At 36.0% G+C, this 72,089-nt stretch overlaps 1 protein-coding gene across 1 annotated transcript; it reads left to right on the top strand.

Moving 5' to 3' along the window:
- The first annotated feature begins 20,160 nt into the window (after positions 1 to 20,160).
- MSTN (myostatin) lies at positions 20,161 to 26,936 on the top strand. Its single transcript, XM_036859085.1, has 3 exons — positions 20,161 to 20,741; positions 22,573 to 22,946; positions 24,999 to 26,936. Exons 1-3 carry the CDS (start codon positions 20,369 to 20,371, stop codon positions 25,377 to 25,379), a joined length of 1,128 nt encoding a protein of 375 aa, XP_036714980.1. The 5' UTR covers positions 20,161 to 20,368; the 3' UTR covers positions 25,380 to 26,936.
- Positions 26,937 to 72,089: the final 45,153 nt, after the last annotated feature.

Below are 72,089 nucleotides of genomic sequence, written 5' to 3'. Positions count from 1 at the left end.
CAAAGACACCTTTTACTCCTTTCAGCATCAGTACTTGACAAAATGCTAAATAACTTGCCAAGGGCCACACAGCAAGAAAGTATCAAAGCTAAGGTTCAAAGTTGGTCTCTCTTACTCCAAAGCCCACATTCCTTCCCCTGTGGTCTTTAGTACTTTCTAGGAAATACACTCACTTTAAAAATAGTCCACCAGACCCATTTTCCACCAATTTACCCTGATAAATGAAAGCAGGCCTTACCTCAAGCTTCCTATTCACTTTTGAGAGCTATGGTTTCAAAGCAGACAGCACATTAAAATCACCTGGGCTCTACTCCAGACCAATTAAATTAGACTCCGGGGGCTGGGTAGGGCTTTTCTTTTAAGTTCCCCATTTTATTCCAATGCACTCCCAGGTTTGAGAACCAGTGGTGTTTGAGTATCAGACCTAGGCTTGAAGTTGAGAGCTATAATATGCTGGCTGGTTTAGCAAGGTACTTAGTGTTATACTTTAAAAAAATTCATGCAAGTTAGAATGTATTTGAGCATCTCACATTGTGTCTGGCAAGTAGTAGAAACACAATAAATGGTAGCATTAAAACTGGACACTGCTATAGAGAAAAGAAAGTGGGGTTGGAGTTGGATAGAACTGATTTCAAATCCAAGCGTTACTATTTTTAGTCTTTCATAAGTTAAATATTCTGTGGCTTAGTTTCTTAGTTTGTATAACAGTTATAATAATTCCTATCTCATAGAATTGTGATAATTAAATAAAACGTTTGTGAAACACCTGGCACATTCCTTCCATTGTCTGTAATCTATGCTAGTAAAACAGCCATTGAAAACAGTTACAGAATGTTCCTTAAATTTAGAAATATTCTGTTTTAGATGTGGAAATGTATACATTCTGTGTTTAGTATAACAAATTCAAATAACAGTGTAGATTCTATTTATTCTATACTATTCCATACTTTGCTATGAAGAATAAAGCATCAAGATTTGATGATCGGGTATGATAAAGGGGCTTATTGAAGAGAGGGCAGGTGGCGCCCACGGGGCCAATGAGCTGGGACAGAAATGCAGGCATCTGGACTCTTCCATCCATGCTATGAGGAAGAGCTGTTACCTGATCCAAGTACAGATCAAAGTGGCCCAGAACACAAGGGGGGAGACAGACTAGACTGTCATGACTGCCTTCATGAAGTTGGGCCTGGAACAGCCTTTAGCCGCTTACGTCTCAGCGCTGTCAGTGCTGCCGTAGGGGGCTGCAATCAAGATGGAATGTGTCAGCGGTGTTAAAGCAAACATCCCTGCTCCAACTTGAGAGCAAAGTCTATAAATAGTAGATCTGGACATGGCTCACACCAGACCCTTGTGTAATTATTTGTCTTCACAGGATGTGCCTGGCACAAAGGGCTAAGAAATCTGGAACGGTGCCTGACATATACAAAGTACTCAATAATGCTTCTTGAATTGAACTGACCTGTGTCCTCTGCCTGGGACACTTTTCTGACTGGAACTAGATGTTACCATTTATTGGGTCCTACCAACTTCCTGGCCCTATACTAGGCACTTTATATAGAGATCATCTCATTCATCTGGCAAATTCTTGCCCATCCTTCAAGATCTAGCTCAAATGTCACCTATTCTGTTAAACCTTCTTGACTTCCTGAGGCAGAGTCCTCTGTGCTTTTGCACTGACAGCTCTTTGCTCAGTCTTCAGAAGAGCACTTACCACCTCCTACTTTAACATATCTGTTTACAAGTCTGTCTTCCCCACTGGAATGTGAGGTCATCAGGGGCATCGTGTCTTTATTACTTTTTTTTGTTACTGATACTTAGCACAGCATCTGATGAAATTAATTTTCAAAACTTGCTTGCAACTCTGCTGACTAAATAATGTCATGCTGAATACACTTATTTTAAAAAAATGACATTCTTCTACACATAGAGCCAGCTAATATTTTTATATAACTGAGGAAGAAGGACAACTTTTTATATAACTGAGGAAGAATGAATTCTGAATCACAGAATTTGAAATAGTTAAGAGTGAGATCTGAGGCCTATCTGCACACACCAGCTGTGAGAATCAGCACCTTCCTGTGAGAATCAGCACCTCACAGGAAGTGCCTGATATGCTTCCACTAGCACCTTCCTTGGGACCATATTGGTGTTCTCAGGATATCTATAGTACGTGGTAACTGTCTCCTGGCAGGACCTGTGGGCTGCAACAAAGAAAGGGAAACATGAGAGGATTTATACATAAACACACTAACACACACCCCTCATTTTTCATTAAAGCATTATCACCTGAAATCTTAAACTCTAGTTATAAAATGGAGAAATAACACTTATAGATGTAGTGAGGATTAAATGACATAATGTATATGAAGTATCTGATTCAGTGACTAATTTATTGCTAGCTAAAAAAAAGTGGTAGCTATTTTATTATCCCTCAGCCAAGAAATAGTCTATTAACCTTCCAGCTTTCTGACTCCATTATTGCCATTGAACAGTGTGGAGCTGGGAACTTATCAAGAAAAATTCCTTGAGTCCCAGGTGTTTGACATGAGCAAGTGGTTGAATGATGGTGCCACGTAGTGAAATGGAGAGGACTGGGTGGGGAGGAGAGTATTGGTAACTGGGCATGTTAAATTGGAAATTCGTATTAACTATCCAAAAGGGATGTAACAGACTGTTGAATATGAGTCTGGAGCAAACATCAGCAAATATTTAATATTAAAGTCATAGGATTAGATGAAATATCTATGGAGAAAGCATACATATATTAAATGTAACTTTTCTTTTTTTCATAGTTATAAAATCTGTTCTAAATTTTGCTTTTTCTACTTAGTATATTATATTCATCTTTCTATGTCAGTACATACACATAGATTTGCCTAGATATACTATAATTTATTTAATTTATTTCTAATTATTGGACATGTAGGGTATTTTCAACTTTTCAATATTATACACTCTACAAATATTTTTGAGAGTTTGTGCAGGTTGATCTGAGTGGAAAATCCTAGAAAACAGAATTGCTGGGTCAAAGGGCATGGCACATTTAAAATTTTGAAAGAGAATGCCAAAATGCCCTACAAAGTGGATAAAAATTAAAATTTACACTCCCACCAAGAGGGAAAGAGGGGGCTATTTTCCAATGCTTATTCTAGCACTTGAATGAGAAATGGTATTTCACTGATATTTTAATGTTATTCTTACTTATGAGTGAGGCTGAACATCTTTTCACGGGTTTATTGGAAATTTGTATTTCTTTTTTGTCATTTTTCTAATGGGTTGTTAACTTTTTTCTTATTCTTAAGGGTAATTGAAGGTAAGAGAAATTTAGCCTTCTTCCCCTCATAAGTGTTTCATTTCCCCCTCTTTGTAATGTTTGTCTTCCAAGGGGACTTCTACATCAGGCCACATTTGTTATCAGGTACTGTACTTGCCTTCCTGCTGTAAACAATTAGAAAACAGGATAATATATACAAAACAACTCTTTCAGAAACTGGACACAGACAGAATAGGACTGTGATCCCTAAGAGAAGGGAAACAAATGAATGATCCATAGAATTGCTCTGGAGGCACATTTTGGATCACAATGCGGAGAAGTGAAGCCAAGCCGAGTACAATAATCTTGCTAAGTTGGGGAAACAGAGATCAGAAATAGGGGAGGCGGAGGATGCTGGATATTGTGGGGTGGGGTGCCAGTGAGGAGGGAGCTATTCAAAGGAAGACTCCAGAAATCTGCACAGGGTTCCTTTGAATCTGAAACAGGCTGCAAATAGAGTTAAACTTTATGGGCCAGGCAAAGAACAACCAGGGAACTGTAAGTTGAACACATCTTCAAGGTCACAAAGGGCTCCAAGTTCTGACCAGCCAGAGTAGAAGACTTGTTGAGTATCGAGGGCATTAAATGACCTCAAAGAGGTCATATGTTCCTAATTAGATTAAACTAGGCCTGGACTAAAGACTACTGTAGACCCACCCTAGCAAACTTGAAAGTCAGCCTCAAAAACATCAAGCTGATCTACAAGTAACTTACCTGCTTGTCTAAACCAACTTCAACACTCATTAAAGAAAGACAATAATATTTAGACACTCTATAACATAGCATTTACAATTTCCTACATCCAATAAAAAATTGGCAGACACACAAATGTGCATGAAAATGTGACTCAAAATGAGGAGAAAAAAACAGTCAATATAGTAGACACACACAAAAAAAGACATGGATGATGGAATTTGGAGACAAGGATTTTAAAAGTCATTATAGGGGCTTCCCTGGTGGCGCAGTGGTTGAGAATCTGCCTGCTAATGCAGAGGACATGGGTTCAAGCCCTGGTCTGGGAAGATCCCACATGCCGCGGAGCAACTAGGCCCGTGAGCCACAACTACTGAGCCTGCGCGTCTGGAGCTTGTGTTCCGCAACGAGAGGCCGCAATAGTGAGAGGCCCGCGCACCGCTATGAAGAGTGGCCCCCGCTTGCCACAACTAGAGAAAGCCCTTGCACAGAAACGAAGACCCAACACAGCCAAAAATAAATAAATTAATTAATTTTAAAAAAAATTATAAAAGTCATTATAAATATGCTCAAAGTTTTAAAAGAAAACATGAACATAATAAGGAAAGAAATGGAAGATATAAAAAAGAACCAAATGGATTTTCTAGGGATGAAATACAATATCTGAAATGAAAATGTCATTTGAGGAGATTAATAGATGATTAGACACTGCAGAAAAAAAAATCAATGAACCAGAAAGATACCAAATAGCTGTCAAAACTGAGGCACACAGAGAAAAAGGGAGTGAAAAATATATTAACAGAGCCTCTGTGACCTGTGGGACAACATCAAATTGTCTAATTAATATATGTGCAATTACAGTCCTAGAAAGGAACAGGGAAGAAAAAATATATGAGTAATAATGGTTAGACTTTTTCCAAAATTGATGAAAGCTCCAAACCCTCAAATCCAGAAAAGCCAATGAACCACAAGCAGAATTAACAGAAAGAAAACCACATCAATGCACACCATATTAAAACTGCTGAGAACCAATGATAAAGAAAAAGTCTTAAAAGTAGTCAAAGAAAAAGACATACTACATACAAGAACAATGATAAATATTACCACTGATGTCTCATCAGAAACAATGCAATGTAGAGGACAATAAAAGGACATCTTTAAAATACTTGAAGGAAAATATGGTAATAGAGAATTTTACACCCAGTGAAAATATCCCTCAAAAATAAAAGTGAAAAATGCCTTTTTTTCAGACAAAAAGAACCTGAAAGACTGTTTCACCAACAGTCCTGAAGTAAAACAAATGTTCAAAAAATGTTTTCATGCTGAAGGAAAATGATTTCATATAGAAACTTCAATCTACACCAGTGGTTCTCAACTGTTGACAGTTTTGTCCCCTGGGGAACATCTGCCAATGTCTGGAGACATTTTTGGTTAGCACGATTTGGGGGAGAGCTGTTATTGGCATCTAATAAGTAGAGCCAGGGGTGCTGCTAAACATCCCGCAATGCATAGGACAGTCACCCACAGCAAAGAATTATCCAGCCCAAAGTGTTAACAGTGCTGAGTGTGAGAAATCCTGGTCTACACAAGGGAATGAAGAGTGCTGGAATTAATAAATATATGCATAGACATAAAGACTTTTTAAATAAAATTAATTGTTAAAGGCAAAAATAGTAACAATGTATTAGGGAATATATAACACCGGTAGAGGTAAAATGTATGACAGCAACTACACAACTGGATGGGACAGGAGAAATGGAAGTACATCGTTATGAGGTTCTTACATTATACATTAAGCAGTAAAGTATCATTAATTGGAAGGTAGACTGTGATAAGTTAAAGATGCATATTATAACTCTAGAGCAACCACTAAATAAATGAAACAATCAGGCATAGTGAATAAATCACTAAAAAATACTCAATATGAAAGAAGATGGAAAAAGAAGAAAAATGGAACAAAGAACAGGTGTGACAAATAGAAAACAAATAGCAACGTGCTACACTTAAACCAAGTCATATTGAAAGCTGCATTAAATGTAAATAATCTAAATATACCCAATAGAAGGCTAAGGTTGCAAGATTAGATTTAAAAAGCAAGACCAAATTATACCTGGTCTACAAGAAACCCACTTTATTTTATTTTTGTAATGTTTTTCTTTTTCTTTTCTTTTTGGCTGCACCACATGGCTTACAGGATTTCAGTTCCCCGACCAGGGATTGAACCCAGGCCATGGCAGTGAAAGCACCAAATCCTAACCACTAGACCACCAGGGAACTCCCAAGAAACCCACTTTAAAAATAAAGACACAGATAGGTTGAAAGTAAATGGATGGGAAAAGATACACCATGCAAACACTGATCCTAAGCAATCTGGAGTGGCTATATTAATACAAGGTAAAGCAGATTTCAGGACAGGGAATATTACCAGATATAAAGAGGGACATTTCATAACCACAAAAAAAGTCAATTTAATTAATCACGAAAGCATAACAATTGTAGATATGTATTTCATCCAATTACAGAGCTTCAAAATACGTGAAGCAAAAATTGACAGAACTTCAAAACTCCTCTCCTAGTAATTGATAGAATAAGTAGATAGAAAATAAGTAAGGATATACATAACTTAAACAACCCTACTTGACCTAATCGACACCTTGAACCCTATACTCAACAACAACAGGATACACATTCTTTTCAAGTGCTCCTGAAACATTCATCCAGATAGACCATCTGCTGGGCCATAAAACCAGCTTCAAAGAATGAAAAAGGATTGAAATCATACAGAGTATGTTCTTTGATTAGAATAGAATTAAACTAGAAATCAGTAACAAAAATATATTTAGAAAATCTCCAAGTATTTGGAAACTGAACCACATACTTGTAAATAATCGAGGTCAAAGAAATAATCACAAGAAAAACTGGAAAATATTTTGTATTGTGCATGACTTTGATGTTTTCTTTGCCATGCTGAAATTTAAACTTTTATCTGGGCATATTTACCAAGCTACAATATAAAAGATTGATAAATAGGCCTAGTTAATTTTAAATTTCATCATGGCAAAGAAAACCTCAAACTAATTCATGGACCTATACATGCTTGGACTATATGATATCCAGTCCAAAATTTACATTATGGTATTTAAAAAACACTCACATTTTACTCTCATACTGTTTCATTTCTGAGATTTAAATTTTTGGTGAATATGAAATTGTTCCTATCTTCATGGAGATTACAATCTAGTGGCCAGGGGTCCATATGGCTATATCTGTCCCAATGCCAATACATAATCCATCTATTTAATGGCCTAACTTAAAATGACACTTTTATCACTTAAGTAGTTTTCTTACATGCTTGTGTTTATTTTTCATTCTTTTTTTCTGTTTCACTTCTCTTTTAATTCTTCTATAAATACCGTGCTATTTTAAATTACCGGTCGTTAAAATGTTTTCATATCCATTAATGCTAATTCTCTCTCATTCCTCTTTCTCATCAACATTTACCTAGCTATTCTGAAATATTTGTTACATTTAAAAATTAACTGATGTTTTAATTGGAAATTACTTTGCATTTATAGACTAAAGAGAATGACATTTATACATCATTGAGTCTTCCTATTCAAGAATAGGGTATGTCTCTCCATTTATTATTTGAGTTTTAATATTTTCTTCATATGGAGCAGTGGTTTTTTTACCCTGGTTGTACATTATAATCACTTAGACAGTTTAAAAAAATACAGATGTTTAGGCCCCATCAGCAAAGGCTTAACTGGTTTGGTGTAGAGCACAGGAGTTGTGTATTTATTAAGAGCTTAACCCCAGTCAGGGTTAAGAACTAGCAAGGTAGGGCCTGCATACTTCTAGCTGAGTTCTCTCCTTGGGTGTTTTCACTTGCTTTGGTTTAGTTTTGGCTGTTATTTTGAATGGCATCTTTTTTGTTCATTATATTTTCTAATTGATTACTTTTTGTATAAAGAAAATCTATGATTTCAGAGTGCATTAGTTTTGTAATATACCACCTTACTGAATTTAATATACATATTTTTGTCAATTATTTATATTTTATAGGCATTAAATTATACCACCTGCAAAAATAATGACAACTTTGCCTTTTCTTGTCCTATATGTATGCCTTATTCCATTATCTTGTGTATTTGTGTTGGCTAATAATTCCAGAAAAGTAACAAGTAATAGTTATGGCTGAGGGTATCTTTAACATACTTCTGATTTTAATGAGAATATGCACAGTGTTTCATCATTAGCATTAATGCTGGCTTATCACTTCAAGAAAATATCCATCTACTAGTATTTTACTGAAAGTTTTTAAATAAGGAATGGTCCTAATTAAAGGACTGCTATTTAAATTCTATCAAGGGCTTTACAGGAATAAATTAAGATGATCTTGTCTTTTCCCCCTCTTTCTAAATACCTAATAATATGTTGAAAGAGATTTCAGATATTGAACCTTGTTTGCACTGCTGGAATGACTGGGCTTCATTACAGTATATTGTTCTTTCAATGTACTGCAGAATTCTACTTGCTAATATTTAATTTAAAAATTGGGGTCAGTTTTATTTTCTTGCTTTCATTGCCAGGTGTTAGCATCCGTATTATGGTAGCTTAATTTTTTTGGTAAGCTTTCTGAATTTATTTTTACTCTTTAATTTACTAAAACTCTAGAACAGTGGCTTTCAGGGTATTTTTATTGTGACCCAGAGTAAGAAATGCATCTTTAAAAGGAGATCTGGCATAAACACATGCACTGTAACAAAAGTTTCAAATAGTAATACTTGCTCTATGAGTATGCACTCTATACTATTCTATTTCAGTAAAAAAGTGCCTATCTCAAAACACTATTTTGAAAAATACTGTATGTTATTTGAAGAATCATCTATAAACTGGTGCTTTTCAGAGAGTACCTCTCTGGTGATTATTCCATTTTCTTCTTTGTTTGTGTTTTTTTCTAGACAATCTATATATTAATTTCACACAGGTCTTCAAATTTATTTGCATAATAATTTTGCAGTATACTCTTTTAATTCTTTAATTCTCTCACAGAGTCTGTACATCATTTCTCTTTCTCCTTTCTGATTTAGAATATTTGTGCCTTCTTTGGAATTTCTAATATTGACTGGCTTAGCTAGTGTATTGGGTTTTTTTTTTCTCCTTAAGGAAACAGGCCATAGGTTCATATTATCAGTTCTACTGCTTTGCTGTTTCTGATTTTACCTTTTTATTTCTCTTCTGCTTTTTAAGGTTTAATCTGCAGTCTGTTTTGTAGTTCATTTTCTACTTTTTTGAGTTAAATACTATGTTATTTTTCTTCTTTCTTGTGTTCATGTTTGAAACCATGACTGTCTGAACACAGCAGTCATATTCTACAGGTTTTGGTGTGTAATGTTTTAATTATTATTTTGTACACATTCTGTAATATCAGTTTTATTTCCTCTTTATACCAAAGGTTGTTTTAAATAGTTTTCATATTTCCAAGTAGTGGAGATGTTCATTTTTATTTTGGTCATTCATTTTTTGTTAAATTGCATGGTTTTCAGAAAATGTGGTCTGGATTATTTCTAATTTTTGGAATTAATTGAGGGGTGTGTGTGTGTGTGTGTGTGTGTGTGTGTGTGTGTGTGTGTGTGTATGCAGGCCAATGTATAGTCAATTTGGTAAATGTCTCATGAGCTTTTAAAAATAAGGTTGATTTTCAGTTAACAGGATATCTATTTCATCTATTTCATCAACCTCACTGACTTCACTGTTCAAATACATCCTTACCAACTTTTGACGGCTTGATCCATGAAGTGAATTAAATGAGGCCACTACTATTTTGTTTCTGATCATCTTTCTTGTAGTTATGAAGTTTTTCTTCATGTATTTTTAGTATAACATTATTCAGTGCTTTAAGATTTATGAAAGGTATATCCTTTCTGTAGACCCTTTACCATCATAACATTTCCTCCTTCATCTTGTATTATACTTTCTGCCTTAAATGTCATCCCGTCTGACTGATATCATTACCCCAGCTTTCTTTTTGTTAGCATTTGCTTGGCAGACCTTTTCACACTTTTTTGTCTCTAGTTTTCTAGTCATTTTGCTTTAGATCTTCCTCTGTGTCTATCATATATACCCATCCCTCCCTTTACAAAAGTTAAATTTATAAATTTTCAATTTAAAAAATATATCTAATACAAAAATCAGTATTAGTGATATGAATATTGTTAGGCACTACTGGTATTATTGTTATTAGATGTTGATAATGATTTTAATATTTAGTATTTATTAAGCACTTACTTGGCACCAGGCACTGTTCTTGGTACTTTACACTATTATCTCATGTAGTCCTCACAACTTGACTAACATTTCCATTTTGCAGATGAGGAAATGAAGGTTCCCTAATTCGTCCAAAGTCAGAGAGCTCATAGTTACTGGCTGGCAAATGTGTTTATTTATTCATAGGTTTTGGAGAGGGGAGGTTTTATAATCTTGTTTCCAGTCTCCTATTTATTCTCCACTTTGTACTAGTAAGTATCCCATGTACCTACCATTCTAGCTACACCCAAGAAACGGTTGGTTTGGCCCTTAGTCCATACTCTATTCCATAACTTTGCACTTGCTCAAGTGCTGTTTATAACTATTACCCACTCTTCTCTAGGGGTAGGGCAATGTTGTACATAAATATACTCAGCGCCTACCCACAACCAAACAGTGAGTGTTAAATAAATATCTGATGAAATGAAATTCTAAGCAGAGTCTTTACCACGTTTTATCAAGTATTTAAATTTCACCTGTTCTCCAAACCTATGGATTCCAAGGGGGGAAAGCAGCGCGGAGTAGGGCGGGGGGGGGCGGGATGAATCGGGAGATTGGGATTGACATGTATACACTAATATGTATAAAACTGATAACTAATAAGAACCTGCTGTAGAGCACAGGGAACTCCACTTTGCTGTACAGTAGAAATTAACACAACACTGTAAAACAACTATACCCCAATAAAAATAAATAAATAAATAAATAAATTTCACCTGTTCTCTCATTGGATTTCTCCTCTGAGTCTGAGTGAAGATGGAAAATATTAGATTTATTCATATTTAAAATTAAGGTAGAATATTTGATTGTATTACAGTGGATTTAAATTCATTGTATCATGTAAAAATGTCCAATATTTAACACAGATTTTGAGCCTTAATAATAGTAATGCCTTACTTATGGATTTTATCAGTAAATTCTGGGATGTTATAAAAAAAATAGAGAAGATATATAAAACTGAATTCAAGGTTTAACCTGAAGTCCCTTAGAAAAATTGATAGTACAGGTGATGTAGTTCTTAGAGTTCCCAGCAGGGGCCAGAATGTTCATGTTTATGGACATTCACATTAAATGACAATGTTTTTACTGTAATTCAAGATTGTATCTATTTTTAAACCAATAAGAAAGTCAGATAGAACTTTTTATAGTTAAAATTACTAAAAACTTCTGACTTATTAATTTAAAATTTCAAGAATGTAAATATATAATTCAAAATAGCAAAAAATGAGTTTGACAGAAGTAGTAATGTTCTGTAACGAAAGGCTAACCCCTAATATCTGAGCAAATGGGTATACAAAGTACTTTTAGTCAGTAGACACTAAAACCCCTACACTAATTGCCAAACTCAGGTCACTGGGTCTTTCAGTTGCCAAGCCAGACTATGGACTGGGTCCAAGAACAAAGGGCACCACTGTGGCGTTGACCCAGGAAATTGGGCACTGACCCTATTTGTTAATTTTAGAATATAAAAAAAATTCCTAACTCAATATAAAAGAAGTACTGGTGATTCCAAAGTATTTCAATACCAATTGCCTTTGTGAATCAAATAAACTGTTTTTAATTTAATTCTTATTTAAGTCATGTAACCTTTCTCTGGACCTCAGTTTCTCCATCTGTTCAGGAGTACATTAGATATGATAATCTACTAGAATTCAATTCTTTTTCCTTAGACAAAAAGCATCTTTTTTTTCCCTGTCTCTAGTTCTTGGCATAGTCTCTATCACAAACCAGGTGCCAGTAAATGTTTAATGAACAAATAAATGAATAAATAAACAAATGAATAAATTTTTACAGAGGTCTTTCTAGGAATTTACAAAAGAATTTGGAAACAGAATGCCTCTGAAAGCCAATCTTCTGCAAATTATGAAAAACAATGCTTTAGGCAATTCCAAGGAAATAAGAAAACATTTTCTGAATACTCTTGAAAAGAACTGAATTCTTTCATGGCTATCACTACTTCCAAGTCACTAACTGAGTAAAGAGGGAGTTAATTTTTTTAAAGTGTTTTAAGACTTTAAATTTAAAAACTAAATCTAAAAAAAATTAAAAAATTTTTTTTTTATGTGCAGAAACATACTCTGTATTGAGTCAATGGTTTCCAAAGTTCCCCCAGAACAAAACCCTGAAAATTGCAAGATTTTCTCTTGGGGAGTGGTTGTTTGCTGGAAGGCTTATCTTAATAATAAGGGAGGGTAAAGATTTCAAAACTAAAGGTGTAATTGTGCCAATTCAATCTATATTTCATCTGCTCCAGAAACCACGTGCTTGTTCTAAAATAAACAAAACCATCATGAAGGAAATCAGTCATCCAAAATAATGAAAATGAACTCCTTATACTCTTGTTTCTCATCTGTAAATTTTAAAAATTTTACTTCATTAAACTTGGGGACAAATGTATAACTGCAGGCAGAAGTTTCTGTGCCTTCTTAATCCAGAGAGGTGGGCAATGGTGTGGAAGTTTAGACCAAAAGTGAGCATGTAGATGTAGCAAATTTGAGAGCCCAACTAGAGACTGCTATATATTATATCAGGGAATCTGAGACATCCCTGCATGCTATCTCACTGCATGTACATTCAATATAAACAAAAATAAAATTCAAGTCCAGTAAAAGGGGCTAAAATTAGTGAATCACAGACTTTTTCCAGACACCAGCCACTGCCTTTGGGCAAAGGACTTAAGTAGCTGTGCTTACTTGCTATTAATAGAATAAAGAAATTATTTGAGCCAGGTCCTCAAAGCTTGAATAATGTAAAGATTCATTCTCAAGGAAAAACAATTTTTTCAAGAACTCTCATAGATAAAAGTCAACCCCTATCACTTTAGATGACACTTGAATCCAACTTGATTATAGTAAAAAACTCAATTGTAAACACTTTTTAAAATAACACTGTAGACACTGTATTTGTAGACACTGTATAAAATGAAGACATCAAAGATGTAAGGTGGTTATCTGGATGATCCAGAATATACATCAAAAACTAGGTTTTATAATGATACAAATGAACCTATTTACAAGACAGAAATAGAGTCACAGATGTAGAAAACAAACTTATGGTTATCAAGGAGGAAAGGGGGAGGAGGGATAAATTGGGAGATTGGGGTTGACATATACACACTACTATATATAAAATAGATAACTAGTAAGAACCTACTGTATAGCACAGGGAACTCTACTCAGTACTCTGTAATGACCTATAGAGGAATAGAATCTAAAAAAGAGTGGATATATGTATATGTATAACCGATTCACTTTGCTGTACAGCAGAAACTAACACAACATTGTAAGTCAACTATACTCCAATAAAAATTAATTTTAAAAACTAAGTATATATTTTGAAATTACTTATGGAACTCATAGACACCCCTGGGAAGCTAAGGAACTTAGTTGGAAAGAGCATTCTGGGAAATAGGTTGATTTCTGGCCCACCTGGGCTGGCTATTATTCAAGGAGCTATGCCTTGGGGTAAACTGAGGCAATAAATTCTATCCCAGTTTCAGGGGAAAATGCCTTCCTGCTGGTATAAGGAGAAAACAGGGAGAGAAGGAGTACTTTACAACAAAGAATATGGATAAGGAGGAGACTATAACACACATAATCAGTTCACAGTCTCCCTACCGGGTCAAGGCAAAGAAGATTGTTCAGCCTTTGCCTTGCCTACACACACACACACACACACACACACACACTGCCCTTCTGAGATTTCTTTTCTGCTCTCTGGCTGCTTTTGACTCAATTTGAACTAAATAGAACCTGTGTTGGGTAACGACTCTGGTAGTCTTAAATAGTGGTGTCACAGTGAGCATGGTCACTCCCTAGCAAGGTCTTGTTAATAGCTACACAGTGTCTCTGCATAGTCACAGATCATTGAATGCAAAAGTTCTAGTGGAATGTTCGAGTGTTCGGTGCGCTAGCACAGAACTGCTAGAGGTGGCAAGGACACACAGGGACCTCCCAGTACTGGTACTCTCTACGAAGGCGAGTAAGAGGGAACCCAATAGAAATGTTATGAACCACAGAGCAAACCGAAAATACAACAAGAGCCATTTAGAAAGTCTATAAATATAAACATAACAGGGCTTCCCTGGTGGCGCAGTGGTTGAGAATCTGCCTGCCAATGCAGGGGACACGGGTTCGAGCCCTGGTCTGGGAAGATTCCACATGCCGCGGAGCAACTAGGCCCGTGAGCCACAACTACTGAGCCTGCACGTCTGGAGCCTGTGCTCCGCAACAAGAGAGGCCGCGATAGTGAGAGGCCCGCGCACCGCGATGAAGAGTGGCCCCCACTTGCCACAACTAGAGAAAGCCCTCGCACGGAAACGAAGACCCAACACAGCCAAAAATAAATAACTTAATTTTTTTAAAAAAATATATAAACATAACAATATATTATGAATATAAAAGTATACCTACTGAAAAATTAGAAAGTTGAACTTTCTTGTATTTAAGGAGACATTCATTCATTTATTGGTTCAGTTATCAGTAAACACATTTGAGAATTGTAATAATCTATATAATTAACACTAACACTAAAGTCTTTTGAGTCTAGTCTCTTTTTTCAATGGAAAAAAGAGGAAGCAAAATTATAACTTAATTTTTATTCTTTGTATTTCAAATGTATAATGAATAAACTAGAGTTCCCACTTTGGAAAGGAAGGAGGAGAGAAATCACATTTTGAAGCTTTCCTGAATTAATACTACCTCTAAAGGACAATGGAATGCAAACGTTTTGTTAACTGGGACATTATTATGACACACTGCCATAATATGAATGTTATCACCTCAAGGCTGACCTGAAAACCAACTAAAGAAATCCCTCAAGACCAGATTGCAGCCTACACCCTAGAATTGACAAATGTTGTGCAAATGTCCTCTAGAGAACCCACAAGTTAGTAGTTGGTGATTATAAAACAATAAAATTTATATTTCTGCTCTTGGCAATAATTATGTATCAGTAAATAAATACACAGTGTCTAAAAATAACCATGTTTGAGGTCTCATTAAAAGTACAACTATAGATATTAAGATGAGGGGACTTCAAGTTAGAGGGAAAAAATTCAATTGAAGCAGTATAAAATGTATTACTTTGGGGGAAAGTGTGGTCTGGGGATCCCTGGAGTGAAGACCCTTTCAGAGAGTCTGTAGAGTAAAAACTATTTTCATAACAATGCTAACATTTTCTTGCTACTCTCATTTTTTCTTATATGTATAGTGGGGTTTTTCCAGAGGCTCCATGATATGTGACGACATCATCACTCTGTCAGCAAATAGAATATATGCTTGCATATGTCTATATTCTAACATTTCTCATTTTTAATTTATAATATGTTAAATATTGATAGATATGACCCACACAAACAAAAGCTTTTGAGGATCCTAAATAACTTTTCAGAGTAAAGGAATCTTGAGACCAAGAAGTGTGAGAACTACTGTTTTAGGTGATACACCTCAAGTTAAACGGCCCAGCTCATCAAATTTCTTCCTGTTTTATATTGAAGAGACTAGATTGTAGGCTTCACAAAGACAGTGACTGTTTCTGTCTGGCTCACTGTTTTCTCCTCAGAATCTAGCATGGTACCAGGCACATAATAGGCATTAGAATATTTCATAAAATAATAAATGAATTAATACAGTTAACACTCAAACAGCGCAGGGGTTAGGAGTGCCAACTGGTCTTCCAGTTGAAAATCTGTATATAACTTTACAGTCAGACCTCCGTATCCAAGGTTCTTGCATCTGAGGATTCAACCAACTACAGATGGTGTAGTACCGTAGTACACATTTAGCGAAAAATGTGCATATAAGTGGACCCTCTCAGGTCAAACCCGTGTTGTCCAAGGGTCCACAGTACATACATACATGCATACATGCATTCATAAATGACGGCTTTGCCAAATGACTTATTCAAGGTCACATAAAATGTCAGCAACAAACCCAGAACTATATTCCAGATCTCCTGTCTGCTATTCCTATACTGCTACTCCCTGGCTCAAGGATACTTTTGTTTTTGTTCATTTTTGTTCTGTAATCTATTGAAAGCATGGATAATCAGGTATTGCCACTGTGAGATGACTACCTTTCTCATGCTGTTATGTGAGTTGAGCACTATACAATTTTTTTCTGGCCTTAAGCATAATCAGAACAGTGTGATACCAAAGGGCTATCATCACAAGGAAGTGGCAAGAGTGATCAGATAAAATACAACTTTCTGTTTTTTTCCCACAGCAGAGTTGAATTTTTCATGATTCAATCTTATTCTAATTCCTAGTCTCCTCCTTTCTTTGGCCACATCATTAAACTTCTGGCAAGCTTTTACGTTAATGCACTCAGTAGTTCCCAGACTGCAAAGAGTAAAACCATAAATGTTTTTTGGGAAATATGCCTTATACTCTCAAAGTTGTTTTGAAACATCCCCCCCTGGTATTTGTAAGAGAGAAGAGAGAAGTTTGCTTCCTACCTTACTTATGGTTACAGAAATGTAAGGCCCACCCAGTACAAAGAAGAACAGCGGGAAAGAAAAATACAAGTCTTGTGAAGAGGTGAACTGGCCACCTAAATTGACTCCTGTGAGAAACTGCTTTCAAAGATGGCAAACCTAAGACAAAGCCAATAAGCTGGTCGACCATGCCCTCCCATCAACTAGAAGGAATTCTCTACTCACTCATCCTAATGACACAGTCCTGTCTTCATGAAAGCAGCCAAAGCCAGGCCTCCAGCAGTCAGACCACAGTGAAGGTTCCTACTGCTGGTGAACCTTCCTGCTCTGGGGCCTTGGGAAGGTTGTTGTCACTGACACTGGAGAAGGAATATATGTTCTTGAAACTTCTTGAGGACCTCTTAACTCATTCATTACTGATGTCTAGAGGCACTGATTGAATATAGTTGATTCTCAATATTCATAGTAGTTATGTTCTATCAAATCACTGCCAACACTGAATGAGTGATTACTGAGCCACTGCTCCTAGGGGAAACACAAGGTTACATCCTGTCAGCATCTGGTCACATTTTCATCAACCAATCAATATATAACCTTGCTTTATGTGCATTTCTGTTTTAAAATATCTTATTTAATATATATTGCTGATTCATTAACATTGGATTCACAGCCAAAAGCCCTATAACTGAAGCCTGAACAAAGCTTACATAACACACATATTTTTCCATAAGGAAATTTTTTCCCTAAGTTCTATCACAACCTTCTTTTTCAAAAATTGTGATAAAGCATACATAACAAAATTGACTATTTAACCATTTTTAACTGTACAGTTCAGTGGCATTAAGTACCTTTACACTGTTGTGCAACCATGAGCAACATCCATCTCCAGAACTTTTTGATCTTCCCAATTGAAAACTCTATCTATTGAACAGTGGCTTTCCCCCATCGCACCCCACCCCTCCTCCAGTCCCTGGCAACCACCATTCTATTTACTTTTCATCACAGCCTCCCTGTGCCTAGGAGCACAGCACTTCAGCACTATGCTTGGGGGCCACTTTGAACAGCAGAGTCACCCCAAAAAAAACACACAAAAATGTGAAAAAAAAATGGTGCTATATAGATTGCAAAAAGGGCACTTATTAAGCATGAGGGCTGAAACAAGGCGGAGAATTGCCTTGGTTGACCTGAACTGGGATCCTGTGTGTTGGAAGCCTCAAATTTTTCGCTGCTCTGTGCATGTGTGTGAATGACTATAAAAGCACTATGAGTATTGATTACGGAGTAAAAAATAAGTTTCGGCAATGAGACAAATTTGCAAACCTGGAATCCGTGAGTAATGAGCATCGACCATGTGGAAATGACGATCTTTGTTTCTTCTATTCCAGGTAGTAAGAATAAACAGCTGAAATGTGCCTTGCGATAGGGCTGCCTTAGAACATTTTACTAGAGAGCTAGCCTACGTGAATTGATAATTGGCAGCTACAAACTGAAGCAGTTCTAGTTCATGTGGAGGATAAATTTAAGCATAATCTCAAACCCCTCTGCATGAAACAAAGACCAAGTGCTCAAGTACTAGTTATCAATCACTTACTGTGTGACAGGCAGAATACTCAGCAATTTACATGTATTATTGAATTACATCCCCCCCAAAACTCTATGAGGAAACTGAAGGTTAGAGAAGTTAAGTATCTCATCCATCATTACATAGTTAGAAGTGGCAAAATTGAGATTTGAACTCAGGTCTATCTGACTGCAGAACCTGAGGTCCCAACTGCTATGCAATTCTAATAGAGTTAAAAAAAAAAAGATCTGATTTACTCAGAAGTATATAGAAGCATATGCTACAATCATTATAACATTACAAAGATTTATATGCTGAAAAATAAATTTACCAAACAAATAAAACTTTGTGAACCTGATCTAATACCGCTCCACAACAATGAATATCTGAAATCTTTCAGGGCATCTGGTTTGTGTCTGGTTTTCCTTAATCTTTAATGATGGGCAAATCTAATGCATTATGTAAGGCCATTTTTTCTCAAGAGATGTAGATACCTCTTAAGAATTTGATGAAAATGCATTAACTTTTCAGGCTACTGAGTTGCATTTTAGTGCACTGAGGCAGTAAATTAGTGTACAATGTGCAAAAGTAGTGACCTAAAAAAATGAATATTTGATATGAACCACTGCATTCTCTTGGAAAAAAAAGTAATGGATTAACTCTCTCAGGAGTCCTTAGCTTCCCCAAAAGAAGTAGGAAGAATAAATCTCCTGTGGCCTGGAAACAGCTTCTGTTTCTCACTGGCTATGTTTGTTTAGCTCTTTAATAGTTCATTTGATTAGATCTTGTGGCTCCCAAAGCTAAGGTTGAGAGTTTGATCCCTACAGAGGCCACTTAAATTTAGAGAACAAAAAGCTCTATTCTCTGCTCCCAGACCTTACCCCAAATCCCTGCCAGGTGTCTGCCCTCTGGTCAAATGAGAAACTGGCAAAGGGGTGCAAACCTAGCACAGTATTGGGAAATAGAAAAATGGGCACCCTTTATTATGGTGCTCCTTTCCTTTTATGTGTCCACAATATTTGGATATAATTTATAGAGAGTAGATACTACGTTTTTTCTTTTACCACTGGAAATCTGAGGAAAACTTCATTACCAGTCATAAAATTCATTATCTTAAGCTTATTCTAAGTTATTCTAAGCTTATTCTAAGTTCAGATAGCTGACATTATCCTCTTGGTAATAAACAATGAAAAAACACATCCTCTGAGCAATATTAATCTGCAACTTTGGGATAGGAAATAATAGTAATCAGTCAAAAACTGAACACAATTTTCATATGAATAAAAGATATTAAATTATTAAAAAATAATTCCATGAGCAGTTTAATATTAAAAAGTATGATCTTCATTATGTGTTAAGAATTCATTCAGGAAAACAAGTTTCTCAAATTATAGCCAAAAATCTTTTACTAGTATCACTATCTTAACTTTAAATTTAAAATTTAAATCTGTATTTCCCTAATTACATAGTACTAAAAATAATTTACTACAACAAATAAAAATTCTTTTACTTCAAATCCTTGCCTAAATAATATAAAATCATTTTATTTTTTGAGGAAAAGACATTTCAACTTTTTAAGTATGAAGTGTAAATTAAGATTTACTTATTTAAATTATAATTTTAAAGTTTCACATATAAAGATGAACAAGATCTAAGTGTAGTTTATATTATTGTTAACATAGATTTTAATTTTTCAAATGTCACATATATCTTTCATTATTTGTAGATTTATTTCTTTTATGAAGTAGTCAAATGAATCAGCTCACCCTTGACTGTAACAAAATACTGTTTGGTGACTTGTGACAGACAGGGTTTTAACCTCTGACAGCGAGATTCATTGTGGAGCAAGAGCCAATCATAGATCCTGACGACACTTGTCTCATCAAAGTTGGAATATAAAAAGCCACTTGGAATACAGTATAAAAGATTCACTGGTGTGGCAAGTTGTCTCTCAGACTGTGCAGGCATTAACATTTTGCTTGGCATTACTCAAAAGCAAAAGAAAAGTAAAAGGAAGAAATAAGAACAAGGGAAAAGATTGTACTGATTTTAAAATCATGCAAAAACTGCAAATCTATGTTTATATTTACCTATTTATGCTGATTGTTGCTGGTCCAGTGGATCTGAATGAGAACAGCGAGCAAAAGGAAAATGTGGAAAAAGAGGGGCTGTGTAATGCATGTATGTGGAGACAAAACACTAAATCCTCAAGACTAGAAGCCATAAAAATCCAAATCCTCAGTAAACTTCGCCTGGAAACAGCTCCTAACATCAGCAAAGATGCTATAAGACAACTTTTGCCCAAAGCTCCTCCACTCCGGGAACTGATTGATCAGTACGATGTCCAGAGAGATGACAGCAGTGACGGCTCCTTGGAAGATGATGATTACCACGCTACGACGGAAACGGTCATTACCATGCCCACAGAGTGTGAGTAGTCCTATTAGTGTAGAGCAACAGTTCTGCTGACTGCTGTTCTAGTGTTTATGAGAAACCGATCTATTTTCAGGCTCTTTTAACAAGCTGTTGGCTTGTATGTAAGTAGGAGGGAAAAGAGTTTCTTTTTTTTTCAAGATTTCGTGAGAAATATACTAATGAGACTGAAAGCTGCTGCATAATTTGTTTCCTTAGAGAGCTAAAAAGCTAAAAATAAAAAATAAAATGCTTGCATGTTTAATATGACAACTATAACATGCTTATGCTTTCACAGCTTAATACCACCAAGGTAAGGATTGGGAGATACTACAAGCAATGTGAAAAACTTGAAATTTTTTAACTACATGAAATTTCATAACTGCATTTGGTTGTCTGAAATATGCATTTATAATAACAGGTTTTTTCATAATAAAGAGAACAGAAGAAATTTGTAGATGTTGAAGACTATTTGGGAATTTGCTGAACACCTAGAATGACTTCTGTTATTCAAAACTATTTCTCCCAGTGTTTTTATGTTCTTCACAAATTAAAGTTATCTAATTTTGAAAGCTATTACAACACTGGAAAATATGAAAAAATATTTTTTATAAATTTAATGTATTACTAAGAGCAATGATGAAGTAAACATAGCATAATAATCATGAGCTAATTATCAGAAAATGCTAAGAAATAAACATTTTAATTGAGTAGGCTATGGCTCACAAAGTCCCACTTATACCTTGACCATGGTACTATTGTTAAGAGTACCCGACCTGCATATTTCCAGGCAGGCACATGCTTAATAACCTCCTAAAGTATTATTTTACTCTTCATAGGAGGGAGGACTATTACCTGTAGTATCTACATTGCTTCTGGAAGATAATATACGTCATACCATTCCTGTTGCAGGCAGTTCAAAACTATACTCAAGGAAAGGGGGACAGGCACCTTAACAGAGAAGGCATGACAAGAAAGAGTTTTGTGCCATATGTCTGTGATCTTGCTTTATAGAGTGCTTTACCCACTTTAAACTGGACTCAAAACAGTTTCAAAATATTGTTTTTCTTATTAAGTAATTAGGTTATAATGCAATGAATAATTTTCCTTTAAGACTGTGCTATCAGATAATCCTGGAGTAGATTTGCCTTATTTATAAACAATCTTGGAAAACCAAAAGGAAAGAAATTTCTAAGTGCTTCTGCTTACAATGACAGCCTGGCCCTAAAGACAATGTTTTCTAAGTTTTGAGAGAGCCTGAACGCAACATTTAGATTTTGGTGCTACTTACCTGCTAGTTTTGTTCCTTTAAAAGGCTATCCCAGCACCCAAACATAACAGATGTACTATATTTTCTACTAATTCCTGAGGCTCAGTTGCTCAGTGTCTTGTCCCCAGGTAATTCAGGCCTGGGGGAAGGGTTCCTTCTTCCAGACTGATTGGTACAGCTGCTCAGTAAGTGTAACTACTCAGATTCCCAAAGAATTCTAAGTGGATGTTCCTCCACAGTGTCTCTTGTTCTCTCTAATCATCATCATCTTAAAATTTCATCCACTTTTCATTCCGTAATAGAATTTTCCTTAGTCCACAGTTCTCTGGAGAGGAAGTAGGTTCCTCCTAAACAGCTGAAAAAACATACATCTAAGGAAATCTGAAAAGCTATAGTAATTATTTTATTTGATAGTTTTCTGAGTTATGAATGAAATTCTACATATTTTTTTTCATTTTAAAAGACTAGTTGTGCACACATTATTCCAATAAACATGCTCATTGATTAATATGGAGGAGTTTATTCATCTGTCATGAAAAATGATTTCAGTAACTCTTTTTTTTTCTTATTCATTTATAGCTGATCTTCTAACGCAAGTGGAAGGAAAACCCAAATGTTGCTTCTTTAAATTTAGCTCTAAAATACAATACAATAAAGTAGTAAAGGCCCAACTGTGGATATATCTGAGGCCAGTCAAGACTCCTACAACAGTGTTTGTGCAAATCCTGAGACTCATCAAACCCATGAAAGACGGTACAAGGTATACTGGAATCCGATCTCTGAAACTTGACATGAACCCAGGCACTGGTATTTGGCAGAGCATTGATGTGAAGACAGTGTTGCAAAATTGGCTCAAACAACCTGAATCCAACTTAGGCATTGAAATCAAAGCTTTAGATGAGAATGGTCATGATCTTGCTGTAACCTTCCCAGGACCAGGAGAAGATGGGCTGGTAAGTGATTACTGAAAATAACATTCTAAAAACCTTATGTTTTTATTCATAATGTGAATGAATAGTAGTGAAAAACAACTACCAGTTTCCTATGCTCATAAGCCGGAAAAAGGTATCTTATCCCGATGGTAGCCCTGTACCCAATAAAAGTAGGTGTCCAATTTCATATCCTATGAAACACTCTCTTGATACTTTTAGTTTGCATGAGGACTTAAAGAAAAAAGTTACACCATAGTCCTTAACTTCTTTAGGAATTCTTTTGAATTGGGAATGAAATATAAAGTGCTTTTCATTGATGTGCTATATGATTATATAAATAAAAACATGAAGTCTTCATAGTGGATTCTAGGACATACCCAACAAAACATTTTTTTCCCTAGAAGAGTGCCAAACGTGTTAACATTTTTTTGGCTTAATAAAGTGGAAAAAAATAAACTCTAAAAATTATAATTGAAATAAAATGCTTTTAATTATAGCAACTAACTAAATACAATATGTTTAGACGTATATGCTATTAAATATACTATACTTAAGATCCCTCAAGATAAATGTTCCTTATTTTCTAGGCTGTTGATGCACTGATGTATATGTGGATTACTCTGTGAATTACCCCTAATAAAATTTAAAATTTCAGGGTAGTTAACCTGTACCACCCAGCTTATTTCTGAACTGTCTTACTATTCTTTTGCAAGAGTTTACTTAGGTAATGTCAACTAATTTAATATCAGGTCAAACAGAAGACAATGCCTTATATATTATAAAAATTAATAAAAACCATTTAAAACCTAGTATAAATTTAGAGTTACTCACTCTTCTGGTTTATCTATGCTTGTGTTTACTTCTGTTTTCAAAAACTTATTTAATGTGACCATATCTTTTACTTCCATTTATTGATATAATTTACAACAAAAGATTATACTTGCAAGCAATGTGTTCTTTTTAGTTTTTAAATGGTCTTGTTTGTAAAGAATATATAATTAGTAAGTCATATCTACTTTAAATGAAAACATATTCTTTAAGAGATTATACAATTTTCCAAATGATCTATTTTTCTTTAAATATGCTACATAAAATGTTACTGACTCCCAAAATGATGTTATTATTTTTTATAATCTTAAATACCAATAATTACCAGGTCTATTTTGATTTTGATACAGGATAAAAACTACTATTAATTATTTAGGAATGTGTTCTTTTTTATAGACAGCATTTTAATGATCAAAGCTGGTGATGTGACAGAGGTTTTATTTATTATTAAGCAGATGGTTAATACGATGTATTCCTCAGACTTTTCCATATAAAAAGAAAAATGTCTCAAATGCATGAAAAGATTGGGGCGGGGGAAGGATTAGCAAATTATTGTTTAAATATCTGAACAGAAACATTTTTCAGTGAAAGAATAAAGGAAATATTATCGTATCTTCTTCTGAATCTGTCCCTCCCTCTCTTGGAGTTGGTCGTTCCAACCCAATATACCTACCGCTACCTTCATCACCCTACCTTCCTTTCTCCCATTACAATCTGTACAGTGCTGGGTGGTAACTATTTTGGTTTGGCGTTAATATCCAAGGATCCCTGAATAAGATCTAGTGAATGGAGGATGGATGAGTATACCTATCCCTCCAGGAGTCATCAGACATATTTAGCCACCATATTTAACCAACAAGCAGGAAGAGAGAAGCTAGCTTTTCCCCTTCCTCCTTTCTTCCCTCCTCCCTTTCTCTTCTCCTCCCTCTCTCCCTTTCTTGCCATCAATATTTTCAGAGCATCTATTATGTGCCAGGCATTCGGATACTCAAACTGGGGAAAACAAGAATAAGCAAGACAAAGATCTGACCACAGGGGAATCTGTATTGCTGCTATAGTCTTTTGAGCCATAAGGGAAGTATCAAGCCTAGTGTAAATTAAAATTCTTTAATGCTGTGGCAACATTAAAACATAAGAACAAATGTGGCAGAAGCAAAATGATTAGTTTCTTTCTTCAACAACGAGTGCTTGATGTAGGAAGGTGTTTCAGCACCTATTACTAACTCTTCTTTGCTTTTCATACAGAATCCCTTTTTAGAAGTCAAGGTAACAGACACACCAAAAAGATCCAGGAGAGATTTTGGACTCGACTGTGATGAGCACTCCACAGAATCTCGATGCTGTCGTTACCCTCTAACTGTGGATTTTGAAGCTTTTGGATGGGATTGGATTATTGCACCTAAAAGATATAAGGCCAATTACTGCTCTGGAGAGTGTGAATTTGTATTTTTACAAAAATATCCTCATACCCATCTTGTGCACCAAGCAAACCCCAGAGGTTCAGCAGGCCCCTGTTGTACTCCCACAAAGATGTCCCCAATTAATATGCTATATTTTAATGGCAAAGAACAAATAATATATGGGAAAATTCCAGCCATGGTAGTAGATCGCTGTGGGTGCTCATGAGATTTATATTGGTTCATAACTTCCTAAAAAGTGGAAGGTCTTCCCCTCAACAATTTTGAAACTGTGAAATTATGTACCACAGGCTGTAAGCCTAGAGTATGCTACAGTCACTTACGCACAAGCTACAGTACATGAACTAAAAGAGAGAATATATGCAACGGTTGGCATTTAACCATCAAAACAAATCATACAATAAAAAGTTTTATGATTTCTGGAGTTTTTTAACTTGGAGATCAAATTCCATTTATGTTCATATATATCACAACATATGCAGGTAAATGAAAGCAATTCTCCTTGTGTTCTGGTGAATTAAAGGAGTATGCTTTAAAGTCTATTTCTTTACAGTTTCATTTAATATTTACAGAAAAATCTATATGTAGTATTGGTAAAATGCAGGATTGTTATATACCATTATTTGAATCATCCTTAAACACTTGAATTTATATTGTATGATAGCATACTTGGTAAGATAAGATTCCACAAAAATAGGGATGGTACACCATGTGCAAGTTCCCATTCCTATTCTGATTGATACAGTACATTAACAATTCATGCCAATGGTGCTAATACAATAGGCTGAATGGCTGATGTTATCAGGTTTATCAAATAAAATACACTCAGTAAAGTAATGTTTCTCCTTTCTTCAGGTGCATTTTCATACTCCTCCAAATGGGGAATGGATTTTCTTTAATGAAAGAAAAATCATTTTTCTAGAGGTCTGGATTCAATTCTGTAGCATACTTGGAGAAACTGCATTTACAAGGCAGCCAAAAAGTATTCATTTTTATCAAAATTTCAAAATTATAGCCTGCCTTTGCAACACTGCAGTTTTTATGATGAAATAATGGAAATGACTGATTCTATCAATATTGTATAAAAAGACTTTGAAACAATTGCATTTATATAATATGTATACAATATTGTTTTGTAAATAAATGTCTCCTTTTTTATTTACTTTGGTATATTTTTACAGTAAGGACATTTCAAATTAAGTATTAAGGCACAAAGACATTTCATGTATGACAGAAAAGCAAATGCTTATATTTCGGAGCAAATTAGCTGATTAAATGTGGTCTTAAAACTCCATATGCTAATGGTTAGATGGTTATATTACAATCATTTTATATTTTTTTACATTATTAACATTCACTTACGGATTCATGATGGCTGTATAATGTGAATGTGAAATTTCAATGGTTTACTGTCATTGTATTCAAATCTCAACGTTCCATTATTTTAATACTTATAAATATTACTAAGCATACCAAAATGATTTAACTCTATTATCTGAAATCAGAAAAATAAACTGATGATATCTTAAGAATTGTTAATTTTATTTTATAATTTGATAATGAATATATTTCTACATATATTTACTTCTATTTTGTAAATTAGGATTTTGTTAATCAAATACATTATACTTATGACTAAGTGAAATTATTTCTTACATCTAATGTGTAGAAATAATATAAATTATATTAAAGTGTTTTCACGTTTTTTGAAAGACACAACAGTTTTATGTTATAATGATTAATTCTGGATTTTTGGTTTTCACTTTATTGTAAAAGTTTAATGATTTAGCACAAAAGTTTGGTTTAGAAATTTTAGGTCTGCTACTCTAGTTTCTCATGAGTGAAATTCCTGTTAAATTGGTTCTGGTCAAGTTGCTTTAAACATACAAAAGCAAGGGCTAGTTACATCTGTTTCATTTCTCTTTATCTTGACCTGAAAACTATTTATATGTTTTCATAGGTTCAATTTCCAAATGCATTGCAGTTGGCAAGGGTATATGGTCCTAGAGTTACAAGTTCTACTGAAGCCACAGGGACACAGGGAAACTGCATCTTTTTCCTAGCACTTAATGATACTGGCACATTTATCTGAGTTTTGGGGGCAAAAATTTTCAAACTGAATTGAAAAATAATTATAAAGTGCCTAGAATCCACCCCTGGCCAATTTAATAGCTTAGCTCTAAAGCAGTGACTATGTCTTATGGGGGAGGTGATTAAAATTTTGTCTAGTGTTATGGTTCTTAAATAAATAATTTATAATTATTATAACCATGGAAGATATTACAGCAATTTACACTCATACAAACAGAGTGCAGTAGTTTTTCTAATTCTGATACTGACATATTTAACACTGACAAGGCTGGAGCTGTAAGGGAGTTGCCCCTGTTGGGGGAGGAGCCAACTGCGGTGACGCGGTAAGGCCACTTTTCAGCTGTACATATCAGAACATACTTCTTCCAGGGCCATGAATATACATGACCTCAAAGTCTGGGTCAGCAGGCCCATTAGCACACCTTAGGCTCTGGAGCACAAATAACTGGGGACCTTGATCCCTACAGTGGGAACTGTGAGGAAGGAACACACTCTGTTTCCAAGCACCGAGTTTCAGGACTCCCCAACCTTTATATTTACCCTTACCATGGAGCCCCAAGATCACACCACTAACCTCTCCATTTGGTAGCCCGCTTCAAAACCCATATGACCATGAAAGAAAGCATCAGGACCAATTTGTTTTGTGACAAGACCTAGGCATTTCTTTTTCTATTTTGCCTAGGTCCTAAGAATGGCAAAGGCGCTCTGCTATTCTGCCTATGGGCATGTCACTTTCATTTTCAGCACCCTAAGAATATTCACTTGTGATACGTGACACTAACCCCTGAAATTTTCAGAAAAAATTATGTAAAGTTCAATGTAGTGTATCAGTTTTAATATTCTGAACGTTTTGTAATACTTCTCATACTTCCCACAAACCTATGTTAGTTAAAAAAAAACACAGTAAAAATAAAAACAAACAAAAAACCCTTTCAAACCCTATGGTTCCTTTTGTATTCAAGTTGGTTTTTGCACTTCTGTAGAGAACTTTATTTTCTTAAAATAAAAAGGCAATATTTTGACATTGACAGTAGCTAGATTAGAACTCAATTATTCTATACCCCAAATGAAAACAAATCTATTTCACTATAAACCACCATATACTCATTTAAGAATGTCAATGACCCTTTTGGGTCTGGTGGGACACTCTCACCAGGAAAAAGAAAACTCACAATTTTGCATATAATTTCAGGGAGCTCAGGGTCTTCTTAGAGCTCATTCATAGAATCTAGTTTATCTTCCTTCTTAAGATAAAAATTATTTATGAAGTAATAAAGTATACTTATAAGGGCCTGCTTCCCAATTAATTAGTTTTAATCCTTAACCAATTGAATGTTTGAAAAGGAAAATAAATATCAAATCAGCCTGGATGTCTTAACATGGCTAAAACACTTGCTAATTACCAAAACATTCTGTTTCTTAAAGATCATCCAGTCATCAACTGGCAAGTCTGTGATAGATTAAACTAGACAGCTGAATAAAAATCACTTCAAATTATGAACTCACATTCTTTTTATGTGTCAAAACCAAAATCAATAAATCATCAGGGCTTCTGATGTCTGGATGTCAGAATTAGGAGGGTATGAGATAATAATATTTACTGAGCACCAGATTTGTGCTAGGAACTTCCTTGACACGCTCAATGTAGGAGACATTATTGTCCCCAGTTTACAGAAGAGAATTCTGAGGAACTGAGATAATAGGAGGTACCTCAGTGGCTGGTCTGAATTTCAATTCAGAGCAGTTTGACACGATGATTCATTGCTCTGGTTACACCAATTCTTCAACAAGTCCTAATGAAAGAGTAAAACTATATTTTTTAATGTTTGTAATTTGTAATATACCCTTGTATATGTTCAGCATTGGTTTCTACAAATGTTGTGTGGCTGCATTTTAATGAGGGAGGTTAGAGTTGGTATTATGAGGTGGAAGAAGAGCAAGTGATTAGCAAAGGACAGAAATGTACAAACAGATAGAAGTGGGTCAATATCATAGGATGTGAGAGATGGAATAGACCTTAGAGATCATCTAATTTACATATGACAGAACTGAGGTCTAAAGAGAGGGTTGCTCAAAGTCATAAAGTGAATTGGTTCAAAAACTGAGACAAGAGTTCTGAAATGCTAGAGTAGAGAGGATGGTGGGTCAGAGTGAGAAGAATGATTCCAAAAGACAAAATGCAGGAGAGCTAAAAACAAAAAAAAGCTCTGAGTCATGGTTTGTCAGCTGGGGAATGTCAATACTGGGCACTAACTAAAGGTCCGTAGGATTATAACAGTTTACATCTATCTTTTATCAACCTGGAGATTATCTTGGACAAATAGACCCTAATGGGAAATCTATGGTAGTATGTGATTAAAACCACTACTTTACTGGGTACAGTAATAAACATTGAAATAATAATAAATTAATAATTAATAACTTTCAAAGTCCCCTCACATTAATGATGTAATTTTATCTTCATAATGCTGGAAGTTAAGTATTATTATTATGTCCATTTCATAGAGGGAACTGAGGCTAAATTAAATTAATCAAATTGCCCAAAGAAATGTAGCATTTATATTTGTACATTAATTACATAAGAAATAGAAATAGAAATCAAATAAGTTATACTTGTTTGATCATTCATTCCAATACTACTGATTAAAAATGTAGCATGATAAAAGAATTCCATTTAAAATATCAAACGATCACTTTAAAATATAAGACACATGGATACTATCCAGTAATATAACTAAGAAATTAAACCATAGGTTAAAATGTGATAAGCAAGTCATGACTTGCCTGGCACATGACGTATAGTGTTGAAATTTCATTTGCATGGTCATTCAGTTCCAGTTTACACACTGCAAAACATATCAAATTAAACTATACTAATTTTGGTCATCCCTGAGTACAATGTCAAGCAATGGGAAGTGGTACTAAATTTAGTTCATTCATGCCTAGGTGGAATTTTGCAGAGGAAGTCTTTGAAAAATTAATACATTTTCATTAGATAGCATTCATTTATAGCAAGATTATCTTTGTTACAATTTAAAACACTAGATAGAGGGATTATTTACATATATTTTACTAGATTACCTACCAAAGACTTCAATGAATACCACATCCTGTCAAGAACACAGGATGTTCTTGAATGTAAGACTTGACATATGAAGGTGCCTAATTTATCTGACAAGCATAAAATGTATGTGTAATAATAATGATAGACAACTCCCTAATCCTCTGTTACAATGGTTGAGTAGTTCACTGCAGCTATGGTTTAACATTACACTAAGTATTCCTGATACAGAAATACAGAGTTTGGCAATGAAGCAAAGAAATACATACTAAGTTTTCATTGACTACAATTTTGGATTACTGTAAGATAGAAAAGTTTTTTAACAGTATGATGCTATTATTTTTAGGTGATTATTTATTAAACACACATATATTTACTTTCTTGAAAAACTGACTTTAATAACATTTTCTTTAATTAGTTCTGCGTATGCACTATAGGCAAAACACTATTCACTGGAATTAACTTACAGAGATCTAAAACATATTCCCAGATTCTGATCTTAACAAGATCTGTTGGAGAGTTCTCCTGAGAAGGGCCGACAGATGAATTCGATTCAATTAATCTTAAAGGTAAGCTTTAAACCAAACATATGAAGAGATTAACCTACTAATTCACATTTTTAATTTGTCTTCCTAACCATTCAAGATTATTCGATTAAGAAAACTTTCTTCCTATAATGTTATGTTCTTTTTTTTTTTTCTAACATCTTATGAAGGACCCTATTCAGAACAAAATCTGATTATGCGGTTTTGGCCATGGATCCTCCACAAGACTTTCCCAGATCCGCTCCCACGGACACTAACTCTGACTAAGAAGCCAAACGTCTCTTGGCTCTATTCCCATGGAACTCAGAATTTTGGCATTACCTCTCCACTAGCCAAAAACAAAACATGTCAATACAGGAACGTTTGCTTACATCATGACATCAGATCCTCATAATGCTGAGATAGAATTCTGAAAGTGAAAATCAAGCATAAAACACCAATTTACTGAGCACACTGAAGTGACTGTGGGAGAAAACCCAAATTGTTAAATGGAAACAATCAGGCAGTCATTGAGGCAACTGCTTGGCTTGAGCTCCAAGAATATCTTCCTGAAAAGCTGCATACTTCTCAGCAACTCAAGAAATGGCATGAGTTATGTGGCTGCCTGCACCCTAAGTAAAGGATTCTACTGAGGAAACTTAGCCATCTTGGGCTCTGAACCAGGCCAGGTGCCATGGGATAGAAACTAGAGCAAAAAAGAACAAATGACGGTACTGCTTCCTACTTGTAGATGTTCCCTGGCAGCAAGTAAAATTGTCCCAAAGTCTAAAATCTATCAGGACCTATGTCTTATGCATTAGTGAATTTAAGTTCCTTACAGCTCCAGAGTCAGAAAAAATTCCAAGGAAGTTGCATAGGACTGATGGGAAGCTAGCTAGGTTCCCAGCTACTCATAGGCCAGGATGCACCCCTATGACTGAAATACCTTGCACCAACTGGGACTCTCCTGGGCGAATAGCCCTGCACTGCAGTGCCAGCAGAGCTCTCTCCTTTGCTGACAGAGGTGGGTAGACTGTGAATAGTGAGCCCCACCTTGCTTTTACCAGAGGTTTAAACAAAGAATCCTGGTATTGGCCAAAGAGAGCAGTGTCATTTCAGAATTTGTGCCAAAGGCTGGAATTTGGCTTTATATCTGTTGGTGTAACATGTATTGTGTTGACACAATATATCTGTTAACCAGGTACATTACCTGGTTAGTGTCCTTGGGCCTCATATATCCTGTTCAGACTGGCAAGAAATAAACTGCCTGTTGGACCTTGGACAAGAAGCATGAGCATTTACTTAACAAGGGAAAAGCACATTGCATAGACATTAATATCTCCATTTTTATAATAATGAAGTTGAGGTTCAGAGATGATTGTACTTAAGTGACTAAGACAGGTGCATACATGATGGGAGAAATACACATACAAATGTAGAACTAACACAACATTGTAAATCAACTTTACTTCAATTAAAAAAGTAAAAATTAAAAAGGGACCTACTCTCCTTGCTAAGCAAATAAGTAAATAAATAAATAAAACTAAAAAGGGACATACTATATAGTATGGGAAACTATACTCAATATTTTGTAAAATATAAGGGAAAAGAATGTGAAAAAGAATATATATACATAAGAATATATATATATATAAGTATATATATAAAAGAATATATATATAAACTGAATCACTGTGCTGTATACCTGAAACTAACATAATATTGTAAATCAACTATACTTCAATTTAAAAAAGATAAAATAGAATAAAATGGCCAAAAAAACCCCAAAATGCAGAAGTACAGTTTTTCAGCTATTAGTTCAGGTGTGAAAAAATGTAATTTTCTACTTGTTGTAGAACTGACATCAGCTTTTACCTCAAGCCCATTTGTGCTGTATCACCATTTCTACTTTATAGAGGCACTGTCATGTCAACGGGAACTGCTCTAATAATGCTTGTCATGTCCATGGATCTCACCCAGAAAATGATGAACGATATCCCCCTACTCTCAAGTCTCTAAACTCAGAGGAGGAGTGTAATGTGTCTCTCTTCTTTATGTCCAGCTCAGCCTATGAAGTAGGGCATCAAAAAAGATCATTGTCTAAAACTTCTCTCTTCCCATCAAATTCACTCCTATCATAAGCTCATGAGATCTTTATGTGAGAAGATATAGGAATAGGTTCTGGCTATCTGGATCTATTTACTAACACTTTATATTTCATACCTGAACCCTAGACCCTTGAACTTAAAATTTTGTTAAATACTACTATCTTTTTTTTTCCTGATTCTGATCTGAAAAGTACCTTCTGAAAAATGTAACCTTTTAATAAATCAGTGTTCATTCTAATAATAAAAATGTAAATTAAAATTACATACTATCCTTTCATCTACAAATATACTAAATTTTTATGTTAATATCTATTGTTATTAGTAAGGTGATCAGAAATGAACACTCTAAATATTGCCTATAGAAAGGCCCTGACCAGTTGCCTTCCAATATTTAACAAGATCCTTAAAAGGTTCTATACAGTAATTTTACTTCTAAAATTTTATGCAAAGAAAATGAAGATGCAAATGTTTATGTAAAACCACAATGTTATTTACTATTTTTTATATTGGAAATAATGTATCCAACAATAAGGAATGGTTACATTGATTATGATAGGTAACAAAAGCATATTAAAATTTAAAGACAACCTGAGGACCCAGTAAACACCATGAGGATGAAAGAGAGAGGGAGAAAGAATCTAAGTCTTCACTGATATTATTGAGCTACTGATCTTACTTTACCTAGAGCTGCCTTACATTTGGACTTATATGAGATAATTGATTTTTCTACTGTTTAAGCCATATTTGAATTGGGGTTTCTGTTATTTACAGCTGAAAGTATTCCAAATAAATAAATATGTGTATAGTATATGTGTACATACATGTATCAGGTATATATGATTATCTTTAATTCTAATAGATATTGCCAATTTGTACCCTGTAGAGGTTGTACCAAGTTATATTTCTATTAAAAATGTATGAAGTTACCTATTTTCCCACACCCTCATCATTCTTAGTTCTAGTATGATAGGTAAAAAATGGTATCTGTCATCATGATTTTCACTGCATTTTTCTTATTTTGAGTGAGGTTATTAATCTTTTTATATTTAAGGATTATCTGTGTTTCCTTTTCTGTTAACTATTTGCTTTTATCCTTTGCTTATTTTTTCTATTAGGTTGTTAATATTTAAACAAAACCTATATATGTACTTAAGAAATTAGCTACTATTGGGGAATTCCCTGGTGGTCCAGTGGTTAGGACTCAGCACTTTCACTGCCGGGGCGGGGTTCAATCCGTGGTCGGGGAACTAAGCGCTCACAAGCCCCAGGGCCCAGCCAAAAAAAAAAAATTAGCTACAACTATTTCTTCCCAGATTTTCATCTGTGTTTTGACTTTGTGGTTTCTTGTTTTTTAATGCAGAATTTAAAACGTTTGTATGATGTTACATATTTTAGTCTTTTTTTTATAGTTTCCAATTTTTTTCTTTTTCTTCTTTTTGGCCGTGCCACGTGGCTTGCAGGTTCTTAGTTTCCAGACCAGGGATTGAACCTGGGCCATGGCAGTGAAAGTGCCGAGTCTTAACCACTGGACAGCCAGGGGAATTCCCGGGCTTCCATTTCTTTTGTCATACTTAGAGCCTTTTACACTATGTGTTTATATTTTTAATGTATCTTATAATTTCTTCTAATACACTTATGGCTTGTTATTTACTTTTGAATTCTTTAATCCATCTCAACTCTTATTTCATCATAGTGTGACATAGGAATCCAATTTATTTTCCTTCAGATGACTATCCATTTGTCACCATTTATAATACTATCTTTCCCCTAGTGATTTGAAATGTGGAATGGTGCTTAGTGGCCACTTACCCTGTTCACATGGATCCTTTGAGGCAAAAAGTCATTTTTATAGAATTTAGCAATAACAGAGGATGCCTAGGGTCAAATCAGCCATCCTCTTGAAATCTAACTACAATCAGTACAGATGAATATGAAAACAGTAGCATGATTGATGATAACAGGTTTTCTGTCCAGTCAAAAATGACCAGATGTATTCATACCTATTCATATTCACGCATTTATTCCATCAAAATTTTTAAGAGTCTAGTATTGTCATATTTTAATTCCTGCTTCGCTTTAGGTGTGGGACATTTAGCCCACAACAACCAAGTCCATCCAGGACAGTGTCCCTCACCTCTCCTGAAGCTAAGAGCCCTACTCTCCAGGGAAAAATTATACATCCCTCCTCCCCCAGTCGCAAAGACTTCTCAGTCACGCCACCCAATATATCATTCAGCCTCCTGAAGGAGCACTATTTTCCCTCCACTGTCATCAGAAGAGGAGGGCAAGAAAATTATTCAGAATGTCCCTGGTACTTTTCCTCTGAAATAACATAGTAATTCTGTTCATAGTTGTGTGATATCCTATCAGATTTTACCCATTCATTGAGTCCTGGATACTACTGTAGGAACTGTAGAGAGAGGAGAAGAGAGGAATAAATCATGCTTCTTTTTCGAGGAACTCACAGTCTAGTGAGAGCAGAAAAGCACACGGTCAACTTTAATAAAATGTGACAAATGGTTTACACAGGGTGCTGTGGGAGAGAAGAGGAAAGTCATCTCAGCCACACTGGGAGTTCACCGAAGACTTAAAGGAGAAGGTGACATTAGCAATGTCTTTAATAATGAATAAAAGTTTGATGGATGAGTAAGGAGAATAAGATAAATGAGAAAGAAAAAGGAAGAAGGGCATTCCAAAGCAAAGCCCCCTCCTCCAACACACCTACACATGAATGCAGGCATGAAAGAGCGTGATGTCTTCCAGGTCCTGAGAGTATTTCAGAATGGTTGGAGGGATAGGGCCTTGGGCAGTGCGTGACAAGCAATGAGGCTCTAGGGGAAGACTGAATAGACTGAACCAGGACATGCCTTGTATGTCTTTCTTTGGAGTTTGTACTTGATATTGTCAGTGATGAGAGCTAGTGAAACGTTTTACGTAGGGAGCAACATGGTAGAAGTGCATTTTTTTTTAAACTCATTTATTTTTTTTTTGAACTTTGCAACAGGTTTTTATTTTTGCTTTATATCTATTACAGTGTTTGAAACAATGAAATACATTTTTTCTTCAAATTTGGATGTATATATAAATATCATTTGTCTGGACTCAGCACACTCAATGCCATGGTTTTTTGGCCTATACCTGCTCTGAAATCATCAAGCTTTGTCTGTCTACCCACAGGTCCTGAGAACATGGAAGACAATAGCCAGAGTAAAAAACCCACTTTAAATAAGGTATTTAAAATTTTTTGTGCCAAGGTCTCTCCCTTTCAATGTCAGATGAAGCCTATATATCCCTTCTCAGAATAATGATTTAAATTATTTTTAATTGTTTAAATAAATGGTTTAAATTATAATATATAATTATGTATATAATTATAAAATATTTTAAATGTGTCATATAATAAAATCTGATAGCACAGAAACTTACTAAAATGAATAACAACATCTAGTAGTTAGTTGAATAACCATAATAATTGAAAAGTAGTGACATGACCGAAAGGAGTTAATATCCCAAATACATAAACAGCTCGCACAACTCAACATCCAAAAAACAAACAACCTAATTAAAAAATGGGCAGAAGATCTGAATAGACATTTTGTGAAGAAGATATACAGATAATCAACAGGCACATGAAAAGATGCTCAACATCGCTAATCATCAGAGAAATGCAAACCAAAACCACAATGAGATATCACCTCACACCTGTCAAAATGACTATCATCAAAAAGACCACAAACAACAAATGTTGGTGAGGATGCAGAGAAAAGGGAACCCTGGTACACTGTTGGTTGGGAGTGTAAATTGGTGCAGCCACTATGGAAAACAGTACGGAGATTCCTTAAAAACCTAAAAATAGAACTACCATATGATCCAGCAATTCCACTCCTGGGTATATATCTGGAGAAGATAAAAACACTAATTTGAAGATACATGCACCCCAAAGTTTATAGCAACATTATTTACAGTAGCCAAGATATGGAAGAAACCTAAGTGTCCAGTGACAGATACATGGATAAAGAAGATGTGGCACATCTATACAATGGACTATTACTCAGCCATTAAAAAAAAAAATTGAAATATTGCCACTTGCAACAACATGAATGGACCTGGAGAGCACTATGTTTAGTGAAATAAGTTGGACAGAGAAAGACAAGTACTGTATGGTATCACTTGTATGTGGAATATAAAAAATACAACAAACAAATGAATGTAACAAAACAGAAATAGACTCACAGATATAGAGAACAAACTAGTGGTTACCAAGGTGGAGAGGGAAGATAGAGGTAGGGGATTAAGAAGTACAAACTACTATGTATAAAAGAAATAAGTTACAAGGATATATTGTACAGACAGAGAATATAGCCAATATTTTATAATAACTTTAAATAGAGTATAATCTATAAAATACTGAATCACTATGTTGTACACCTAAAACTAATATAATATTGTAAATCAATTATGCTTCAATAAAGATAAATTAATTAAATAAATAAAAGTAGTGATGAGCATATATGAGATACCTGCAACAGCTACAATTTGATATGAAATATTTGTGATTTATGTTGGTGACATGGTGATAGATATTGTGAAGGGCTTTGTGTTTTCAAGCCTATATTCAAAATGGAAAGAAATACTAAATTTTAATTAAATGTGAGCAAAAATAAAGATATAATTTTTCCCATCCAACTCTCAGATCCTCTGAATTCTACACAATAGTATAAATTAAGGAGCCTAGGGGTGGAAATAGGGACAATGAATTCAATTAGAAATCTATCTGACTAGTCTAGAGGAGAAGTGATGATGGTATGAGTAGTAATAGCTAATATTAATTGAGCAATTACTACATTCCAGGCACTGTTCAAAGTGCTTTATATGGTATTTCATCTGCAGACTTAGGGCCATTATTAACCTGTATTTTACAGGCAAAGAGACAGAAGAACAGAGAGCTAAGGAAATTTATTCAGTTCACACAGCTAGTTAGTAGCAGAACTAGGTTTTGAACTGGGATAATTTGACTCCATAACCTCACTCTTATCCACTACTGGGGCAGTAGAAATAGTGGTAGAAAATGAATTAGAAGCATGCAGGAAATAGGATGAACAGGACCTGGAGAAGGAGGGAGAGAGGAGAATCTACAGAGAAGTCCAGGTGAAGTGGGGACATTGTAAAAATATTTGCCACCCATCTTTTTTCCTTCTTGGTAATTCTTCCCTCCCCTCACCCATTTAGTCATTAAGGGTAAATCATGAAGCTGAGGATTACTGCTCCTGGAAAAGTAGAGAAAATACTAACTAGGAAATTGAGATATGATATTATTTTTTTTCTGGACCAAAGGAGAGAGGAAGGGGGTGAAAAAGGGAGAAATCACATCCAAATACCCTTGCTCCTTTTGGGGGTCAAAACTTGGCTGAAAGAGGTAAGTAGAGAAGAAAAATCCAGACAAATCTGAGAGAATCAAAGAATGTTGGGGCTGGTGCCCTGATTCCTATGTAGCATGGAAAGTCAGAAAGCTTTAAGAGAATTCCTTTGCTTGACATGGTCCTATATCTAATATGATGTCAGAGCAGTTGAGTAGCAATGACTAAGAAGGTACCTAGACTAAGGGCATCCACATTCGATCCTGAACTCTCCAGATAGTTTGTGAGAAAGTATCCAAGAGCCACCAGGTCTCCAAGGGAGGATAGCTTGTTGAATGTGCTGCTGGATTGGTTGCTAGGTATAGATGAGGATGACAAAGTGCAGGGGCCTCTTAACTGAAGTCAATAGTGCTGTCATCAATAACACGTGTCAGAACAATGCTCCAAAAACCAGGTGAAACCAGCAATATATCAGTGCCCACACATACAGGATGCTCAGTCACCAGGGAGCCCAGGTAAATTAAAGCAGATGCATCAAGAGGAAAAGATGAGGCCCTGAGACCAGGCAATACAAACCATGTCAAGAAGAAGGCTGGGAGGGAGGACCAGAAAACACTCTGCAATGCCAGGAAGCTGGGTGAGCTTCTCTGCTCAGATTCATTTAGAAAAGCAGAATAGGGGGAGGGGGAGAGCCTTTCTGAAGTGAGAAATACTGAAAAAGTAATAACCCTCCCCAAACCCTAAATTTTTTGTGATGTCTAATTTAGTTGTATTTTTTAAATTGTGGTAAAATAAAACACATAACATAAAATTTACCACCTTATACATATATACAATGGAATATTACTCAGCCATAAAAAGGAACAAAATTGAGTCATTTGTAGAGACATGGATGGATCTAGAGACTGTCATACAGAGTGAATTAAATCAGAAGGAGAAAAACAAATATCATATATTAACGCATATATGTGGAACCTAGAAAAAAGGTACAGATGAACCTGTTTGCAGGGCAGAAATAGAGACACAGATGTAGAGAACAAACCTATGGACACCAAGGGGGGAAAGCGGTGGAGGGGGTGGTGGTGGGATGAACTGGGAGATTGGGATTGACATATATACACTAATATGTATAAAATGGATAACTAATAAGAACCTGCTGTATAAAAAAATAAATAAAATAAAATTCAAAAAAAAATTTACCACCTTAGCATTTTTAATTGTGCATTTCGGTAAAGTTAACTATATTCACATGTTATGCAACAGATCTCTAGAATTTTTTTTTATCTCATAAAAACGGAAACTCTATACACATTGAACAACTCCCTATGCCCATCACCCTCCCCACCACCGCCACCTACAGCCTCTGGTCAACACCATTCTACTTTCTGTTTCTATGACTTTTGAGTACTTTAGATATCCCGTACAAGTGGAATCATACAGTATTTATCTTTTTTTTTTTAAGTCTTTATTGAATTTGTTACAATATTGCTTCTGTTTTATGTTTTGGTTTTTTGGCAGCAAGGCATGTGGGATCCTAGCTCCCTGACCAGGGATCGAACCCGCACCCCCTGCATTGGAAGGTGAAGTCTTAACCACTGGACTGCCAGGGAAGTCCCCAGTACTTATCTTTAAAAAGCCTAAAAATTTCCCTAGAAAACAGGTAACTTTGATTGGCAAGCTTAAGCATTTTCCATCATTAGAAGGAGAGGAGGTTTAAAAGCAAGATGAGATCAGTTAAAGAAAATAAGGAAAGCTACATCTCTTCAACCCGTTTGTGACATTACAACTCCAGCCCAGTAGATGTGGGGTCACATCACGGACCCTAAGAAAGAAAGTGAGTCATCAAACTCTGGCGTTTGACTGTCAGGCTCAAGAGCAGCATGAATATCACTGAGCCCTGTCTCGTGTGAAGCTAACATAGCTCCACTATCGTTTTTTCAGTCCTTTTAAACTGTTCTTAACTCCCACATTACTAGCTGTAGGTATTCCTTCTACCCTTGCTTTGGAATTCATTCTCTAAATATGTCCCAATTCACTGCATTTAAGACTTTAGTTGTCTCTGCCTTCCCCCTCGAAAAGTCTCAATACTTTGAAAATGCAGAGTCCAAGCAAAGGTCCAAGTTCCCCATAGGATTTTTTCCCCCCAAGTTTCTGGCCCTGGCCTCAGGCTGACTTGGATCTCTAATCTAAGATTTATAATCACTCTATGTTGCAGATGTAGGCTGTGTCTAAAATCTTGGGCATCCTAGACAGGTTCTGAATGACTACAGCATTTGGTGTAAATAAATATTACTGTGGGACCATGTCCATCTTCCAGTCTAGGTAGCTATGGCAAAGAATCAGATCAAGTCTTAGAAAGCCAAAAGAAATCAAGTCTGATTACTCTGTGAGTAGACTTCAAGGATGTCTGATCCCTGGAGGTTGAGTCATTTCAGGTCTCAGTGGAACTTTCTCCCAGTTCAAGGAATCATCAACAACATCATTATCAAGAAGCTATTTGGCCTGCTCTGAAAATCAAATGAGACTTCATACCTTCTTGGTTGACAGTTTATCTGTTGCATTGTGCTATGGATTTCAAAGATAGATATAATATATAAATGTTTCTTTTATAAATTGCCAAAATGTATTTAATAGCAGAGAGTAATTCCTGTGCGTTTATATTGCAGATTAAATAATGCTTCACCTTGCAGTTCCAGCAGTTTTAATTTTATCTGTTATGTTTAGAAGGTGCACTAGATACAGATCTAGCATAGGTCTTATGGTCTGTAGTACTCAAGTAATGGTAGTTGAAAATGAAATTTTGCTAATAATAATATATCTGAATCCATTCTACACCATACCAAAGGAATAACTAAATAAAGCACTTTTAATTTTCTAATAAAATTGAAAATAGGTCATAGTCTTAAATCCAGGACCTTTCAAAACTTTGATGACAAAAAAGAAATATTGTCAAGAATCTGGAACTCTTGACTTAATCAAATTATTTCACCACGTCAAAGGATAATGTACTAGGATGCCACTGTTTACACTTTCTTTCCAAAATACTTAATGAAAATGATAGTTTTTAATGTAAAAAGAACCTATTTTAATGCTACAAATAAGGCTTGTTTCTTCAGTGGCAGCTTCATTTAACCAGAAAAATGAATCTTCTGGGTTGTGCAGTCTTGTAGGATATAGCCTGATGCAAGCTCTGACTTTCCTAAATCCAAACACGCTGCAAAGATCAAGTCAGCTGCACTGTGCTGTGGCTCACGGCCACATTGTGATTTTGGGAGCACATAGTTGGCCGGGTTGCATTGTGCTCTGTCCAAGACAACTCTAGCCAGGATCTTGCCAGCAGTAGGCAGCAATATGTCTTGATAGTTGCCTCAGTGAGTCTTACTGCTTGGAGTAATAAAAATAACCAAGCACTTTAGATCAAAGATTTATTATAACAGAAATGTAAAACTCAAAAAATTAGATAATTTGCTTAAACTTTTGCACTGAAGTGCACTGAATTTTTCACTGCAGTGGTGTGCCCACTTTGGAAACGGTTTGTCCATTTCTTATAAAAGTAAATTTATTCATCCTATGACCTAGAAATTCCATTTACCCAAGAGAAATAAATACACATATCTACGGAAAAGCCCAAATGCGAACATTCAAAGTTGTTTCACTCGTGATAGCCTAAAACAGGAAACAACCTCAATGTCCATTACCTGCTGAAAGGATAAACTAATTGTGGTACATCCATGAAATAGAGAACAACTGAACAATTATTGATACATGCAGCAATGTGGAGGAATCTCATAACATAATCTCTTACGTTAAATGGAAGAAGCCAGACACAAAAGGCTCCATACTGTTTGAATCCACTTATATTACATTCTAGACAAAGGCAGTATACTAGGAACAGAAACAAATCAGTGGTTGCTAGAAGGTGAGGTTGGGTAAAGAGATTGACTGCAAAGTGGCGGGAGGGAAATTTTTATGGTAATGGAAATATTCTATATCTTAAACACATGCACAACTGTGTTTGTGTGTCCCAACTCTTCAAACTTTACACTTTAAAAGGGTACATTTATTTTATACAAATAAGACCTCAATAAATCTGCCTTTTGGAAAATTGGGTAGGGACAATGAGTCGGGGAATAGATGAAACAAGACTGGCCATGGGCCGAAATGATTAAATCTGGGTAATAGGTCACTGGGGATTCACTAAACTATTCTACTTCTGAATATGTTTAAACTTTTCAATAATTAACAGTTAAAATTTTTTTTGCACCATAGACTGCTAGGCTTCTGTCATTTATAGTCCTCCAATCATCTTGCCCCACTTTTCCCTGTGCCAAAGTATAAAACTTGTGGAACCTCACACAACTGATCAAAGAGAAAAGTCCATTAGCTATTTTTTCAACATTTGTATATGTATATATACAAATACATATATACACACACACACACACACACACATACATATACAAATTAACAATCATGAAAACTACCTTAAAAGCCATAGTCAATTAAATTATGGTCAGGATTTTTTAAATTAAGTTCATTAGAGGCAAAAATATGTAAATGCACCTCTATATTTATTGCTATAGGTCTTTAATTTTTTTTTAATTAATTAATTAATTTATTTATTTATTTTTGACTGCGTTGGGTCTTCGTTGCTGCACATGGACTTTCTCTAGTTGCAGCGAGTGGGGGCTACTCTTCGTTGCGGTGCAGTAGTTATGGCTCACAAGCTCTAGAGCACAGGCTCAGTAGTTGTGGCACATGGGCTTAGTTGCTCCGCAGCATGTGGGATCTTCCCGGACCAGGGCTCAAACCCGTGTCCCTGCATTGGCAGGTGGATTCTTTTTTTTTTTTTTAAAGAAATTCATGTTCTTTTTTATTTATTTATTTATTTATTTATGACTGTGTTGAGTCTTCGTTTCTGTGCGAGGGCTTTCTCTAGTTGCGGCAAGTGGGGACCACTCTTCATCGCAGCACGTGGGCCTCTCACTATCGCGGCCTCTCTTGTTGCGGAGCACAGGCTCCAGACGCGCAGGCTCAGTAATTGTGGCTCACGGGCCTAGTTGCTCCGCGGCATGTGGGATCTTCCCAGACCAGGGCTCGAACCCGTGTCCCCCGCATTGGCAGGCAGACTCTCAACCACTGCGCCACCAGGGAAGCCCGGCAGGTGGATTCTTAACTGCTGTGCCAGGAGGGAAGCCCTAAAAATTTTTTTAAGTTAGTTGATTTAAAAAGTTTTATTGAAACATATATTTCTTTTTTTAATTTTTACATTTTTATTGAAGTATAGTTGATTTACAATGTTTCAGGTGTACAGCAAAGTAATTCAGTTATACATATATTTATCTATTCTTTTTTCAGTTTCTTTTCCATTATCGGTTATTACAAGATATTGAATATAGTTCCCTGTGCCATACAGCAGGTCCATGTTTATCTATTTTATATATAGTAATGTGTATCTGTTAATCCCAAATTCCAAATTTATCCCTCCCCCCTTTCCTCTTTGGTAACCATAAGTTTGTTTTCTATGTCTGTGAGTCTATTTCTGTTTTGTAAATAAGTATTTATCTGTATCAAAATAATTGTATCTGTATCAAAAAAATGATACAAAATAATTTGTATCATTTTTTTTAGATTCCACATATAAGTGATATCATATGGTATTTGTCATTCTCTGTCTGACTTACTTCACTTAGTATAATAATCTCTAGGTCCACCCATGTTGCTGCAAAAGGCATTATGTCATTCTTTTTTATGGCTGAGTAATACTCAGTTGTATGTATATACCACATCTTCTTTATCCATTCATCTGTTGGACATTTAGGTTGTTTCCATGTCTTGGCTGTTGTAAATAGTGCTGCTATGAATACTGGGGTATGTGTATCTTTTCGAGTTAGAGTTTTCTCTGGATATATATGCCCAGGAGTGTGATTGCTGGACGATATACTAACTCTGTCTGTAGTTTTTTAAGGAACCTCCATAGTGTTCTCCATAGTGTCTGCACCAATTTACATTCCCATCAACAGTGTAGGAGGGTTCCCTTTTCTCCACACCCTCTCCAGCATTTATTATTTATAGACTTTTAAAAATATTTATTTATTTATTTGCTTGCATGGGGTCTTAGCTGTGGCAGGCGGGCTCCTTAGTTGCAGCACGAAGTCTCCTTAGTTGTGACATGTGAACTCTTAGTTGTGGCATGCATGTGGGATCTAGTTCCCCAACCAGGGATTGAACCTGGGCCCCCTGCACTGGGAGTGCGGAGTCCAATCCACTGCACCACCAGGGAAGTCCCTATTTATAGACTTTTTGATGATGGCCATTCTGACCAGTGTGAGGTGATACCTCATTGTGGTTTTGATTTGCATTTCTCTAATAATTAGTGATATTGAGCATCCTTTCATGTGCCTGTTGGTTATCTGTATGTTTTCTTTGGAAAAGTTTCTACTTAGGTCTTCTGCCCATTTTTTGATTGGATTTTTCTTTTAATGTTGAGCTGTATGAGCTGTTTGTATTGAATATATTTTGGAGATTAATCCCTTGTCGGTGACATCATTGCAAATATTTTCTCCTATTCCATAGGTTGTCTGTTTTGTGTATGGTTTCCTTTGCTGTGCAAAAGTTTTTAAGTTTAATTAGGTTCTATTTGTTTATTTTTGGTTTTGTTTCCATTTCTCTAGGAGTTGGATCCAAAAAAAACATTGCTGCAATTTACGTCGAGTGTCCTGCCTATGTTTTCCTCTAGTAGTTTTATAGTATCCAGTCTTATATTTAGGTTTTTAATCCATTTTGAGTTTATTTTTGTATATAGTGTTAGAGGATGTTCTAATTTCATTCTTTTACATGTAGCTGTCCAGTTTTCCCAGCACCACTTATTGAAGAGACTCTCTTTTCTCCATTGTATATTCTTGCCTCCTTTGTCGTAGATTAATTGACCATAAGTGCCTGCGTTTATTTGTAGTCTTTCTATCCTGTACCATTGATCTATATTTCTGATCTCGTGCCAGTACCACACTGTTTTGATTACTGTAGCTTTATGGTATAGTCTGAAGTCAGGACACGCAATTCCTCCAGCTCCATTCTTCTTTCTCAAGATTACTTTGGCTATTCAGGGTCTTTTGTGTTTCCACACAAATTAAAAAATTTTTTGTTCTAGTTCTGTGAAAAATGCCATTAGTAATTTGATAAGGATTGTACTGAATCTGTAGATTGCCTTGGGTATTATGGTCATTCTAACAATATTGATTCTTTCAATCCAAGAACACAGTATATCTTTCCATTTGTGTGGTCTTCAATTTCTCTCATCAGCGTCTTACAGTTTTTGGAGTATAGGTCTTTTGCCTCCTAGGTAGGTTTAAACCTATCTAAACCTATCTACAGATCTTTCAGAATTCATCTATGTATGAGACAAAACATTTATTTATTTATTTACTGAATATTTATCTTTATTTTTTTGGCCGTGCTGTGGAGCTTACAGAATCTTAGTTCCCCGACCAGAGATTGAACCCAGGCCACAGTGAAAGAGCCAAGTCCTAACCACTGGATAGCCAGGGAATTCTGAAAAGAATTAAGCTGTAATTATTCATGCAATCATTCATTCAATAAACAGCTCTTAAGTGTCTACTACATGTTAAACACATAGTAATCTCTCCTTCAAGGAACCCATAAATACAAAATACAACCAGCTACAACACAATTGCTGAGTGTGTGGAAAGAAAAATTAATACTACCCAGAGTGCAGAGTGGATATGGTTGAGGAGAGATGGTGAGAGGACCAGAAAAGAATCTACAGATACTCTAAACCTAGAAATTTGAGCTAGAATTTTACTTGGCCGGGAGAGAGGTATGGATGGGAGGGTAGGGAAGAAGGGAGAAAGAAAGGGAGCAGATTCTAGGGAGATATGAAGTCAGAAGCACAAAGCACATCTGGAGACTGCTTGGAGTAATTACACAGAAGCAGAAAAGCAAAACTGAATAATTCATTTATAATCAGCCCAATCTGTTAATGTCAAGTCCATGAACTGTGCAATTTATAAGTGCATATTGCTAATGAATTCATGAATTTATTCCACAGATAAATTGGTTTTGTCCCCATGGTCACAAGATATGTCCACAACTCTTGTCAGCTAGTCTATGAAGGTATGCTACTAATCTTGAGGCAAGACTCTGGATATACATTTATTGCCTCTGTTGGAAAACCAATGTAAACTTCATGCCATCATTATTTTTGCCTCTGAACGCATGCATTTAAGGTTTGTTCTTCTTAGCCTTTCCTTAGCATTCTGGAAGGAGTTGTAGAAGGAGAGAATAATTTGCTAGTTAAATTTAAGAGACTACATAACCACTAACTAAGGAGCACTACTAAGTCACTTCCTAAGCAGACAATCATGAGAGTAGAAACTTGCAATTGACAAAATTATTAGATTAGTATTAAAATACTAATTGGCTTCTTTGTTCCACCTGGCTAAAATCTTGTTGTTGGCAGGGTTGAGACTAAATTCATGAATATAGCCCCGCATACCATCATGCTCCTTTACTGAGGAAAAAGAATTATTTTCACTATATGATACCAGTGAGGATGAACACTTTTCTTTCTCCTCTCCTTCACCTGCTACCAACTAGGGAGGATTAAATGGGCTGCTTTTATTTCTGACTCTCTATTATCTAAAGCAACAATCTTTGAAGGACAAATATTAACTACATTGGAAGACAATTCTTTCAGTAATATTTAATTATGAATGAGGTAAATTCTTAAACATTTAAGAGCATGTTGATGCTTCTAAATTAAATTCCAAGGAGAGAATAAATTAGAGGAATGAGTCTACTAATCCCTGTAGGTGATAAGAAGTAGCAACTTGATGCTTTATATTATTTGATGGTTCAAAAGATAGACAGAACATTTCACCAACCAACAAAAAAAACCTCAGATGTAATAATAAAGGAATCCACTGTGAAAAACCACACATGGTCAGTTTTAGGAGTAAAGTAACCTAGCCAAAGGAGCAGGCCCAAAGACACTTTTCTACTACACAGCACACTTGAGCTTATTTAAAAGGGCACATTAGTAGGGGTGAAGAGAGTTCAGGTCAGTTAGTCCTTGGAACCTCAATCAAGATTGCCAGCATAGTTATCAATTAATGTTGCAGTGGTTTCAGTAATGCATACACGTGTCAAATAGAAACTATACTGAGCCTGCCACTTCATTTTACACACAATCCTGAACACCTGTCAGGTCGTGATGATTTTCAGTCAGTACTGACCCAGGATACATTTTAACAGGTGACAGGCTTTGGATCAAATTACCAATTCCCTGAGGCATCCAGTCCTCCCAATCCTAAGTATTTTTGGCATGATTTATATTTCTTTAGCTTCCTTTATAATGTAATTTAGAGTTATGTCAATTCTAGTACTATTCTTGAAATGTGAGAAAATGCCTAGTGTTCAGTTTTTTAAATCTCCTTAACAGAAAACTATAAACAATAGGACATAAAGGAAAAATAGAGGTTTTTTATTATTGTTTTAATACTCTACTAAACAAAAGCAGGCAATTCTTGCTGGTCTAATAAATTAGATATGAAATTTTAGCAGTCTGAATTTAAATGTCTGAAGACTGCTGATTTATAAAGGTAAGGAAAAAACTAATTATCATGGGATTCAAGACCCTTCACAATCAGGATTTTGGTTGCTTTCCCAGACTTTACCTCTCTATACTGACCTTCCCTACTGCACACCTCAAACAACTGACTACTCAAGTATACATAATTTCGAGGAAACACTGATCATTTCCATACCTTCAAGCCTTTGTTAGCATTATTCCTTCTGCCTGAAATACCCATCTCCCGCTCTGCCTGGCAAAATCCTCAAACTTCTTACCTCTCACTTCTTTTGTTTCTTAGCAGACGAAGATAACCTTGTACACCATGAGGAAAAGGGTAGCCAGTGTCCCCCCTTTGTACATGCTAGAGAACTGAGTTATCCTTTATGACATTCTCCTTTACTGCTCCAAATCTAGTCCATCACTAAAACTTGTTAGTGTTCTTAAAATCTCAGAATCCATTCACTTCTTTTCATTTCCACTGCAATCTAGTTAAGCAAAGCCACCATCATATCTCGCCGAGACAACTACAGGTAAGATTAACTGGTTTCTCTGCTTTTACACTTCTCTGTCTCCAAATACAAATCCAGAAGGCACCAAAGTGCCTCTTCCAAGGCTGATATTGGAAATCCAGGCTCACAATCTAGGCATAGTGCAATGAGCCAGATGTTAAACCTAAGTTAGTAAATCTAAATTTAGCACATCTATAGGAGGAGTTTGATGGAAAGCTAAAGTCTATGTGAGGAGCTGAAAGTAGTTATGGGGAACTGGTAATTTTAAGTAGGTGTGAGTTTGAATAAATTCCCAAGACAGAATTGGCTACCTGTCACTTCCACAAATGTCCAGATGAGTCTTCTCGCGGAAGTGGTATCTGAACCCAAAAGAATGCCAAAGGAAACAATGTAGTGAGAGACAAGAACAAGGACAAACTTGGGGGACCCTAATATTAAAGGGACAGGAGGAGAAACCAGAAAGCTGGCAGTAAGAGAAAGAGGGGAGGCAAGAAAGTAGTGTGTGTGTGTGTGTATTTATTTTTATTATACAATTCGATTACTTCTGATAGATTCTAGAAGGCCTAGATAATAGAATTCTAGATTAAAAAATATATACTGAGGTAAAGTAAAAAATATTTACTTAGGTAAATATATACTTAGGTAAAGCTGGCATTTGTGTATGGGAAGAAGAAGGGCTATAAAAATCAGGGGCAGGGGTATTATTAAAGAAGCAAGTACAATAATGCTGGCATGAGGTGATTTTGTACCAATAAAATGGTAACTATTTAAATATTACTGTATTTGTTATATACATATGTAGCATGGAGGATCTTAGAAATAGAACTCTCAGACATGTTATCCTATGAACCCGCTTTTCTGAAGGATAAACAGTCTTTTAATGCAACGAGATAATTTTTAAAACTTTTTCTAATGCCTATAAAAACCAAACAATACAAAAAATTAAAAACAGAAAGTAAAAATCATCTAGAATCCCCCCTACATGGCCATAATGTTAACATTTGGGTAAACATTCTTCTAAAAAATGTGTATTCTTCCTCTCCATCTCTGTCCCACCAGCCACCCCACGCCCCGCACACACTCTTTTACATATATCGTAGGGATCAGCAAGCTGATTGTCTCTTTCCGTAAATGAACATTTATCGGAACACAGCCATGCTCACTTGTCTACACACTGTCCGTGGCAACTTCCGCACAACGACAGGAGAGTTGGATAGTGTGACAGACACTGTATGACCCACAAAACTTAAAATATTTACTACCTGGCCTTTTACAGCAAAAGTTTGCCAACCTTGATAAGCAGAATCATACCACACATGCTGTATTATAACCTGTTTTTTCACTCAACAATATATCATTAATATTTTTACAGATCAGTAAATACAGATCATCATTTTAATGGCTGCATGGAATTTCATTACATAAAGGAGCCATAGTTTATTTAATAAATCTCTACCGATGGCTGTTTAGAGTTCCAATTCTTCTATATTATAATCGATACTGCCACAAAATCTGTACATGGGCATCTGACCACACTTGATTGTCTTCTTAAGGTAAATTCTTAGAGATAGGACTGCGGGCCCAAAAGTTCCATATATTTTATTGATACATTTGATACATTTTTCCAACCTGCTTTCCAGAATGAATTGAAATAATTTTCATCCTTATCGCAAGAGAATGAAAGTGCACATTTTTTCTATTCCCTTGCCAATCCTGAGGATAAGCAAGTATTTTGAATCTTTGGAAAAAAAAGATATATCAGTTGTTTCCATTTGTATTGTTTGATTCTTATGAGGTAAAATATCTTTCATGATTATTGGTCATTTATGCTTCTCTCTTTGTGAATTATGGATTGCATTACTTTATATTAACATAAAAATGTACTTCATTTACCTTGCCAATTTTTCTGTTGGAGCATTTTTAAACTGATTTGTAAGTGTGCCATATGTTAAATAATGCAACAAATATCTACTGAAGATTTAGAGACATAAGGGATATGGCTATATTCCATACAAAGAGGAAAATAGGTATGGTTCCTGCCTTCACAGTCACATCTAGTAAAGAAAGGAGTTGTCATTTTGTCTGACATATAAAACGCAAAGACATTCCTAAAATTCAGTGAATTGTTTTATAAACATTTCCTAGGCAGAGCAACATCCTGAAAAAGTCAAATCAATTCATTTGACAATTAATCTAATCGTGGGAAACTCGGCTTTTCTCTAAAGCCTGTACATTAATTAAGAATCCTACTGATCAAGTTCTTAAAGTTCCTAGAAAGTTAATGCTAGTTTTTTGCAGTCATAATAGTCATTTTTTTCATTTTTCTAATTCTTATATACCCCAAACAATACAGAAAAAATATAAGGGAGAAAGTAAAAACCACCTAAAATATGCTTTTATGTTTCTTTTCACTTCTCCTCACTAATTATCATCACGTCTAAAGCATATGGCAGGGAACGAGGATAATCAAAAAGCTAATCAAAGAAAGGGAAATTAAGGGAAACCAGAAAATAAGGCAAATCTGTGCAGAGAGCAGCAGAATAGAATAGAACAAGCACTCTCTGCTCCTGAGGTTTCTTCTGGAGTTACGAAAAACAGGCAGTTAAGAATTGAATTTCATACACAAAATCACATTTTGAAATTCTACAATGCTTGGTCTGATCATTTGCTATAACTTCACAAATAAAAGAAATAAAAATGCATCCTCACATTTAAATGTATGGATTCTAAACAATATTGTTACACATGAAAGAACTTAAAGAAATTCCACTCTTTCATTACCTGTTATAAAACCTAATAGCAGGCTACCATCTGCTTATAGTTCTTGCAAAATGTATAAGGGAAATTGATAATCAAACACCACTGATGACAGATATTTATATCAAATTCACATAACTATTCCTAATTATAAATATAGATATACATTCCAGGATTATCCACAAGTATGTACTCCTATTAATACTTATTGCAGTTACATATGCACATTGAAAGGAGATATGCCCTTTCACCTTTCATGTACTACTTAGAAATATTAGAGTATCACCAGCTGCCATAAAGGTCACACTGAATTTTGGGTGCTAACTGTGGCAGACTTATGTACATCACTTTATTTAAAAATAAGGGTGTTGTTTTAAATCTTCATTCTAATCTAATTTCTCCTGCTTAAATGGAAACTAAAACAAAGTTTGGTAAGAGGCCATGTTTATATGTACACCTCCCTCTATGCAAAATGTGATTGGTATATACAGCATGTGAAACCTGATAGAAAAATTAGTTAGCTGAAACCTCAAGTCAAGTTTGATCTCTAGTACATAGCACCACATGATTCCCACTGACTCTATTAAGAGTAGAGCATTGTGCATGCATATCCCAGGCTTGGATTTGGAACATAATGTGGCATGTGGGGTGAGGGCAAGGGTTAGGGGGCAAGAAATATTACTCTTTTAACAAATGGTGTTGAGTATAAAGTTAATGCTAAGGTACATAATCTTTCCAAGGGCCAATTTAAGTATTTATATTTCAGTGCATGCAATAACGTTGTTCCCAAATTCTAATCGTGGAATTTTGAACCTGGGTTACACTGAAGTTTATAGTTGAAATATATATAAAGGATGTAAGTAAATTAATATGTTTCATTGAAAAATAAAATTTCTCATATTTTTAGAAACTTAAGTACTTTAACATGAAAAAATTCATTAAGTTACAGCTACACTATACTGACTCCCCCAAAATGCCATTTGCTTTCACATCTTGGTGCCATGGCTCCTGCTTTTTCTTTTCAACTGAATTTCCTCCAATCTTCTCTGTTTCAAAAGCTTTTTCAGTGCCTAAAATATAAACCATTTCCTCTAAGAAGGCATCCCCTTTCTGTCCTCCAAGCTGAATTTATTCTTTCCTCTGTCTTCTTTCAGGACATTACCTGTAATCTCTATTCACCACCTAGTACGTTATGCCTCAAGGCATAGTTGTTTGCACTTCAGCCCCTCTTGCTAGCTTGGCTTACAAGTAGTAGATTGTAAACTACTTGAAAGAAATGGTTTTCTGAATTTAGGCATTCTGTGAAGTGCCTAGCACACTAAATGACCAAAATGTTCATTCAATTTAATTCAATAAACCTTTACTAAGAACCTGCTGTGTGTAAGACAGCATGCCAGTGAGCCAGGGACTTCTCATTGACACTCAGCTCCTACATATTCACACTTCTCTATTCCCCCTTGAATCACTGGGACTAGTAGCTTGAAAATGACATTTTCCAAAGCCTATTGCCAAGTTAGTTCTGGTTAGATTCTGTCATTTGAAGGCACTCACATAAGATCAGAAGGCAGGAATTAGATAGGAGCCATTCCTTTCTTTCTGGCAGCTGCAAAGCCTCCCAGGTATAATAAGGCCATTAGGAGTGTGGGCTCCCAGTCTCTGTTAAACACAATCTTTCCTCTATGTTCCTCTTACCCTTTGAACCACTCCCCTATATTAAAACCTTCTATGTTGAAATACCTAACTTGTTGTCCTAACTGAACTCTAACTAATATAGCTGGATACCAGGGATGCAAAGATTTCACAGCTAGCTAGAGTAGGAGATGACAAACTTTTTCTGTAACAGCAACTTAGTAAATATTATTTTAGGTTTTACATATTGTCTCTGCCATATATTCTCTCTCTCTCTCTTTCTTAACAACTCTTTGAAAAGTTAAAACCAATTAAAAAACAATAAATTGTTCTAAAAAGAAAAAAATTTTAAGCCATTCTTAGTTCCAGGGTATATAAAAACGGGGAGCAGGGGGCTGTGGGATTTGGCCTGTTGAATGTAGCCCACACTCCTAATGGCCACATCAGAGGACATGAGGATCTGAAGGTAACAAGGGGCCAGATTCTGAAGAACCTGTGTGCCCTGCTAAAGATTTTGAACTTTATCCTGTACTAAATAGTGTGTGACTGAAAATTCAAATTTGCAAGTAGTCCAAATACTTTTAGAATCACTCTAACATAGAGTATTAATAAAAAAGAGATAAGACTTGAAGCAGTGAGATTAAATTTGAGGTTGACACCCTGAATGGATATTTGAGAGCTAAAACTGATAGATCTTAGTGACCAGTTGGATGTGAGAGCTAAAATGGAAAGAGGTGTCTAAAAAGAATATGATCCACCGTGGACAATCGGATAGAGAGAGTGATGTCAAAAGTAGAGACTAGAAATACAGGAAAAGGAGCAGGTTTCACATCTAAGATAATAAATTCTATTTCTGAGATGTTAAATAAGCACTGAATACAGAACAACCAAGAGAATATGCCCAATAGAAGGTGAGAAATATGTCTAGTAAGATTGAGCAAAAGATACAAATTTGGCAGGCACTAGTGTGCAGAGGGTAGCTGATACACTGGGGACTTCAACATTCCAAGGAAAGGCAGAAGATGGAAGGTAGAAGGCATGAGAGGTTTTATGAAGAGAACCAAGAGAGTAATATAAATGGAGGAGAGACATTTCAAGAGAGAAGATATGGTGGCTAAGGAAAATGGTAGTGGAGATCTGAATCACAAAACCTCCCTTCCTTAAACAACATAATAAAATGAATAATAGCAAAAGCAAAATAAACCAAAATTAAAACAACAAAAATAACAACCAAATCAGAAAAATATATACCAATAGCACTCAGACTAAGAATGACACAAAACCTCATACTATAAAAATGAATAATTATTATCCAGATAAGGAGAAAGAAGATTCTAATAACTAACAGTTGGTAACAAATCCCACTGCCATACTTGGTACAGGAGGAATAAGATGAGTGGGTAAACTCTGAGAACTCTCACCAATACTTCCTAACTTGAAGGGAAGCAAATTGAGAGGATTATTATACAACCAAAGGAAATAGCAGAATGTTCCTTTTGCAATAGATGCCACTCCCCACTATCACAGATAAATAACAGAGAGATAAGGGGAATTTGGGGATTTGCCATTTTGGTGTTTCTTTTTCTGTAATTAAAAAAAATATCTTTATTGGAGTATAATTGTTTTACAATGTTGTGTTAGTTTCTGCTGTACAACAAAGTGAAACAGCTATGTGTATACATATATCCCCATATCCCCTCCCTCTTGCGTCTCCCTTCCACCCTCCCTATCCCAACCCTCTAGGTGGTCACAAAGCATCGAGCTGATCTCCCTGCTCTATGCGGCTGCTTCCCACTAGCCATCCATTTTACATTTGGTAGCGTATATATGTCAATGCTACTCTCTTTTTTTGATTGTGTGTGTAAGAGTGTGTGCATGTGTGCATGCGTGTACCTGCATCTGCATGCGTGCACTCCAGAAAGAGAAATATAATGACCTATGGTCATTCAGAGCTAACTACCTCCAGTAATAAACAGTGATTTGCCAGATAAAGAAATAAAAACAAGAAATACTAAGGGAACAGGCCCTTGAAAAGAAATCTTCATCTGATAGAATGAATAGCTGTGCACTATAATGTACTAATAACATCTTAACCAGAACCCTTAGGTTTTTGCTCATCTCCAGAAATGACTATCCTTGTTAGAATCAAAAGTTTGACATCCACCCTGAATAGGAGATTATGAAATCCAAAAGATTTCTGTCTAGGTAAAGTAAAATCTAGTACAGAAGTATTATTTAATTACCAAAAAAAGAGTAGAAAGTAAATAGTAGAGAGTAAATCCAACTATCATGATTGTCTACAGACACAGCTAAGTATTCTCTGACCACCCACACCTCCACTTTGAACAGCACAAATGCAAAAGAAAAAACGTTTTTTGTAAATGAGTGATGAACACATGGAAGTTCATTATATTATTTCCCAAACCCCTCATTTCACGTAATTTTAAAAATGTAATCAGATGGGATATAAGCCACAAATAACCTGCCTTCAAACTGAAGCTCTATGGGAAAAATATAAACATGGCCTTTCAAAGTGGGAAGGAATTGAGGGATGAAAAGAGATAGCACAACTGCTAGAAATAAAGGAAAACTTATGGAGGGAGGGAGAGAAGGAGAGAGGAAAGATAGCATGCAATAAACAGATAAAAAATACATTCTGAAAGTAAACATCCCTCCAGGAAACAGAATAAAATTTTCAACAAATCTCTCATATTAAAGAGAGCATGAAATCTGTAAAGTAAGAAAAAATTTGAAAGATCATAACACAGTTGAATTAGGTTAGAATGAAGACTGATGAGCTATGAAGAGGAACTGAGGATGAAAACAATAATACGATGGTACTAATAAATAGAAATACTAAGATTAAAATAGATAATACTGTAAACTTAATTGCTAAAGAGGAGGAAGGGCTTTAAAAATTGCCAAAGAATGAAGGAAAAGGCAGAAAGATCAAATCACCTATAGAGAAAACAAACACACATCTAATAGAAAACAAACACACATTCATTAGTGAATGGGGGAAAAATGGGTTGAGGTTTTATCGTAGAGAACTTCAAACACAGGGCAATAAACCTGCGCTTCATATTATATAGGAAATGAGGATACACTGAGTCTTTTGAATGTGTGTGGAAAGGGTAGAGGTGATAGGGAGGGTAGTTAAAACGAATGTGATAAGAGATGTATGTTAACAACAGTAAACTGGCAGATGTATCAGAGAAGGCATGAATTGGAGGTTGGAAGATCAGTAAGCAGATGGTTGAATTTAATAAATTTGTGTGGTTTAAAAGAATAAGTGTGCTTGACTTTTATTTTGCCTTGCTTGGTAGTTCCTTATTTGCCCAGACATGGAAAAATCTGGGCCAGTTTCATCTTATCTATAATCTACTGATAAATTATTGGACCTTGTAGAAAAGTATTTTCCAATGGAGTTAGAATAATTATTTGGATCTTCAAATCTTACTTAGAAATTAGAAAAGTCCCCCAACCAATCTCAACCTTGTATTCCATATTAGTAGTAAGTATAGACAGAAGAGATAGCAATGTAAGAAACAGTTGGGAAGAAGTGATTATATTCAACCCAAACTAAGATGTGCAATTCAAACACAGAGATACAAAAAGAAGGATTAATTTTTAAATAATTGCAAATTCTCTGGTTTGCAATCCTGCTGATTCCCTGGTTTGAAGACACTGTAATTTCTCTAGACATTCATCATTTTAAAGTGATTATAAATATATTTAGAGATTCTCCTTTACAATGAGGCAAAAGATATACAGGTATAGTACATCAATAGTCTAGGTTAGAAATAATGAAGGATTGGATTATTAGATGTATGTGGGATTAGAACCAGAAGTTTATAGTTGACTCTAGAATCAATCTGACTGAATTCAAGTGCACATTGGGGGTTCCTCAAGCCTAGAATAGGACCTAAACAAATGATATGTGTGCACTGATCTTCAATGACATAATTTTGAATATGCCTCAACATGCTTTTTCTTAGGACATGCAGTCTAGATATGCTTAGTACAGTTTAGCATTGCATAGCATTTGTGCCCATTCTACAGTTACACAAGGTATATATAAATATGGCTTTATTTGTGCCCTTGTACATAGTAGAAAGAACTAGGTTTTGCAGTTTTGCAAATCTTATCTTGGTTTCTCACTCAGAAAGACTTTTAAGATTCCAAGTGCATATCAGCCAAGTAACTGCTTGATCTAGGCTCATATCCCTAGGAAGCCCACATTTACCAGGATGCTGTCCATGACAACAGCTCCAGTAGGAACACCATAGCAGTCAGAATGATTCCCTCCCATCTCTTGCTTACACACACATGTCATTTACATTGGCATGACATCAAATACATTTACTACTGTATCTAGTGCCCCCTGGAGGATATCTTGGATTTTATAAGGCAACAATAGTATAGATTTACAGGTATGGGTAAATTACCATAAGGAAAAATGGGTATTTTTCCCTCTTACTTTGATGGAGTTTTGACAGCCTCTCAGAAAACATCTAAAAATGACAATTACAATTAAATTAGGAAATGTTATAACCTAACTAATACATCTTTATTTAAAGCTTTTAAAATACAAACCAGGAAATATATATACATTACTTACTGGATAGTAAATATGATCTTTTGAGGCTCTGTTTATGCTCCAAAAGAAATCTAAGCAGCTTTTCTTTTTCCTTAAATTTCTGATAAAATAATCCTGTTAAAACTAAAGAGCTTGTTCTATTATGAGAAATTTAAATTTTAAAAATTTGACATTTTAAAATAAAAAGAGAATATTGGAATAAAAACAGAGAAGGATTTTTCTTCAAAATGATTAATACCTATAGTATTTCTCAAGCTTTCCCATCAAAGTATCTCTCTTTTTTCTTCTAGTTTTATTGAGATATAAGTGACATAGAACATTGTATTAATTTTAGATGTACAACATGATCGTTTGATCCACTGGAAAATGGTTATCACAATAAATTTTAAGTAAAATGTTAGGAAATACAACACAGCAATTTTTCAAAACAACAGTACTCTATCATCAATTAAGCTTTAATTCCAAGAATACAAGGATCAAGAAATCTATTAACATAACTTCTTTTATTTTCACATCTTTATTGGAGTATAAATGCTTTACAATGTTCTGTTAGTTTCTGCTGTACAACAAAGTGAAGCAGCTATACGTATACATATATTCCCATATACCCTCCCTCTTAAGCCTCCCTCTCACCCTCCCTATTCCATCCCTCTAGGTTATCACAAAGCATCAAATTGATCTCCTTGTGCTATGCAGCAGCTTCCCACTAGCCATCAATTTTACATTTGGTAGTGTATATATGTCCATGCCACTCTCTCACTTCATCCCAGCTCCCCCTTTGCACCCTGTGCTCTCAAGTCCGTTCTCTATGTCTATGTCTTTATTCCTGCCCTGCCACTAGGTTCATCAGTACTGCTTTTTTAATTCCACATATATGCATTAGTATACAGTATTTGTTTTTCTCTTTCTGACTTACTTCACTCTGTATGACAGATTCTAGATCCATCCACCTCACTACAAATAACTCAACTTTGCTTCTCCTTATGGCTGAGTAATATTCCATTGTATATATGTGCCGCATCTTCTTTATTCATTTATCGTCGATGGACACTTAGGTTGCTTCCATGTCCTGGCTATTGTAAATAGTACTGCGATGAACATTGTGGTACATGTCTCTTTTTGAATTATGGTTTTCACTGGGTATATGCCCACCAGTGGGATTGCTGGGTCATATGGTAGTTCTATTTTTAGTTTTTTAGGGAACCTTCATACTGTTCTCCATAGTGGCTGTATCAGTTTACATTCCCACCAACAGTGCAAGAGGGTTCCCTTTTCTCCACACCTTCTCCAGCATTTATTGTTTGTAGATTTTTTGATGATGGCCATTCTGACCAGTGTGAGGTGATACCTCATTGTGGTTTTGATTTGCATTTCTCTAATGATTAGTGATGTTGAGCATCTTTTCATGTATTTGTTGGCCATCTATATGTCTACTTTGGAGAAATGTCTATTTAGGTCTTTGGCCCATTTTTGGATTGCATTGCTTGTTTTTGTGACATTGAGCTGCATAAGTTGCTTGTATATTTTGGAGATAAATCCTTTGTCAGTTGCTTCATTTGCAAATATTTTCTCCCATTCTGAGGGTTGTCTTTTCGTCTTGTTTATGGTTTCCTTTGCTGTGCAAAAGCTTTTAAGTTTCATTATGTCTTATTTGTTTATTTTTGTTTTTATTTCCCTTACTCTAGGAGGTGGGTCAAAAAGGATCTTGCTGTGATTTATGTCACAGATTGTTCTGCTTATGTTTTTCTCTAAGAGTTTCATAGTGTCTGGCCTTACATTTAGGCCTTTAATTCATTTTGAGTTTATTTTTGTGTATGGTATTAGGGTGTGTTCTAATTTCATTCTTTTACATGTATCTATCCATTTTTCCCAGCACCACTTATTGAAGAGGCTGTCTTTTCTCCGTTGTATATTCTTGCCTCCTTTGTCAAAGATAAGGTGACCATATGTGCGTGGGTTTATCTCTGGACTTTCTATCCTGTTCCACTGATTCATATTTCTGTTTTTGTGCCAGTACCATACTGTCTTGATTACTGTAGCTTTGTAGTATAGTCTGAAGTCAGGGAGTCTGATTCCTCCAGCTCTGTTTTTCTTTCTTAAGATTGCTTTGGCTATTCTGGGTCTTTTGTGCTTCCATACAAATTGTAAAATTTCTTGTTCTAGTTCTGTGAAAAATGCCACTGATAATTTGATAGGGATTGCATTGAACCTGTAGATTGCTTTGGGTAGTATAGTCATTTTCAAAATATTGATTCTTCCAATCCAGGAGCATGGTATACCTCTCCATCTGTTTATGTTATATTTGATTTCTTTCATCAGTGTTTTATAGTTTTCTGAGTACAGGTTTTTTGCCTCCTTAGGTAGGTTTATTCCTCGGTATTTTATTCTTTTTGTTGCGATGGTAAATGGAATTGTTTCCTTAATTTCTCTTTCTGATCTTTCATTGTTAGTGTATAGGAATGCAAGAGATTTCTGTGCATTAATTTTGTATCCTGCAACCTTACCAAATTCATTGATTAGCTCTAGTAGTTTTCTGGTGGCATCTTTAGGATTTTCTATGTATAGTATCATGTCATCGGCAAACAGTGACAGTTTTACTTCTTTTCCAGTTTGTACTTTTTATTTTTTTCTTCTCTGATTGCTGTGGCTAGGACTTCCAAAAGTATGTTGAATAACAGTGGTGAGAGTGAATATCCTTGTCTTGTTCCTGATCTTAGAGGAAATGCTGTCACTTTTTTACCATTGAGAATGATGTTTTGCTGTGGGTTTGTCGTATATGGCTTTTATTATGTCGAAGTAGGTTCCCTCTAGGCCCACTTTCTGGAGAATTTTTATCATAAATGGGTACTGAATTTTGTCAAAAGCTTTTTCTGAACCTATTGAGATGGATCATATGATTTTTATTCTTTAATTTGTTAATATGGTGTATCACATTGATTATTTTGTGTATATTGAAGAATCCTTGCATCCCTGGGATAAAGCCCACTTGATCATGGTGTATGATCCTTTTAATGTGCTGTTGGATTCTGTTTGCTAGTATTTTGTTGCAGATTTTTGTGTCTATGTTCATCAGTGATATTGGTCTATAATTTTCTTTGTTTTGTGATAACTTTGTCTGGTTTTGGTATCAGGGTGATGGTGGTCTCATAGAACGAGTTTGGGAGTGTTCCTCCCTCCACAATTTTTTGGAAGAGTTTGAGAAGAATAGGTGTTAGCTCTTCTCTAAATGTTTGATAGAATTCGCCTGTGAAGCCATCTGGTCCTGGACTTCTGTTTCTTGGAAGATTTTTAATTACAGTTTCAATTTCATTACCTGTGATTGTTTGGTTTATATTTTCCAATTCTTCCTGGTTCAATCTTGGAAAGTTGTACTTTTCCAAGAATTTGTCCATTTCTTCCAGGTTGTCTATTTTATTGGCATATAGTTGCTTGTAGTAGACTCTTATGATCTTTTGCATTTCTGAGTTGCCAGTTGTAACCTCTCCTTTTTCATTTATAATTTTATTGATTTGAGTCCTCTCCCTGTTTTCCTTTATGAGTCTGGCTAAAGGTTTATCCATTTTGTTTATTTTCTCAAAGAACTAACTTTTAGTTTTATTGATCTTTGCTATTGTTTTCTTTCTATTTCATTTATTTCTGCTCTGATCTTTATGATTTCTTTCCTTCTACTAACTCTGGGTATTTTTTGTTCTTCTTTCTCTAGTTGCTTTGGGTGTAAGGTTAGATTGTTATTTGAGATTTTTCTTGTTTCTTGAGGTGAGCTTGAATTGCTATGAACCTCCCTCTTAGAACTGCTTTTGGTGCGTCCCATAGGTTTTGGATCATCGTGTTTTCGTTGTCATTTGTTTCTGGGTATTTTTTAATTTCTTCTTTGATTTCTTCAGTGATCTCTTGGTTATTTAGCAGTGTATTGTTTAGCCTCCATGTATTTGTGTTTTTTACTGTTTTTTTCCTGTAATTGATTTCTAATCTCAGAGCATTGTGGTCAGTAAAGATGCTTGATACGACTTCAGTTTTCTTAAATTTTCCAAGGCTTGATTTGTGACGCAAGATGTGATCTATTCTGGATAACGTTCCATGTGCACTTGGGAAGAAAGTGTATTCTTCTGCTTTCAGGTGGAATGTCCTAAAAATATCAATTAAGTCTATCTGGTCTATTGTGTCATTTAAAGCATGTGTTTCCTTATTTATTTTCTGTCTGGATGATCTGTCTATTGGTGTAAGTGGGGTGTTAAAGTCCCCAACAACTATTGTGTTACTGTCGATTTCTCCTTTTATGGCTGTTAGCATTTGCCTCATGTATTGAGGTGCTCCTATGTTGGGTGCACAAATATTTATAATTGTTATGTTTTCTTCTTGGATTGATCCCTTGATCATTATGTAGTGTCCTTCCTTATCTCTTGTAACAGTCTTTATTTTAACGTCTATTTTATCTGATGTGAGTATTGCTACTCCAGCTTTCTTGTGATTTCCATTTGCATGGAGTATCTTTTTCCATCCCCTCACTTTCAGTCTGTATGTGTCCCTAGGTCTGAAGTGGGTTTCTTGTAGACAGCATATATAAGGGTCTTGTTTTTGTATACATTCAGCCAGTCCATGTCTTTTGTTGGAGCATTTAATCCATTTACATTTAAGGTGATTATCAATATGTATGTTCCTATTACCATTTTCTTCATTGATTTGGGTTTGTTTTTGTGGGTCTTTTTCTTCTCTTGTGTTTCCTGCTTAGAGAAGTTCCTTTAGCATTTGTTGTAAAGCTGGTTTGGTGGTGCTGAATTCTCTTAGCTTTTGCTTGTCTGTAAAGGTTTTAATTTCTCCATTGAATCTGAATGAGATCCCTGCTGGGTAGAGTAATCTTGGTTGTAGGTTTTTCCCTTTCATCACTTTAAATATGTCCTGCCACTCCCTTCTTGCTTGCAGAGTTTCTGCTGAAAGATCAGCTGTTAACTTTATGGGGATTCCCTTGTATGTTATTTGTTTCTTTTCCCTTGCTGCTTTTAATTTTTTTTCTTTGTATTTAATTTTTGATAGTTTGATTAATATGTGTCTCGGCATGTTTCTCTTTGGGTTTATCCTGTATGGGACTCTCTGTGCTTCCTGGACTTGATTGACTCTATTCTTTCCCATGTTCGGGAAGTTTTCGACTATAGTCTCTTCAAATATTTTCTCAGATCTTTTCTTTTTCTCTTCTTCTTCTGGGGCCCCTAAAATTCAAATGTTGGTGCATTTAATGGTATCCCAGAGGTCTCTGAGACTGTCCTCAATTCTTTTCATTCTTTTTTCTTTATTCTGCTCTGCGGTAGTTATTTCCACTTTTTTATCTTCCATCTCACTTATCCGTTCTTCTGCCTCAGTTATTCTGCTATTGATTCCTTCTAGAGTATATTTAATCAGTTATTGCGTTGTTCATCATGGTGTGTTTGCTCTTTAGTTCTTCTAGATCCTTGTTAAATGTTTCTTGTATTTTCTCCATATTGTTTCCGAGATTTTGGATCATCTTTACTTACTATCATTACTCTGAATTCTTCTTCAGGTAGGTTGCCTATTTCATCTTCATTTATTTGGTCTTGTAGGTTTTTACCTTGCTCCTTCACCTGTAACATATATTTTGGCATTTCATTTTTTTTTTTTTTTTTTTGTGGTTGGGGCTGTATTCCTGTCTTACTGGTTGTTTGACCTGAGGCGTCCAGCACTGGAGTTTGCAGGCAGTCGGGTAGAGCCGGGTCTTGGTGCCGAGATGAAGACCTCCAGGAGTCCTCACTCTGATTAATATTCCATGGGATCTGAGGTTCTCTGTTAGTCCAGCAGTTTGGACTCGGTGCTCCCACCACAGGAGCTCGGGCCTGACCTTTGGCCTAGGAACCAAGATCCCGCAAGCCACGTGGTGTGGCCAAAAAGAAAAAAAAATGGTGCAGTACAATAACAAAGAATAAAAAATAAAATAAAATTAGAAAGATAAAAAATACATTAAGATAAAAATATAATTGACCAGCATTGAATATTCCCAATTATTGTTCAACATTATTCTTCCGTACTCTCCCCACTCACCCCTGTCAAAATATTTAATAATAAACTTAAGGCAATATAAAAAATACATATAATTGAAACAACTGCAACAAGGTAAAACAAAATCACAAGAGAAAAAAAAAAAGAAAACAAAAAAAAGGGGAACAAGCCAAAAGGAGCAGAACGATAACAAAGTATAAAGATTAAAATAAAATTAGAAAAATAAAAGATTTATTAGAAAAAATAAAAATATAAATGAATCAGCAACAACAAGGTAAAACAGAACCCCAAACTAAAAGAGAGAAGAAAAAAGAAAAAAAGAAAAAAAAAAAAGCCTTGGCTATGGGGGTGGAGTTTAGGCAGGGATGGAACTTATGCAGGGGTGGAGTTTATGGTGGGGCAGTACCTAGGTGGGTGTGGGGTGACGTCTGAGTGTGGGGCAGGGCCTAGGCTCAGGACCCACTCAGCCGGAAAAGGCCTTTGGGGCGGGGTCTAGGCGGGGCGATGTTCAAGCATGGGGTGGGGCCTCTGCTTAGGACCTTTGTGGAAGGGGAGAGGCAGCACGTCCAAAGGGGGGTCTCTGGAGTTCCGGAGTTTGGAGGTAAGGCCCTGGGTGAGGGTGTGTGGGTGGGGTTTAGGCCCAGCCTGGTTGGAGGGGGTCTCCGAGTGTAGAGGTGGGGCCCTGGGTGGGGGTGTAGGGGCAGGGCTTGGGCTCTGCTAGGCAGGAGGGAGGCTCCGAGGGCAGAGGATTAGGCCTGGGAGCCCAACAGGCTCCCCAGTGCCTAAGTGGACAAGGAAAGCACTGGCCGTATTCCCTTCCCTTCCTCTGCGCCCCCCCATGTCTCCTCCAGGGTCTCCCCCGTCCCTGCTGGACCCCTAACCATGGGTGGGTCCCGCTGGGTATAGGAACTCCTCCCCTCCCCCAGCCGCCACTTAGGGGTGCCGGTCCGGTAGGTCTGGTCTTAACTTTTGCTCCCACTTCCCTCCCTCCCACTCCCTCAGGACCCGCACCACTAGAGCCCAGGTGGGCAGAGCATCAGGCCCAGGATCTCAGCCGGCTCCTGGGGGCCCAAGTGGGCAGGGGAAACCTGGCCATGCTCCCTTTTCATCCTCTGCCCTCCCAATGGTCCCCCAGTTTCCCCCTTCAGGTGTGGGATCCCTTCCCCTCCCCCAGCCACCCCTCAGGGGCACAGGGCCTGTCCCACCTCCACTTCTCCTCCCCCTTCACTCCCCCCACACCTCACATCCTACCTGGTCTCTGGGGGTTCCTCTCGTCCCCTTACGTGTCCGTGGTCCCCCACCGGGGCCTGGTAGGCGCCCTAGTTGTGCAAAGACGCAAATTCCCCATCCTCCTAGTCTGCCCTCTTGACTCCACCCCCCCAACGTAACTTCTTACATCACCAATTAAAAACCTATATGATCATATCAATAGATGCTAAAAGGCATTTGATAAAAACCCAGAGGCCAGTGTTAACAAAAATCTAAGATGGAAATAGAAGGAAAACACAGTGAACCCTGAACAACATGGGTTTAAACTGTGCAGGTACACTTATAAGTAAATTTTTTTCAATAAATACATGGTACAGGACTTCCCTGGTGGCGTAGTGGTTGAGAATCTGCCTGCTAATGCAGGGGACATGGGTTCGAGCCCTGGTCTGGGAAGATCCCACATGCCGCGGAGCAACTAGGCCCGTGAGCCACAACTACTGAGCCTGCGCGTCTGGAGCCTGTGCTCTGCAACAAGAGAGGCCGCAATAGTGAGAGGCCCGTGCACCGCGATGAAGAGTGGCCCCCGCTTGCCGCAACTAGAGAAAGCCCTCGCACAGAAACGAAGACCCAACACAGGCAAAAATAAATAAATAAATAAATAAATAAAATAGCAGAAGGAAAAAAAAAACAAAAAAAAAACTTTAAAAAAAATAAAATAAAATAAATACATGGTACAGTACTACACATCCGAGGCTGACTGAATCCAAGGGTGAGGAACTGCAGATATTGAGGACTAAGTATAAAGTTATACATGGATTTTTGACTGGGGGGTGGTTGGTGCCCCTAACTCCTGCATTGTTCCAGGGTCAACTGTACTTAAATTTGATAAAGATTATTTTCTAAAAACCAATAGCAAATATTTTAAATAAGATACAAAAATAATTTCAACCAGTACCAGGTTAGCAAAAGGTGATGCATACTATCTAGCAGTCCCAAGAAACAGTAATAAAATTCTATTGGAAATAATACAAGAATGTAGTAAGGTGATTAGATGTAATAAAATATATAAAATCAATAGATTTTTCTTTTCTGTAATAACAATAAACATCTAGAAATTTAAATGATAAAAATATTTGTTTTACATAGAAACAAAATCTATAAAATGTTTAGAAATCAGTATGGTATTGGCATCGAAATAGATAAAACTACTCAGTTATTAGATATATACCCAAAAGAATTGAAAGCAGGGACTTGAACAGATATTTGTAGACCCATGTTCATAGAAGTATTATTCAGAATAGCCCAAAGGTGTAAGCAATCCAAGTGTCCATTGATGGATGAATCGATAAACAAAATGTAATATACACACAATGGAATATTATTCAGCCTTAAAAAGAAAGGAGATTCTGACACCAACAACATGGGCAAACCTTGAGGACATAAGGCTAAGCAAAATAAGCCAGTCCCAAAATACTGTATGATTTCACTCATATGAGGTACCTAGAATAGTCAAATTCATAGAAACAGAAAGTAGATTGGTGGTTGCCAGGAGCTGGGGTTGGGGGGAGAGGTTATTGTTTAATGTGTACATAGTTTCACTTGGGGAAGATGAAAGGTTCTGGAGATGGACGGTAGTGATGATTGCACAACAACGTGAATGTACTTAATGCTGCTGAATTGTTTTCAAAAATGGGTTTTTAAAAAAAAATGATTTGAAAAAAACACCCAGTTCAGTTAAACAGAATAGATAACCCAGAACTCAATCTGAGCATATATGTGACAAATGTGGTATTTCAGTTCATTGGGGAAAAGATACTATATGTAATATATGATACTGGCTCAATTGGCCAATCATCTGAAAAAAAATAAACCTGGACCCTGATCTCATATCATATACAAACTTAAATTCCAGATTGATTAAACACTTAAAACTAAAACTAAAAATATTAGTATAAAAGCTAAAACATTACACATATAACATGTTTGACCAAGTTAAAATAAACATGTATGGCATAAGAGGTTATAAACAAATTCAAAAGGGAAGACACATTTAGGCAAAAAAATTTTTCATTGCAACTGACAGATAACAGACTGATATCTGTGACATAGAAAGAACTCTTAAAATTGTTATAACAAGAAAACTCAGAATTTGAAAGGAAAATAGATATGAATAGAAAATTGAAGAACAAATCTAAATGTCCAACAGTTTCGAAATTCTATCTCTGCACACACATGTCCCCTCACATCAAGAAGAGGCGAGGTCTATTTTTCCTCCCCTTGAATCTGCACTAGCCTTGTGACTTGCTTTGTGATGTCATGTTGAATGTCACTGTCACAATGAAATGTGACAGAAGTTATGTTTTAGGTCTTCTGATCTCAGGTATTGAAAGGACTAGCATCTTCTCTTTTAGCCCTCTTAAAATCCAGCTGTTATGTTATACAAAATCAAGCTTACACTGATGAGAGATCTGAGGCCATTGGGATGAGAAGCCCTGCAGGATGAGGATGATGATCATTCCTGCTTCAGCCTGGATCTCTGTTGGATGTTCCAGCCTCGGCCTCACTCCTAAATAAATGCAGCACCATAAATGACAAATACACTTGTAGTGAGGAAAGGTAATTTAAAAAAAAGAATGAGATGCCATTTACAAGCCTCATAGTGGGCAAAGATTTTTTATTGCTTGCAGGTCAAGATATGCAGAAAATATGACTTGAAGAGAGCTGAGTGGAAGATGACAATTGGCCCATAAAGTTTGAAGAAGTGACTCTGACATGACCTTGTATTCTTATGGATTGTCCCCAAATCAATCTGAACACACTATCAGATTTGAAAATTGAATTTGCTTGAGCAAAGACCCTACCACCTCTGTCATGTCCACATTTATTTAGGTCCACAAGCGGAGGTATGATTTAGAGCAATAATCATCAAACTTTTGATCTCGTATTTCCCAAAAGAATTTTGAAAATCTTCATCTCCGTATCCCTTTACAAATTTTTACTTGATGCCTAAAACTGTTCCTCAGAAGTTTAGCTATAAAGAATTTAGACATATTAGAAATATTGATGCTAAGAAAAAAAATTATAACTTCACTCTTTTAAGTTCTCTCTTGGTTCCTCTGCCTTTACTATGAGAATATGCCCAGGCTAGCCTGATGGAAAAAGAAACATATGAAACAGAAACAGGTCAGCAAAACTGTCCAAGCCAAGGCCCCAGGCATATGAGTCTAGGAAAGATCACTTAAGCACCTAGCAGACTCAGTGCTGCCTGTAGACACAGAGACCTACTAAGCTCAAATCAGTTAAACAAAACTACAAAGCCAAGCTATAGAATCATAAGATAAAGTAAATATATATTGTTGGATGCCACTGAGCTTTTTTTGTGATTTTTTTGTTATGCAGCCCTACTGTTTCAATAGGTGACTAATACACCATCTACCATATTTTCTATACAAGCACACTGACCTCAAATTCATGACTAATCTACAAATATTTGCCGAATGAATCTGCAACAAAAACATGTATACAAACTGAAATTTAAAATTTTATTTTTCTTCCTTATGACCATAAGGCTCTAAGTATTAAAAAATTCAAATTCATGGTTAATCTTACCATTAATATTGCTCAGCAATCATGCAATACATCCTTAACCCATGCCCCCTTTTACTCTCCTATGTGACTTTCACACCTCATCTCTTCTCAAATCATAGTACCTCCTTTATACTGTTATTCAAAGTAGATGACCTTACTTCCTTTCTCTAAGAAAATCAAAGTAATAAGAAAGAAATTCCACAAACCACTGTCTGCACCCACATATTCTCCTTTCCTGCATGTTATTATAGATGAATTATTCATACTCTGATCTAAAGCAAAATTCTCTACTTGTGTACTAGACCCTATCCTATCTCACTTACTCAAGAATATAGAAATACTTCTTTGTCTTTCCTAACTCATCAATCTGTTGTCGTTGTTGTTTTTGTTCCCTACTGGATCCCTCCTATCAGCATATATACATGGCGTTATTTCTCCCATCTTTAAAATAAATGTTTCTTTCAACTTATTTCCCCCATGAGCCACCACCTCATTTACTCCTTTTTTTGCAACAAAAACTCCTCAAGTTACTCTCTCCTCCTTGAAACATTTTATTCACTGATTTATTCTCTTGGCTATCCGAAGACCTTATTGGTCACTACTTCTCAGGCCCCATTGCTGAGTTCTTCTCTTCTTCCCAACCTCTTACTGTTGGTATACTTCAAGACTCAGTCCTTGATCTGCTTGTCTTCTCTACCTACTCATTTTGTCCATGGTCTCTTCCAGTCTCCTAGCTTTAAATATCATCTCCTGGACAAGGGCTCCCAAATTAAAATTTCTAGCCTACACTTCTCTCCCAAATTTCAGACTTGATTATCTAACTATGTACTTGATATCTCCCCTTGGATATTTACAGACATCTCACACTCACCATATCCATAATTGAATTCCTGATCTTCCCTTCCAAAACTGCTCCACTGCAGTCTTTCCCATTTCAGTTGATGGCAACTCCATTTTTCTTGTTACTCAGAACGAAAACCCTCTCCTCTCATATCCTTCAAAGTACCTCCTGACTCCAACCATTTCTCAACATTTCCTCTTATTTCACTCCAGTCTGTGCCATTGCCATATCCTAAGAGCACCTAACAACTTGTCCTGTTATACGTCTTGCATCCTATAGTCAATATTCTACACAGAAGTCAAGAATGATAAAGCCATATCTCTGTTTATTATCCTCTAAGGGCTCTCCATTTCACTCAAAGTAAAAGACTCTACAAGGGCCTACATGATCTGGCCTTTCCCTACTGCTATACTTCCCTGACTACTCTTGCTGTGTTTCCTCAATTTGCTCCATCCAGTGGTCTCCTAGCTATTCCTCAAAATACTAGGAATCTTAGTCTTTCGACTGCAGTTTTCTCTGTGGAACCTCAGGTATCCACATGGCAAATGCCTACCTTCTTCAAATTTTGCTCAAATAGCACTTTTTAACACAGTCTAGCCCCATCTCCCTATTTAAAATTACAATCCCTCCACACCACTTCTCTTACAAACCCCTGCTTCCTAACCTCTAACTCTGCTTTACTTATTCATTTTCCCAAACACTTATCTAACATAGTGCATTATATGCTTACCTACACCCCCGGAATATAAATTCCAGGAGATCAAGTATAGGGATGTCTTTGTGTGTGTGCACCTGCATATGTGTGTGTAATCTCTTTTATTCACTGACATGTCCCAAGAAACAAAGTGCGTGGCACAAAGCTGTTCAGTAAATACTTGTTGAATGAATCTATAACAAAAACCTGTATATTAACTAAAATTTAAATTTTATTTTTATTTCTGATGATCATAAGGTTCTAAAAATTAAAAATCTTCTTTTTGGATTGGGTTAGCTTTGTAATAATTTTTAGTATACAACTGATTAAATAATTTTGATACTTATTAAACAATCAAGTAAAATTTTACCGGTAAAGCATGTTAGTGAGATAAATCATGATCAACCTTTTCCTCTTCATTTAGTGAAAAAAAAACTATTTATAAATAATAATGTAAATATTATTTTTAAAATTTTATATAGTTTATAAATACTAACTCTATAAAATACTGCTATAAACTAATTGGTATAGGAACTGTCCTTTAATTTTTTTTAAATAAAGTAGGAAAAAAATTTTTGTTAGACGAAATTAGGTGATGATTGATTATAAATGGAATAAATAATTCATCAGATTTACTTAATAAAATAGGTTTTAAATACTTTGTCTAATATTACAAAATGTGAAAGAAAGTAGGTGAAAGTCTTTTTTTTTTTTTTTTAATTTTATTTATTTATTTATTTATTTATGGCTGTGTTGGGTCTTCGTTTCTGTGCGAGGGCTTTCTCTAGTTGCGGCAAGTGGGGGCCACCCTTCATCGCGGTGCGTGGACCTCTCACTATCGCGGCCTCTCTTGTTGCAGAGCACAGGCTCCAGACGCGCAGGCTCAGTAGTTGTGGCTCACGGGCCTAGTTGCTCCGCGGCATGTGGGATCCTCCCAGACCAGGGCTCGAACCTGTGTCCCCTGCATTAGCAGACAGATTCTCAACCACTGCGCCACCAGGGAAGCCCTAGGTGAAAGTCTTATTGGTGAGTTTTATCTAATGTGTTTTGAAAAATTCGGTAGCACCAAAAAAATTTTTCTTCAGTTACATTTAAAAAAGTCAGCACCAGTAAACTTAACTGCTTTGGCTTTTCAAAGAGGCTTTTCTTTTCTGCTACTGATATGTCCTAGGAATAAGTAACGAGAATAGCTAGAATTTTTAACGCTTACCTGTATAAAATCACTGTTTTTAGCTTTCAATATTTCTTATTAATGCTTTCCTTGCTTTGCTCCTTTTGTGTACATATTAACTGATAACAGCTGGGGGCACGGAAAAGTCACAGTCCTTAAATGGAAATCATCACTAGTCCCACCATGCTATTCTATGATACATATGCATTCAAAACATCCCAACTTGGGCCAAAATACCACACTCCTAACCCACTTTTTACCCATAACATAAATAGAGAAGACAGAGAAATTCCCTGTGGATTGTGGTAACTTGATTAATCATTAAAACTAAGTCCTTCCATGGACTTCCCTGGTGGCACAGTGGTTAAGAATACGCCTGCCAATGCAGGGTACATGGGTTCGAGCCCTGGTCTGGGAAGATCCCACATGCCATGGAGCAACTAAGCATGTGCGCCACAACCACTGAGCCTGCACTCTAGAGCCTGCAAGCCACAACTACTGAGCCCGCACGCCTAGAGCCCATGCTCTGGAACAAGAGAAGCCACCACAATGAGAAGACCACGCACTGCAAAGAAGAGTAGCCCCCACTCGCTGCAACTGCACTCTAGAGGAAGTAGCCCCCACTCGCTGCAGCTGCACTCTAGAGAAAGCCCATGCGCAGCAACAAGGACCCAAAACAGCCAAAAATAAATTAATTAATTAAAAAAAAAGAAAAACTAAGTCCTCCCCTTTGCTCAGAGCTTAGAGTATGAACCATTTATGTGTGTGCTTTTGTAAAGTGAGAAAAGGGCTGTTAGGAACTCAGGCAAGTTCACACTCAAGTTAATCTTTGCAAATAGCTGGAAGTGGAGAATCTGGAAATTGATTCTTTTTAAATGATCCATGTCTTTGTATCCCTAGAAAGTTTTCACATCTCTAATAGGTACCCTACCCTAGCTTGAAGATTCCTGATAAAGTGCATTTCTCTCCTGTGGTAAAATGTACACTGCGTTGTGGTTATCTGATATTTTCAACCAAATCATTGAAAATTTCATAGTAAGATCTTGCTCAGAAGGTCTGCTTATCTAAATTCTTATATTAGGATCTCTTCCTAATACATTATACAAATCCTGTTCCCCAGAATTCTGCTTCCAACTAGCTTTTAAGTAGAGCTGCTCACTGAGTCATCTACTTTGAGAAGG

The sequence above is a fragment of the Balaenoptera musculus genome, chromosome 7 (genome assembly GCF_009873245.2).
Source record: "Balaenoptera musculus isolate JJ_BM4_2016_0621 chromosome 7, mBalMus1.pri.v3, whole genome shotgun sequence".
Classification (NCBI taxonomy): Eukaryota; Metazoa; Chordata; class Mammalia; order Artiodactyla; family Balaenopteridae; genus Balaenoptera; species Balaenoptera musculus.
Note: the sequence above shows the minus strand (reverse complement) of the source record. Positions and strands in the feature narration are given on the sequence as shown.

Excerpts from the sequence above, each read along its gene's own strand:
- MSTN (XM_036859085.1), top strand. The coding sequence starts at position 20,369 with ATGCAAAAACTGCAAATCTATGTTTATATTTACCTATTTATGCTGATT. Across the intron at positions 20,742-22,572 it reads CATTACCATGCCCACAGAGT|CTGATCTTCTAACGCAAGTG; the intron begins GTGAGTAGTCCT and ends ATTCATTTATAG. Across the intron at positions 22,947-24,998 it reads GACCAGGAGAAGATGGGCTG|AATCCCTTTTTAGAAGTCAA; the intron begins GTAAGTGATTAC and ends CTTTTCATACAG.